Source organism: Nicotiana tabacum, chromosome 19 (assembly GCF_000715075.1).
Source record: "Nicotiana tabacum cultivar K326 chromosome 19, ASM71507v2, whole genome shotgun sequence".
Taxonomy (NCBI): Eukaryota; Viridiplantae; Streptophyta; class Magnoliopsida; order Solanales; family Solanaceae; genus Nicotiana; species Nicotiana tabacum.
Window position 1 is genome coordinate 107480863 of NC_134098.1, and position 72089 is coordinate 107552951.

The window sequence follows — 72089 nt, forward strand, 5'->3', positions numbered from 1 at the left end:
GGTTGTATTCATTTCATTGTATTCACTGGTAAGTTGCTTTTACACTGAATTCAATTTATTGTATTTAATCGACTGTATTCAAATAATAAAAACTCAAAAAATACAGAGACCTGTTACAAAAAATAATATTAGGAATACATAAATACATGCGAAAATACAAAAAAAAAATATATATTTGCATTGAAAAATATAGAATACATATTCAAATTTGAGTGTATTTGTACGGAATATAATGTATTTGTATGGAATATAATGTATTTGTATCATTGTATGTGACTCAATAGCAAAGAAGAGAAGAAACTTCGCCGGAGATCGCATCTTTCGACATCTCCGTTAGATCCAGATCTGGTGACGCCTTCAATCTTCCTCCTTCATTGTTTTCGCCACCGGTAATGGACCCATCACGACTTTGTGATTTTTAGATTTGAAATTGACAGTGTAGATGAGAGAAGGGAAGAGAAAGAGCCGGTTGGATCTGGATCTTAAGATGGAGATGAGAGAAGGTAAGAAAGAGAGGCCATGTCAATATGTGTGTCGAGGAATTTGCCGATCCTTTTGAAAAGTTCTTTCGGAAGATTGCACCAGGGGATCACAATTCCACTGCCCATGCTTGGCTACTTTGTGTATTAGGCTACTGAAAGCTGAAACCCTAGAGCTCCTATATAGTAGGCATTGAATATGGACCAGAAAATAAAATGAGTAAATCAAATACTTTTGTACTTTGCTATAAAATATAAAATGTAGCTATAAATAATAATATTTTTAAAGTATTTTAATTTATAATAAAATAGGGTACATTATTTAGCTATAACATATAAAATTTCCTTCAAAATATTTTCTGTCTATCTATTGAGCCAAACAATGTCGTTGCTATTATCTTGTGGCTAAAAGAAGCCCTAAAAAACTAACGAACCATTTAAGACAAAATAGAAAAGGGCCAAAACTGCCCTGATCTATTGGATTTGGTTTTAAAATCCCTATGTCAACCACCGATCAAATATGATTCACCCATCTTTAAGGGAAAAATTCAAAAATAGCCAGATTTATAAGTGGTAATTAAAAATTAGTCACAATTTAAAAAGTACTCGAAATTTAGCTACTTTTCATGTAAAGATAAATTTGAACGAAAACACTGTTCAAAATCCGGAAAATATTCCAGCATAATATACTGGAGTTCCAGTATAATATACTTGTCACCACCCAAACTAACCCCTGTCGTGATGGCGCCTATCGTGGAACTAGGCAAGCCGACTCATTTCCAAATTCGGCAACCGATGATATGCTGGAAGTTCATACACAGGTGCACCAATCTCCAGTATATTATGCTGGACCGGTCCGTGTTGCAGCAAAAAAGTGACTATTTTTCAATGACTTTGTAAACGCTGACTATTTTTCAATTATCCGTTCAAAAACTGGCTAGCCCGTGTTATTTTTACCATCTCTAAAGATTCAGTCGACCCATAAGATCCACACCAAAATTTAATAATAAAATTCTACACCCGATCTCTTTCCTTCTTTTCCAATGAGTTTTATCAATCTTTTTGTATCTTCTTATTTTGAAATTTAATTTATGGTTAATTATGTCTGATGAATTCTAGAACTATTTAAATTCACTAGACTGGCTCTCCTACGATTTCAAAATTGCATACTTATCCCATTTTAATCCAAAACAAGAGAACTATCAAATTTAACTATATTGCAGAGGCTAAATTTGATGCTAAGAACTGAAAAATTCAATAAAGTTTAAGGCTGAAAATCTTAAACTACACCTCTCGTAGATAATCAATGCAAGAACTAAGAAATCAATACGTACTACGCACGAAAAAAATACAACCAAACAGTACAACACGCCTAGCATGTCTATTGTACTGAGTTTAAAATTAATACAAAATAGCTTTTTGTGACTTCTATATATATCATACGTGTATCAAATGTGTATCATATGTGTATCAAATGTATACATGTGTATGAGATACATGTGTTGTAGAAGAATATTTTTAAACTTAATTTTAACTACGAATTTTCATCCAAATCAGTTCAAATCACCTTCAATCTTCCTCAAATTTAGTATATTGATCCATCTATACGTTTTCAATGAATTTCAACCATACCTATTGAAAAAGATCCCTTTTTTTATTAGGTTTATGGAATCTTGTATATTTTTTTCTTTGTTTCATAACCTTGTTTGCTACCTCATCCATGATTTTTTTTCGTTGCATCTAATATTGCTGATCACACTTAAAAATATAAAAGAAGATCTTTGAGTGTGTTTCTTACATAGAAAAAATTTTATTTAGTTTGTGTATACGGTCGAAATAGATTTTCGGCCTTCGTACGATCGGTCGAGGTCAAAACATAATAGATTGGAGTAAGACTTCAAAATGGGTTCTGAAGATGGTACAAACAACCTTCGAGCCCGAGGGACCGGTCAATGTCGAACTTGATATCATTATCAGGTTCGAATCCAAATCGAACTATGATGCAAAGTAAAGTTATCGAGCTTATGATTCAGAGACCGACCAGCCCTGACCCCGAACCAATGCAAGGATCCGAGTCAGAATCGAGCTCAAGTCAAGATCGAGAGTTCGAGTCGAGACCGAACACTCGAGTCAATATCGAGCTTACAGACAAGATCCGTTGCAATCCCACTAGAGGAGAGAATCCTGGCAGGAATTATGAAAAAGCTGATATATCATGGGCCTCCCACTATGTATTTTTAATTATATTTAAAGTAAGGTCCCTCTACTATAAAGGGAATGGTTATGATTTCTGTAAGGGGCAGTTTTTTTTACATTGTAATTCAAGCACCATATTCTTATATAGAGAAGAGTTGTTCTTCTAAACTTCATAAATTAGTTCAACATGTTCAGTCCTAAAAAATCATCTTCTTTACAACCGTGTTTACTTTGTACCCTTTGCAATCCGTATTTGATATTTCTATTTGTCCTTACGGTTTGTATTAAGCTATACCACATATCCTTAGAATTACGTACAAATTTAACTCTATCCGTTTTTCGGGTAAAACAGTTTGGCACCCATCGTGAAGCTAAGGATAACAATGTTTGTTTGATATAAATCTGCAACACACATCAGTTTACGCTCGTCTTTTGAGGGTGTCTCTGACTTCGAACTAGCAATGGCAAAACCTCGATTAATGGCTTTACCTACCGACATCGAAGCCGGCCTTCAAGACGAAACCAATAACTTGATTCCCATGGCAGGAAGGCCGCTTATCTATGTCATTGAAGCTCGAGTCGAAGTACCGCTAGATGTCAACTCGCATGTGGCCTTTGAGGCAAATCAACGTTCCGAGCCTGAAAATAGCATTCATGGAGGTACTCGATCTGCAGCGCGAGACTCCCATAACGTGGAGGAGAACGAAGTCAACTTGCGTATGATCTTTGAAATGTTGCAAGCCCAGCAGGTAGTGATAGCACAGTTACAAAGCCAAACCCAGCTACCAAGCACACCGGAACCCAGTCCACCTCGAGAAATTGCCCACCGAACAGAGCCAGCTGTAGTAAGGTCGAACGAGCAAGAATCGGGGACTACTACTAAAATTGCTAAAATACTTAAGGAGCTCACAAATTGAATCGAAGCCAATGATAAGAAAGTAGAAATATATAATTCCAGGGTCGATCAAATCCCAGGGGCTCCACTCATGATAAAAGGGTTGGATTCCAAGAAATTCGTACAAAAGCCTTTTCCCTCGAGTGCAGCCCCAAAACCAATCCCCAAAAAATTCCTTATGCCCGAAATCCCCAAATATAACGGTACGACTAATCCCAACGAACACGTCACCTCTTACACGTATGCCATCAAGGGTAATGATTTGAAAGATGATGAAATCGAATCCGTGTTGTTGAAAAAATTCGGAGAGACACTCTCAAAGGGAGCAATGATTTGGTATCATAACCTGCCACCAAATTCCATCGATTCATTTGCCATGTTATCGGATTCATTTGTAAAGGCACACGCCGGTGCCATAAAGGTTGTAACGAGGAAATCGAACCTTTTCAAAGTAAAACAAAGGGATAATGAAATGCTGAGGGAGTTCGTGTCCCGATTTCAAATGGAACGCATGGAATTGTCACCGGTCACAGACGATTGGGCCGTCCAAGCTTTTACTCAAGGGTTGAACGAGCGAAGCTCGATGGCATCATGTTGGCTGAAATAAAATTTGATCGAGTACCCGAAAATAATTTGGGCAGATGTGCACAATCGATATCAATCAAAGATCAGGGTCGAAGACGACTAATTAGGAACTCCTTCCACACATCCAAACAGATCGGTTATTAAAAACCAGATGGACATCGATAAAGACCCGAGGTCGAACAGAGACCGATATTAACCATACGTCATAGATCGAATGAATAACGGTTCGACACATAATGCCGCTCTGAAAAATCAAAGGAGTGATCGAAGACAGAATTCTCGGGGACTGATGAGAAAGAATGGCTTTGAAAAACATGCCGGTCCTAGAGAGGCACCTCGGTTATTGAAGTATAACTTCAGCGTCGATGCATCGAGTATTGTATTGGCAATCGGAAGAATAAAAGATACTAGGTGGCCCAGACCCATGCAAACCGATCCTTCCCAAAGAAACCTAAATTCTATGTGCGAATATCATGATATGCATGGCCACAGGACCGAGGACTGCAGACAGTTAAGGGAGGAGGTAGCCCGTCTATTCAGTGAAGGCCACCTTCGAGAATTCCTCAGTGATCGAGCCAAGAATCACTTTAGAGAAAGGGACTCCAACAGAAAGGACAAACAAGAGGAACCTCAACATATCATTCACATGATCATCGACGGGGTCGACACTCCACTTAGACCTGCACTCAAACGCACTAAGGTATCAGCCACAGGGGACAAACGAACCCGAGATTATGTGTCCGAAGGCACTTTATCGTTCAAAAATGAAGAAACAGAAGGCATCTCTCAGCCCCACAATGACTCTCTGGTAATTTCTATCATATTAAATAAAGTTCACGTTAAGCGTGTTTTGGTGGATCCAGGTAGCTCTACGAATATCATCTGATCAAGGGTCGTGGAGCAGCTCGGTCTGCAGAATCAAGTTGTGCCCGCAGCTCGGGTCTTAAACGGCTTCAATATGGCCAGCGAAACGACTAAAGGGGAAATTATTCTACTAGTGAACGTGGATGGAACCATCCAAAACACAAAGTTCCACATAATCGAAGGCGGCATGAGATATAATGCCCTACTTGGAAGGCCTTGGATCCACAACATGAGGGCAGTACCTTCGACTCTCCACCAAGTAATAAAATTCCTATCGTCGGACGGCATGAAAACAGTGTACGGGGAGCAGCATACGGCGAAGGAAATATTTGCAGTCGATGAGGTAACACTGATATCAACATTATCAGCCTCAGAAAGATCGAACATTAGAAATGTACGAGAGGCCAAATAGCAATCACAGCCGCCAGTCTCGACCAAATCGGTGAAACAGGAAACAGAAGATGACGAGGAAGATTTCCTGACCCCCCGAACTTTTATCATCCCCGAGAATTCTGACACCACCAAATCGACGGTCGAAGAGCTAGAATAGGTTATATTGATCGAATATCTGCCAGAAAGAAAGGTATACCTAGGAACGAGATTGACCCCTGAACTCAGGAAAAAACTTATTCAATTTCTTATTGATAACATAGATTGCTTTGCTTGGTCCCATGTAGACATGACAGGGATCCCACTGTCGATAAGAACACACCGGCTGAGCTTGGACCCTAGGTTCATATCGGTGAAGCAAAAAAGAAGACCTAAGTCTCAGTTAAAGCATGCGTTCGTGAAGGACGAGGTAAGTAAACTTCTCAAAATAGGGCCGATTCGGGAAGTAAAGTATCCCGAATGGTTAGCTAATGTAGTTGTAGTCCCTAAAAAAGGGAACAAAATCAGAATGTGTGTAGACTATAAAGATCTAAACAAAGCATGCCCCAAAGATTCTTTTCCACTGCCTAACATCGATCGGATGATCGATGCCATATCCGACCACGAAATCCTTACTTTTCTTGATGCCTATTCCAGGTACAATCAAATTCGAATGAACCCGGAGGACCAAGAAAAAACTTCATTTATCACCAAGTATGGAACATATTGCTATAGTGTAATGCCTTTCGGGCTAAAAAAATGCAGGAGCTACTTATCAACGCCTAGTGAATAAAATGTTCGAAAAATAAATAGGTGAGTCGATCGAAGTTTATATTTATGACATGCTAGTCAAGTCCTTGCGCGCAGAAGACCATTTAACTCATTTGCAGGAGACGTTAGAGATTTTAAGGAAATAAAACATGAAGCTCAACCCCGAGAAATGTGCTTTCGGGGTTGGCTCGGGCAAATTTCTTGGCTTCATGGTATCAAATTGGGGAATCGAGATCAACCCCGATAAAATCAAGGCCATCGAAGATATCACTATCGTGGATAGTGTTAACGTGGCGCAAAAGCTAATCAGACGGATAGCTGCCCTAGGTCGATTCATTTCAAGGTCATCGGATCGAAGCCACGTATTTTTATCTCTACTCAAAAAGAAGAACGACTTCGCTTGGACCCCGGAATGCCAACTAGCTTTAGAAAAATTGAAGCAATACCTGTCGAGCCCGCCACTGCTTCACACTTCGAAGGCAGATGAAAGACTTTACTTATACTTGGCCGTATCAGAATCGCAGTAAGTGGAGTCCTAGTTCGAGAACAGCAAGGTATATAATTTCCAGTTTATTACGTAAGTCGGACCTTAGGAGAAGCAGAGACTAGATATCCACACTTAGAGAAATTAGCACTCGCACTGATAAGCACTTCTAGGAAATTAAGACCATACTTCCAATGTCACCCCATATGCATGTTGACAACATACCCACTTTGTAATATTTTACACAAGCCCGAACTATCGGGCTGATTGGCCAAATGAGTCGTCGAGCTCAGGGGGTACGATATCAAATATCAACCCCATACAACCATCAAGTCTCAAATTTTAGCAGACTTCGTGGCCGATTTCACGCCAGCCCTCGTACCCGAAGTTTAAAAAGAACTCTTGTTAAAATCGGGTACATAATTGGGGGTTTGGACCCTCTTCACAGATGGTGCTTCGAATGTGAAGGGGTCCGGGCTTGGCATCGTGTTGAAACCCCCCACGGGTGGCATCATTAAGCAGTCTATCAAAACTTCTAGGTTAACTAACAATGAGGCCGAATACGAGGCCATGATTGCAGGTCTCGAGCTCGCAAAAAGCCTGGGAGCAGAAATGATTGAAGCTAAATGTGACTCTTTACTGGTAGTAAACCAAGTAAACAAAACGCTTGAGGTTCGAGAAGGCAGAATGCATAGGTATTTGGACAAGTTAAAGGTAACTTTTCACCATTTTAAGGAATGGACTTTGCAGCATGTGCCTCGAGAACAAAACAGCGAGGCTGATGCACTCATAAATTTGGGGTCATCGGTCGAGGAAGATGAGATCAATTCAGGGACTGTCATTCAACTCTAGAGGTCCGTAATCGAGGAGGGGCACGCCAAGATGAAATCCACAAGCTTAACCTGGGATTGGAGAAATAAGCATATTGAATACATGGGAAATGGAAAACTCCCATCGAACCCTAAAGAGTCAAGGGCCCTACGAACCAAAGCTGCTCGATTCACGTTGGCTGAAGATGGAACATTGTACAGAAGGACTCTCAATGGACCATTGGCAGTATGCTTGGGCCCAGGAGACACCGATTATGTTTTACGAGAGGTCCATGAAGGCACTTGTGGGAACCACTCTGGCGCCGAATCATTGATTCACAAAATCATCAAAGCAGGATATTACTGGGATAGCATGGAAAGTGATACTAAGGAGTTTGTTCGAAGATGCGATAAATGTCAAAGGTTTGCACCGATGATCCATCAACCCGGGGAACAACTTCATTCAGTCCTATACCCATGGCCATTCATGAAATAGGGGATGGATATCGTCGGCCCCCTACCATGGGCCCCAGGTAAAGCTAAATTTATTTTATTTATGACTGACTATTTCTCTAAATGGGTTGAAGAACAAGCATTCGAGAAAGTAAGAGAAAAAGTGGTTATAGATTTCATCTGGGATCACATCGTATGTCGATTCGGGATACCCGCAGAAATAACATGCGATAATGGTAAACAATTTATCGATAGTAAAGTAACAAAATTTCTCGAAGATCATAAAATAAAAAGGATATTATCGACACCGTATCACCCGAGTGGGAACGGATAAGCTGAATCAACGAACAAGACTATCATCCAAAACTTGAAGAAAAGATTGAACGAAGCCAAAGGCAAATGGAGAGAAATTCTGCCCGAAGTCTTATGGGCATATCGAACAACATCGAAGTCCAGTACAGGAGCAACTCCGTTTTCTTTAGTGTATGGCTCCGAAGCCTTAGTTTTAGTCAAAGTCGGAGAACCCAGTGCAAGGTTTCGACATGCATCGATGGAATCAAACCATGAGGCAATGAGCACTAGCCTCGAATTATTAGATAAAAAACGAGAAGCGACACTCGTTCGAATGGCTGCACAAAAACAACGAATCGAAAGGTACTATAATAGAAGAACCAACCTCCGCCACTTCAGGATCGGGAACTAAGTCCTAAGGAAGGTCACCATAAATACTCGAGATCCTAATGAAGGGAAGCTCGACCCAAATTGGGAAGGACCCTATCAGGTCCTCGATATAGTCAGAAAAGGATCTTATAAACTCGGAACGATGGATGGCAAGCCATTATCGAACAACTGGAACATCTAACTCCTCAAACGATATTATTGTTAAGGTATGATTCTCTTTTTCCTTTCGCCCATATATACATATTCAAAGCTAACACATCGCAGGAGTTCGATCAAAGACGTTGAGACCTAAGGTTTTAAAGTACGTGTTGCACTCTTTTTTCCTTAGATTGGCTTTTATCCCAAATGGGTTTTCCCGGCGAGGTTTTTAACGAGGCAACAACCATGTGCTACCTGAGGGCAATTCAACAGTATCCGAGGCTTCTTCATAATCAACCTCGAATAATGGGAGGGCATTAGCCCTCAAATATATCAAGTTCTGAGGTAAGAAAGATATGTCATAACAACAGGGTTCCAATAGGAAAAGTTATAAGAGCCAAATGGTCAAAACGAACCATGCTCATGTAGTTGGCCCGAGCCCTGACGCAAAACATGAACACATGTATAATGACTTGCAAAGAAAAGTTCTCTTCTATACCGATATCTTATATCCAAGAAAAACTCCTCTATTTCGAGATTTATTATGCAAACAGGATCGAGTTCGAATAATTCACTCGACTACTAAGCCTACGGGCTACTTTTTTTTCGAGTTCGAGCAAGCACTCACACGATCATTACGCCTACGAGCTATATTACTTCGAGTTCGAATCATTCACTCGACCATTATGCATACATGCTACTTTTATTTTCGAGTTCGAGCAAGCACTCACTCGACCATTACACCTACGGGCTACATTACTTCGAGTTTGAATCATTCACTCGACCATTACGCCTACATGCTATTTTTATTTCGAGTTCGAGAAAGCACTCACTCGACCATTACTCCTACAGGCTACATTACTTCGAGTTTGAATCATTCACTCGACCATAACGCCTATGGGCTATTTTTATTTCGAGTTCGAGCAAGCACTCACTCGACCATTACGCCTATGGGCTATACTACTTCGAGTTCGAATCATTCACTCGACCATTACGCCTACGGACTACACTACTTCGAGTTCGAATCATTCACTCGACCATTACGCCTACGGGCTACTTTTATTTCGAGACTCACTCGAACATTATGCCTATGGGCTATTTTTATTTTGAGTTCAAGCAAGCACTCACTCGATCATTATGCCTACGGGCTACATTATTTCGAGTTCGAATCATTCAATCGACTACTAGGCTTAAGGGCTACATCACTTCAAATCTGAGTAAGCGCTCACTCGGTTACAAAGGCTACGAAATCCAAATTTGATCAAGTTGCCTAAATCCTTGTGAAAATATTCATAAGGCGTAAATAAAATCTTCATAAGACAGGAAACTAAACAGAATCAAGTCGGCAAAAAGGGATATTTTAATACAAGATTATTTACAAAATTGATTACAACATAAAAATCAAGGACTAAGCTCCTTGGTTATCCCCAGGAGCGGTCTCTTCTCTATCGGGCTCCCCCTATTCTCGGACCTTCTCTTACTCCCATCATCATCATCATTATAATCATCATCGTCATCGAAAACCAAGGCTTCAGCTTCGACTTCGAGTTCTTTGGCCCTTTTAATCTCTTCAGCGAGGTCGAAACCTCGAGCATGGATCTCTTCGAGGGTCTCCCTCCGAGATCGGCACTTAGCAAGTTCAGCGACCCAATGTGCTCGAGTATCGGCAGTATCGGCTGCCTTTCTTGCTTGGACTTGGGCAGCTTCATCATTGGCCCGATAGACGGCCACGAGCGCATCCGTATTAGCCTTTGCCTTTTAGGCGTCAGATTCGGCCTTTGCAAGTTCAGAGGCCAACCGAGCCTCGAGCTCCTTTATTCTTCTCGCTTGGACCGAGCCTTTCTCCTTTATTTTTTGGAGTTGGTTTTCGGCCGATGACAATTGGGCTCGAGCAGTTTCTTTCTTTGCAGCAAAGCGGTCCATTCCTTCTTTCCACTCCAAAGACTCCGCTTTTTTCACATCGACTTCTTCACGGTGTTTTCCGATCATCTCAATTTTCTGCTGCAGCTGTGAGATCGAAAGATTAGCCATCATTCTTGTATCGAGCCCATAGGCTTTTAAAAGTATTATTACCTTCTCGGACAGATCGATCTGATCTTGGTGAGCCTTGGCCGACTCAGCTCGGAGGTCTTTTATTTTTTCCCCCCCTTTTGCCTAAAAGGAGTTTTAGGGAGTTCCTCTCCTCCGTAACCCGTTGAAGCTCGGCCTCGTATCGACGCAACTCGGTTTGGGACCGAGAACATGATTCTCGATGAACTGCCACTGCCTACAAAGAAAGAAGAAACGAAGTTAGAAAAGAAAAGCAAACTTAAAGGTAACACCATATAATTTAAGGCTTACCTGATTCAAAGCCTGCTGCATTCCGTGAAAAAGATCCGATCCGTCACTCGTACCGGTAGTGTCCTCGACACAGATAAATAGGTCACAAAAAGGATCCTCTTCATCATGAGGCCTATCTAATTCAAGGGCCCCTAAAGCTTGGGCCTCCCGAATCGCCCCTGCGAAAAAAGCAGGAAAGGTGGGCGAGTCTTCGATTGCTACTGCCCCAAGTGAATCACCTGGGGGATTTTCTTCGGTTCGAAAAGATTCAAGAAGAGTCCCTTCAGACATATCCCCCATCCGTTGGCTTCAATGGGAAGCATGTTCGATCTCCAACAACTCGGGGACTCTGCCCGAATCTTTCTCCGATATATCCTCAGTTCGAGGCGGAGCCTTATGAACCACCATCGATCCAGCTGCCTGTGGAACGTCGGTGGCCTTCTTCGTTCGGGCCACCAGTGTGAACCCGTCGTTCTCTTCTTCTTTATCCCTCAGACGCAGAACTGATTCTACGGTCAAAGGAATGACATTCTTGTTCGGTTTATGAGCCGTCCTTTTCTTCAGTTTCTGATCTTCGAGGACGAGGGCTCTTTTCCTCTTGTTATCTTTCACCGGCTTTGGGACAGAGGCCGAAGCCTCTTCCTCGACGGATGAAGGCCTCAAAACCGCATCTTTGCCCATACCTACACACGGAAAATTTTATTAATATCTTTGAAAAGCATTTTATTCAAATTATCAAAAGATACGAAAAAGGTGCTTACCGTGATTTTTAGCCTCCCATCGGCCCTTTGACAAGTCGCGCCATGAGCGCTCGACGTAGGAGGAGGTCGAAACCAGATCACGTACCCAGTTCTGGAGATCGGGCACTGTGCCGGGCATCCAGGGAACCGCTACATCACAAAAGGAGAATATTGGTGAAGGAAATGAAAGGATAAAATAGTAGGAGATAATAGCAGAATTACACTTACGCTTCATGTTCCTCTCCTCGGGAAAAGTCATCTTTTCGATCAGAATCAGGTCCGAAGTCCTTACTCGAACGAATCTGCCCATCCAGCCTCGATCCTTATCCTCGTGTATACTCGAGAACAGAGCCTTGGTAGCTCGACATTGGAGTTTTATTAACCCTCCTCGAAAAATGCGAGGACGGTATAATCGGACAAGGTGATCGAGGGTGAAAGGCATCCCCTCGATTTTACTCACAAAATATCGGATCAAAATAACGATTCGCCAAAAGGAAGGATGTATCTGGCCTAGGGTTATTAGGTATTTGCGACAAAAATCTATGATAACGGGGTCGAGGGGATCTAACGTGAAAGGGTAAGTATACATGCTTAAAAACCCTCTCACGTGAGTAGTAATATTCTCTTCGAGAGACGACACTACCACTTCTTTGTTCTCCCAGTTATAATATTTTTTTATCCGATAGATGTGCTCCCGGGTTATCGGACAAATATATCTTGATACGGGCTCACACCGGCCAGGGACCGGTGAACCTTTATTGAGTTTGAAATCGGAGGTAAGAACACACGCCGCCGGAATGCACTCCTCAGGCCGTGAATCCACCGGTGTTTTGTCGGCGGCGGATTGGGAAGAAGAAGCTTTGTCTTTTCGGGGGATGATCTTTGATGTCTTCACCATTTTGGATTTAAAACAAAAAGGTAACAAAGATTTGGTGGTTTAGAAGAAGAATCTTACAAAGAAAAATCACAGATTTGCGAATAAACTGAGAGATAACGAAAAAGAACTTAGGAAATTTGGAAGATTGAAGATGTAAAAGTGGTAAATGATAAAAGGAAGGGCTATTTATAGATTAAAGCAATGGCGGTTCAGTATCAGCAGTGGCCGACCACCGTCTGACAAGCATTAAATATCTTGAAAGACTAAATCGACGGGACAACTATCACGTACGTCATAGTCGAACCCAATGTAAACGTCAGCTTATAATCCGATCGAACCGTTGAAAAATCATATCGTTTCTCACTACATCCTTCCCGAGAAACGAGGGGACTATCTGTATACGGTCGAAATAGATTTTCGGCCTTCGTACGATCGGTCGAGGTCAAAACGTAATAGATCAGAGTAAGACTTCAAAATGGGTTCTGAAGATGGTACAAACAACCTTCGAGCCCGAGAGACCGGTCAATGTCGAACTTGATATCATTATCAGGTTCGAATCCAAATCGAACTATGATGCAAAGTAAAGTTATCGAGCTTATAATTCAGAGACCGACCAACCCTGACCCCGAACCAATGCAAGGATCCGAGTCAGAATCGAGCTCAAGTCAAGATCGAGAGTTCGAGTCGAGACCGAACACTCGAGTCAATATCGAGCTTACAGACAAGAGCCATTGCAATCCCACTAGAGGAGAGAATCCTGGCAGGAATTATGGAAAAACTGATATATCATGGGTCTCCCACTATGTATTTTTAATTATATTTAAAGTAAGGTCCCTCTACTATAAAGGGAATGGTTATGATTTCTGTAAGGGGCAGTTATTTTTACATTGTAATTCAAGCATCCTATTCTATATAGAGAAGAGTTGTTCTTCTAAGCTTCATAAATTGGTTCAACCTGTTTAGTCCTAAAAAATCATCTTCTTTACAACCGTATTTACTTTGTACCCTTTGCAATCCATATTTGATATTTCTATTTGTCCTTACGGTTTGTATTAAACTATACCACATATCCTTAGAACTACGTACAAATTTAACTCTATCCGTTTTTCGGGTAAAACAATTGGATTTTTATTTTTTTTTATATATTTGGCTAGTTTTGGTAAATTTATAATTAATGACTAATTTTGATAAATCTGTAATTAATGATTAGAGTTGGTAAGTTTACGGTATTTTGAACATTTCCGTAAGATTCTCTTAATCAAATGCCTGGTACACAACCAAATACGCAAATTGGATGCCTTTCATCAGTTGTTAATTGTTAACATCGCCATTTATTGTATAGTTCGAAATTAACCATTCAGAAATAAGAACCAATTAATCTACATTATTTCAGACGTGACATTTAGTTGTGAAGTCTGTTCAGTTGGATCGTGACTCCCCAGCTAACTTCCAAATTATTTAGTATAAAGATAAGATTGGAAAAAAAGGAAGTATTTTTTCCGTTTCAATTCAAATGACACACTTTTCTTATTAGTCTATTCTAAAGCAATTTAACTTTGGGTGATACTATTTAGCCACACTCATAATGGCCAAACCAATGAAATACCCTTAAAACACTTCATATTTGGCTTAATATTTCCCTCCAAAATATTTTCCTCCCAAATAAACTAATAACTATTGATTATCCCAAAATATTGATCCCATAAAATCATCATTCTCTCATGGGAAGATCAAAAGTCTTCGCATGTATATGTATACTGTTATATATGTTTTTCAAAATAAAATTTATATGGATGGAAAGATCAAAGCCTTCGTATGTATACGCATATTGTTTTTCGAAAATTTATACGGTATATAAATTCGAGTAACCTTGAATCCTAAGTAGCAATTTTGATTATGAAATATTAATGAATTACGTTATGTATTTTGTATATTTAGTCCCCTTTTAATAATCAATAGCTATTGACTAAGGTTATAGTCATATGGCCTATGCTAATTGCATCGTTGTGATTCATAGTTATATTGACCGTTTATATAATAGCCAATTAATAATTTCATTCATTAAGGTTATACTAGTTATTCATAGCAACCATATAAGTCCATTAGCTAAGGTTATAGTCATATGGCCTATGCTAATTACATCGTTGTGATTCATAGTTATATTGACCGTTTATATAATAGCCAATATATAATTTTATTTATTAAGGTCATACGTATCGGCCACTAGTTATTCATAGCAACCATATAAGTCCTTTGACTAAGGTTATAGTCATATGCCTATGCTAATTACATCATTGTGATTCATAGTTATATTGATTGTTTATATAATAACCAATTTATAATTGTATTCATTAAGATCATACGTATCGGCCTCTAGTTATTCATAGCAACCATATAAGTCCATTGACTAAGGTTAAAGTCATATGGCCTATGCTAATTACATCATTGTGATTGATAGTTATATTGACCGTTTATATAATAGCCAATTTATAATTTCATTCATTAAGGTCATACGTATCGGCCACTAGTTATTCATAGCAACCATATAAGTCCATTGACTAAGGTTTTATTCATATGGCCTATACTAATTACATCGTTGTGATGTGTGTTTTGCGCTCTCCATTTATATAATAGCCAATATATAATTTCATTCATTAAGGTCATACGTATCAGCCACTAGTTATTCATAGCAACCATATAAGTCCATTGACTAAGGTTTTATTCATATGGCCTATGCTAATTACATTGTTGTGATTCATAGTTATATTGATCGTTTATATAATAGCCAATATATAATTTCATTCATTAAGGTCATATGTATCGGCCACTAGTTATTCATAGCAACCATATAAGTTTATTGACTAAGATTTTATTCATATGGACTATGCTAATTATATAGTTGTGATTCATAGTTATATTGACCATTTATATAATAGCCAATATATAATTCCATTCATTAAGGTCATACGTGTCGGCCTATAGTTATTCATAAGTCCATTGACTAAGGTTATAATCATATGGCCTATGTTATACATAGCCAATATATAATTTCATTCATTAAGGTCATATTGATCGTTTATATAATAGTCAATATATAATTCTATATATTTCTATTGGTTAATCTTAATTATAATAAAAGAAAAAATATGATTAAAATTTAGGACTAAAATGTATTCTAGCTTCTTTATTAGGAGGGAAAACAAGATAACATATTTGGACTAAAATTTCAAATAAAATTTTCGGAGGAAAACAAAGGAAAAAGTAAAAATATGATTTGAGGGAAATTAAAAGTTTTGACTCTTTATATATCTCTTAAACACAATTTAAAGTGTTAAACAATATTTTCAACTCTCCAAACAAAATAAATACTCTAAATATGAATGCTAACAGATGGATTGAAGATGATTTCTATCCATAGTTTAGGATGAACGTGCCTAGATCGTACATTAAGCGTGATGATTTGGTAATTTTTTTAAAAAATTTCATGACATGATTGCTATTGATTATCCCAATTAGCAATGAATCATGAACCCTATCTTTATATTATATTTTTGTAGTTTCTTCCAAAAAGCATCTGTGACTATCTTCCTCCTGTTTCAGCTAAAATAATTCTTCTATATAATAGGAAGGAGTGGGTTGCGACTCTCACAAGTGGTGTTTGGAGAAGACTCGTTAAGGGGTGAAAACAATTTGCTGTCGAAAATAATATGAAGAAAGGGAGTGTTCTTTTCTTTGAACTAGTTGGGGCTACATTAGGGACTGCGATATACTTTGTTGAAGTGCAAGGAACACCTTATGCTTCGCTCATCATATGTGCTTTTAGTTATATGTAGTGACTTCATATGGATCAAAGTAGTATTGTAAGAATATATTTCTGGATTAATATGATTGTTCCTTATAATATTGTTTGTGTTTTTTTCAATGATTATTGTTATATTTATTTATTTTAAGAAGACTACTCGATTAAAAAAAGTTTATTTAAACTGAAAATTATTTAATATATTTAGTGCAAAAAATGACTAAACTGGAACTATATTTAATAGTTTTAGGCCAAGTCCCCCTCGTCTTTTCTATCCTTTTACAACCAAGAACAAGACTGGGAAGCTTATCTTAAAAAAAAGTCTAAAAATCGATAATAATTTGCTCATAGAGAAGTGGAAAAATCAACACGAAAAATCAAAAATTGTATTTACCAATACAAAATTTTGGAGACCGATCCGTTATTAATAGAATTCAACCACCAAAACCTAAACCTAAACCTAAACAAAGGTCAAATAAGTATTCTTTATATGGTTTACTCAAGTCTGATAAATATAAGGTTAAGACAATGAGATAAAATTTATGTAGGGCACTGCCACTATATGACAGAAGTTAAAACTTTTTTTATCCAAAATATGTATAGACGGATGGATAAAGACAAGTTTCGATAATTAATTGTGGTCATGTAGAAGAGTAATTGTTGCATGAAGGAGTATAATGGTGCATGGAGGAGTGAAATTGACTACTAGGAAGTGTAATGGTTGTATGAAGGAGTGGAAGCGGCTACTGGAAAGTGTAATGGACGCATGGAGGAGTAAAAGTGGTTGCTCGGAAGTATAATGTCCATATGGAGGAGTGGAGGTGGCTACTGAGAAGTGTAATGGTTGCATAGGGTCTTTGAATCATTATATTATGTCTTTGAATCAATTTTTTTACTTAAATGATCGTTTGATGCCAGTTAACAAAATAGTCAAATTGTCTTCAAAAGTGCAATTGTTCATTTGATGCCTAATGCAATGAAAGAAATAAGAGCAGCATTTGTAAAGATTAATTAAGTTCTCTAAATGTGGTCAATGTTTTTCCAAATAAAGATAGCACAATGAACTTATGGCACCAACTTTGGACAGTAGGAAAATATATTGTCAAGAAATATGTAAAAAACTTAAAAATAGTTGAGAATAGAAGAAGTACTTATGCAGCAAACTTTTCAATTAAGATCCAACAATATAGACACAATATTCAGTTCATAAGGGGAAATATAGTTTTATTAATAATCAAACTAAATAATTTTCTGATATCTTCAACCTTACAAACATTCCAGCTAAAAACACAGATGAAATAACACTTGTTCCATTATCACCTTCAACCCCTACACCACTTTCATCTACAAACGAACTTGAAGATGGTTCTTCACTGTCAGTATTTGCTTCTTGGAATTCATTGAATGCTGTTATGGGTTCATCATAAGATTTGTAAGGCTGGAAGATGCTTCCTTTGAAACCTATAACTATAGGAGCACACTCACACCAAAAGTTGTATAATCTGGGCTTTTTACCACGAAATACCACATGCACCTTCGATGCCGATATATTATCAGCTTGAGAACTTTTTCTGAACTAATTGAATGCTGCTATGACTTCATCATACGATTTGAAAATCTTGAAGATGCTACCCTTGACATCAGTAATCATAGGATCACACTGACGCCAAGAGTTGTATAATCCATGCCTCTTACCACGAAATACAACATAGACTCTCGAAGCATTATTCCTTTTCTTGTCCCCGATTTCTTAATCTAACCCTTAACTCTAAAAGAAAGATAAAAGATGAAGAAGGAGAAAATAAAGATAGGAAAATGGTGGCCGAAAAAGCTTCTTAGGTGAAGCACTATATATTTAAGAGTTTAGGGTTAGAAAGTGATCAATGCAAGATGAGTGTAGTAGTTGAAATGTATACAGAGTCTTCTCGAAGCTTTCTAAGTCTTGTAAGGCTCCTCTATCTATATATAGAGAGGTCGTATTTTCTCTAGTATACTATGTGTATATTTCAATATATTTTGTTTAGTATAATATGTGTATATGTGCATTGAGTACTTTATGGAAAATGATGTAGCCATGCATGTGTATGTGAAAGAAGCCTAGGGAATGTAATACAATTAAAATAATGAGAAAGAGTTGTATGAAAAAATTAAATTAAAATAAAAAATTGCTAAAGGGTATAGATGGAAAACAAAAATGCATAATTATCCATTATGCCCTCAAAAGCCATGCGAAGTTACCATAATACCCCTATTCTAGACATTTGGGCCATTATTAGTGTGGCCAAATATATTTTCTGTTTAATTTTTACCATACAAATATCACGACTCTACAAAACCGTTGTCCCTTAAACTTTTATGACCATACGTTTCAAAAAGTTTCTTAAAAAAAAGGTGAACAATTTCCTCAACAGTCAGCATCAACTCTCACTGTGTTTTAATCAGAGCGCAAATGGCACGAGGATAACGTTGAACTTAAATTAAAGGTTTAAGTACACCAACCACTCACTTTTAAATGCTGATTTAACACGTTTATTCCAGTTCAGATAGGCATGAGGATTTAAGAGGTAAGTTTATATTATCACTGCTCATCATTCTTTTATATGACTCTTGATGACTTTTTTAGTATATTAAAATTTTCAACTATATACTTATGATCTAAGCTCCAGATAACAAGTGCAAATGCAAAACTGTTGATTATGTTTATTTGCCTTGAAGAGCAATAAACAGATCGGAAAAGGGCCACAATGCCCATAGCCAATTAAAATTGGTATAAAAATGTTCTCCGACTATATATTGAGCCAAAAATATTGCTGCTACTTTTTTGTGCCAAAAGAAATGCCCTAAAAACTAACAAACCATTTAAGACAAAATAGAAAAAGGCCAAAACTGTCCCTGATCTATCTGATTTGGTTTAAAAAGCCCTCTGTTAACTACCTATCAAATATGACTCACCGGTCTATAAAGATTCAACTACCCATAAGATCCACATTAAAACTTAATAATAAAATTCGACATCTGGTGTCTTTCTTTCTTTTCCAATGAGTTTTATCATTCTTTTGGTATATTCTTATTATGAAATTTAATTTATGGTTATTATGTCTGATGAACTCTAGAACTATTTAAATTCACTAGACTGGCTCACCTACGGTTCCAAAATTGCATACTTATCCAATAATTATAATTCAAAACAAGAGAACTATCAAATTTAACTACAGTGCAGAGGCTAAATTTGATGCTAAGAACTGAAAAATTCACTAAAGTTTAATGCTGAAAATATTAAACACACCTCAAGCGCGCAGATAATGTAAGAAGTTAATATGTACTCTGCACACAAAAAATGCAACCAAACAGTACAACATACCTAGCATGTCTATTGTACCTAGTTTAAAATAAATACAAAATAACTTTTTTGGACATATAATTTTCCAAAAAGAAGATAAAACTCATTGGAAAAGACGGAAGGAGATTAGATATGGATTTTAGTATTAAATTTGGATTTGGATCTTTGGAGATGGGCATTCATATATATATATATATATATATATATATATGGTTAATTAACGAAGGGCATTTTTAAATTCAATATACCAGGGCAATTTTGGCCTTTTCCAATTTTATTTAAATGGTCAGTTAGTGTTTAAGGGTATTTTTAAGGCAAAAGAAAACTGCGGGGTATTTAACTCAATAGGTGGACTAAGGGTATATAGTCCAATAGGTCAGGGTAGTTTAGGCCCTTTTCCCTAAATAAAATAGGTAGCTTATAGATAGCTGTCAATTTGGTAGTAACTATTTCCTTTCTTCATGTGAGTGAAGTCAGTAATCCAATTTACCCCTTTAAACATTTCACTAAAAGTAGTCTAAATTACTGTGTCTAGACTTCCAAAACTAGATTATCAAGACAGTTGTGTGCTTTCAATGATGAAAGCTTCGTCGTACGGTTGAAATCTATCTGTGCACCCAATAAAGCTTTGGTTCTTCTCTATATAATTGGAGCCTTTTATCAGCAATATTTGCTTCGTAGATAAATAAGTCAACATCACTTAATATTTGTTCTAAGATATGGAGCGTGGTGAAAACAATATGGTTGTCATGAAACCTATACGAACAACAAAGAAATTAGATGAAAATGGAGGAGAAGAAGAAGCATTACTTATGAGTCCAACCTCTCGAATGTTTCATGAACCAAACTACAATCTTTACATCTTAGCAATCATGGGTTGGAAAGTACCAATTAATGTTGATGCCATGAAAGCTGAAATTCAAGGCAAGTTGCTTAAACATCCGCGGTTTTCGAGTTTGCAGGTAATTAACTCAATGGTGCATTGGAATACCTATTAATTAGTTAGAATTAATAATAAGGTACATACATATAGAAAAGATGTTTGAGACATATTGGGTCATCATTAATTTATAAGTAACTTGGCATTGTCTTAGCCAGCTTACAGCTTATGGAGGAAAATATTCCATATCTCATGTACGTAGTTTTGGGTATATGGCACTTAATTTAGATAAAATTGTATGTATAACAGCTTTTACACTATAAATTAATTATAGTACGTAGCAAGTTAATAAAAAATTAGACTAACTCACATTTCATATAAAGACAATTTCTCGTAATTATGTTTAATACCACAGTAGTGTAAAGTCTATACAAGTTTTGAATAAAATCTGATGCTTTTAGTTTGTGTTGTAACATCAACAGGTTATTGATGAGAGTGATGACAGCCGAAAGATGAAATGGGTTCCCACGACAGTCAATATAGATGATCATGTTACAGTCCCTGACCTTATTAAATCAAACCCCAATAATATGGATACGGACAAGTTGGTAGAAGAGTATATATCAAACCTAAGCACGGCCAATATTGACATGTCGAAACCTCTATGGGATCTTCACATCCTTAACGCGAAAACCTCCCATGCCGAGGCTACTTGTATTTTCCGTCTTCATCATTCTCTTGGCGATGGAGTTTCCCTTGTTTCGCTTTTACTCTCTTGTTTTCGGAAAAGTTCGGATCCTACTTCTTTGCCCACACTCCTGGTTTCTTCTTCTTCATCTTCGGCAAATCAAATTTATCAAACAACAGAACAAGTATTCGGTCTTTGATGTGGCAGTACCTCGTAAAGTTGTGGTCGTGCATCCGACTTTTGTTCAATACAGTTGTTGATGTTTTGTTGTTTGTAGCGACTGCTCTCTTCTTGAAAGACTCTCAGTCACCTTTCACAGTTGCACAAGGATTTAAGTCGTCTACTCGTCGGAGATTTATCTATCGGACTGTTAGCTTGAACGACATTAAATTCATAAAGAATTTAACGAACTCTGTAAGTATAGTATATTATAAACCTAAAATCCAAGGTTGGACAGCATTAATCCCTTTTCATGGATTTAATCTCGTCAGAGAAACTTTATTTTATTTCGTAATTGCTTTTAATATTCTCTTTTTATTGATTTCTTAAACTAGGAAAGCACATCCGATTGAACAAATAGAGTTCTTGTCCTACATGCCGTAATAAGCTAAACCAGATTTTTAGCTTGTCGAGGCGTGAGGGTATACAAGATTCATAAAAAGATTGAAATTAAACTAGGATAATGTCATTTCTTGTTAGCTCCTTAGCTTGAAAGAGATTTAAACTATATGCAATGTTAATTAGCAACTATATTAGAGGTCCAGCTCAGATCATGACACTTCCTTATATCATCTTTTTGCGTATTAAATTTGATCGACAAACTTACTAGTGCTAGACCCAAACCCACTTAATTACTAATCGAATTGTAACCATAGACAGAGATATTTGCTTGCATGAAATCTTGTGTACAGGTTCTTTTGTGGACGCTGACCTTAGGCTATACCCTGCTCAGATGTAACTTTCTGATATGTTATGAAAGCCCAGAACATACTGGGAACCTTATTTAAAACAAAAAGTAGTAATAACTTAGTATTGCAAACATTCTACATATCTGATGAAAAATATTTTCTGATAACTAAACACTAGCAAATCTTGACCTTCTAACGAAAAAGTATTTTCCAACAAGAAAATGAATTTCGTATTATTATAAACACACTTGTCTAGTAGAATTTTCCTTCAGATGGGCTGGATTTGTGTGTATTTCTCTATCTTTTCACCTGTTTATGCTAATTTGAACTTTTTTTCACTGTTGTTGCCTTTATCTCTGACCTAAGCTCTTCTTTATTTTTGCTATTGTGAATTTAGACTGTTAATGACGTTATTATGGGGATAACACAAGCAGCTCTGTCTCGTTATATCCACCGAAGATACGGTATTTAAACTTCTCATCGTGTACTTGTAAAGAATTTTGATACGCAATTTTTACATGGAAGTACCACAATAACATACTGTTAAGGGCGTATAGGTATTTCATCACAAACATCAACCAAGGAAACAAGTGAATAAATAGAAATAGAATTTTTTTGCCCTCATAATCTATGAATTAATCATGTTAGGTGCAACTCATATGGTTCCTTTTGCAAAGGAATTACTCTTTTTTTTTCTTTTGGCTAATGAATTAAAATAGAAAGTCATATTTTTTTGGGGGGAGGGGGATATAAAAGTCATATATCTGTGGTTGTGTGTAACAATGACATAAAGACCATGCTGCCTAACTTTTATTGTGTTTATTCTTAACATGACCATATCTAGAAATTGAAGGGAAGAGGAAGTTTTCACCACAAAAAATGAGATGCAGAGCCAGTGTTGTAGTGAATCTGAGACCAGCTTTAGGAGTCCAAGTGAGTATTTCTTCATCTACCGCATGTAAAACCGAAAATCATCCAAGGTTACTTATAGCTAGTATTCACAAGATATTGATGCAATAATATTTTGCTTAAAGATTGATAACTGTGTTACTACTATGGCAAACATATGTGCCTAATTATCAATTGATTTCACATGATTGTTATGGCAGGCTATAGCTGAAATGATTGAGAAGAATGCTGTAGTGATACAAGGAAATTGTTTTGGCTTTTACATAATTCCCTTATCTATATCCCAATTAGATAATCCTCTCGACTATGTTCGCAAAGCTAAGACAACAATGGATCGAACGAAGCATTCGCTTGGGTCTCTATGCACCTTTTATCTCTCACAACTCATAATCAAGTTATTTGGATTTAAGGTAGTACTCCATTCTTTTTCTTTACATCTTAAAAAGAATTATGAGAAAATGACATTGTATAGCCGCCCTCAAAATATAGCCGAAAAATATATATATTTTTTGTGTATATATACATTCTGTATGTTATATACAAAAATTATATACTTTTCGGCTACCGAATGTAAATAGTTTCTGGCGCGAGCTAAGAGTGAAAAAAGCCCTAAAATTATCAATCAAAATAGAGATGTTTTTTAATTGTCGTTGAAACTTGAAATCTAGACCTAACTCGTTTTTTGCTTAATTATTGCTTCGCACATAGGGTGCGACAACTCTTGCTGCAAGAGTTCTATCTCATACGACAATATTCTTTTCAAACGTAGCCGGTCCGCTAGAAGAAGTTTCTTGCTCAGGCCACCCATTGACATTCATTGCTCCAACATGTTATGGACAACCCACTGTAAGTTTCTTCAATTAATCAAGCAACTGTTTTTCAATCACAAACTAGTTGAGATCAGTTATATAATTGAAAAACAAAACTACTCAAGTCAACATTCGCTAAATTCAAATGCATATTGTATTATAGGGGATAATGGTTCATGGGTGTAGTTATGCCAAGAAGTTAACATTTGCAGTAGCAGTTGATGAAGGAATAATTCCAGATCCGAACCAACTTGGAGATGATTTTGTCGAATCATTCAGGCTTATCAAAGAGGATGCCCTCTCAAAATTCAGAACCAAAGTTGGCTAGCTTACACATTTAAGAACTCAATGAATCTTAAGATTTAGTCCTTATTTGATGATTCATGCATTTATCATATGTATCCCTTATTGCTCAAATTATTATATTTGGTTGTTGTTGTTGTGACGTTGATAAGCTTTGTACTTGTATACCAATATTATTGTCAATAAGATTTTTCCTTATATAGGATATAAAGAAAATATTATATTTTGTTAATGTTGTTGTGACGTTGATAAGCATTGTACTTGTGTACCAATATTATTGTCAATAAAATTCTGTTTTTAGGAACTATTTTTTCATGTTATGTTATAATATATGTTCTCTAGAACACTACTTCACTATAGCATCCAAAAAGTATCGCAACAAACAAGACTGTTATAACTGTATAAGATTAAAAACTAAGAATCGTAACATTTGAGTCTATAAAACCACAAGATCAAACTAAGGATATGTTCTCTTGTTAAATATTTTTTATTCATAGAAAAGGCCTCTTTCTGCCCACAGAGGTGGATCTAGAATTTGAAATTTATAGGAACTATATAGTAATTTTAAATTAATATATAATAATAATTGGGTTCACAATTATATATTTATAGATATTTAGTAAATATTTTAATACAAATACATGATCTACACAAAAATTACTGGATTTCCGAAAATCTATTTACTATACTCTAGATCCGCCATTGTCAACACATCATTCTTGATAAATTGTAGAGATTGTTCAAGGTCGTCCATCAATTGATATGGATCAGGAATTATGCTTCCGTCTACTGATAGAATTTTTGAATCAAAAGGAAAATGAATTTTTACCTTCCTATACACTATTTGAAACTTTATTACCCCCTACTCAAGTTTCAATTTAATTACATAGGCATATACAATTTATCAATTCTATACACTTTAGGAATTAAATAAGTATCCCTTTTATATTAGGAATTGAATAAGAAATCAATTATTTTCCATCCTTATTCTCTCCCCCTCCTGCGCTCTCTCTCCCCGTCTCTCTCTCTCTCTCTCTCTCTCTCTCTCTCTCTCTCTCTCTCTCTCTCTCTCTCAATCTCCCATTCTCTGTTCTTTTCCCAATTTTTCTTCCTCTGATGTCCTCTATTTTTTATCCTTTTATGTTGTATATATTTTTAATGGAATTTATCAATGGATTTCAATCGTTTTACTATAGAGTTTTAACTTAGCAATTTTCTTTCATGTTGCACAATTGGTGTTCAAATTGAAATTGTCAATCAATAAATTTTGAAGGTGTTTGATTCTCCACCATTGACAGCTATTAAAAAATTTTGAAGCTTTGAATTCGAATTTGGGTTTTCAATAATCATTATTTGTTTTGGTTGGGTGTTGTTGCAAACTATTGAAAATATTGTTTGGAGTTTATATCTCAATTTTGAGGGTGTTTGGTGAAGATTAGACTTGATTTTGGCTGAATTTCAGATTGAAACTCGATGAAGAAGAAGAAGAAGAAGAAGAAGAAAAAGAAGAAGAAGAAGAAGACGACATGGCATACAATATACTAACGAAGTTGTAGTAAAGTTGTAGTATACAACAACAACAATAACAACAACCCAGTATAATCCCACTAGTGGGGTCTGGGGAGGGTAGTGTGTACGCAGACCTTACCCCTATCCTGGAGTAGAGAGGCTATTTCCGATAGACCCTCGGCTCTCTCCCTCCAAGAATTCCCCACCTTGCTCTTGGGGTGACTCGAACTCACAACCTCTTGGTTAGAAGTGGAGGGTGCTCACCACTATAGCAACCCAGTCTTATCTAAAGTTGTAGTATAATTGTATATAAATTGTATTCTCTTTATAGTGTAACGACCCGACCGGTCGTTTTGAGTATTACAACCTCGTCTCCCTATTTACTGCTCAAATTGTGCTTTTCAGTTGTTATTTGACTTGCCGAGGTAATTGGTCCGGGTCCGGTGAGGTTTGAAACACTTAGTTCCAAGGTTTAGAACTTAAGTTAAAAAGGGTGACCGAATGTTGACTTATGTGTAACGACCCCCGGAGAACTTTTGCTATAAAAATTAAGGTTTTATGGTGTCGAGGAAGATTAATTAGTCCACACTTGCTCGCCGCGGCTGGGACTTTTTGGGTTGAACAATGCGTCGATGAGTAAAGGAAAACTTTTTACCGAAAAAGGTCATTTCTGCGTCCCACTCTACGGTCGCAAAATCACTCTGCGGACCGCATAATGGTCGCAGAGTGAATCAGGAATGGGGCAAGTATGGACGAAAGTCTGCAGCGCATTATGCGACCGCAGATCAGTTCTGTGGTGCATTATGCGATCGCAGAATAGGTATGCGGATCGCATAACGACCGCAGACTAAGGCAGCGTTGCCCAGTTCTGGAGGCCATTTTTGTGACCTATTATGCGGGCCACAAGAGCATTATGCGGTCGCATATGTAACCGCAAAGTGTGTTTCAGAGCTTTATTTTTTTTATTTTATAAACCTGACCCCATTCTTATAAAACACTATTGGGGGTCATTTTGAAGGGTTTCATCTGATATTTTAGAGAGAGGTGAGAGCATCTTAGAGAGAGAAAGTAAAGACCTAGTCATCTGTCCATCAATTCCTGTTCAAGGTTTGAAGATTTCACAAGGATCTTGCTAGGGCTTCAAAGAGGTAAGAATTTCTAACACTAGTCTTCAATTTCGAGTTTGGGTAAAGATTGGTCATTGGGAGTATGATTCTTGGGTGTGAGAGTATTATTTATATATACACATACCAATAAGGTTTGTGGAAAGATTGTTGAGTTCAAATGGGTAAAGATTGTGTTGAAAATGGTAGAAATCTTCCAAGATTTTAATTGAAGATTTGAGGGTCGAGTTGATGCCGGAATTGTGTGAAATTTATATGGTTGGACTCGTGGTTGGATGAGCGCTCATATTTTGTAACTTTTGTCGAGTTCTGAGACATGAGGCCCACGGGCAATGTTTGAGTTAAATTTCAGATTTTATTGAAAAAATTAGTATTTCCTTATGGAATTAATTATAATAATTGGTATTGACTGAATCAAATTAATTGTGGCTAGATTCGAGGCTTTCAGAGACCAATTCTCGTGGCAATCATAGCGAAATGAAGAATTACACGGTTTGAGGTAAGTAACAATTCTAAATTTGGTCCTGAGGATATGAAACCCCGGATTATGTGTTATGTGATTAGTTTTGAGGTGACGCACATACTAGGTGACGGGCGTGTGGGCATGCACCGTAGAAATTTTGACTTGGTCAATTCCATGGATCTGTGTAGTTGAATAAGTTGTTGTTACCCGTATATTTTTCCACGTATTAGGGAAATTGAACTATAAATCATGTTTAAACTATGTGTTGACACTATTGGGACCCACAGAGGTCGTGTACATGTTGAATTATCTATTAAATTACTATTTTGTACTCATTCGCGATTTTACTTGCATATTACATCTAAGTCTCTCTTGTTCATTATTGATGCATCATATCACTGTTGTTGGGCTGCTTATCATGCTTTCTGAGAGCCCGAGAGATTGGAGAGGTTGATGACTGAGTGAGCCCTAGGGCCTAATTGTGAGGATATTTATGGGATCGGACTGCACGCCGCAACATATTTTATTGATTTATGCCATGATTGGCTTGTTATAGCGCTTGGACTGAAGGAGCCCCTCTGGAGTATGTACATACCCCCAGTGAGTGCAGGTACCTACTGAGTGCGAGTGCCGAGTGCCGAGTACCGAGTGTTGAGTGATTGAGAGAAATGAGTGACGGTGAGGAATGAGTGATTGTGAGGAAATAGTGACTATGAGGTTGGAGTGAATGGCAGGACTGAGTGACTATTACTCTGAGAGGATGCATTGATTTTATTATTGCTGCATTTTAGCTGGCATATATCACTGTTTTGGAAATTTCTGAAAGATACTATCTTCTGTTTCAGTCGAAGTTGATATAGAATTACTGTGGAATTTCAAATGTTGAACTTGAGATCATGTCTACCCTTTTTGTGTTAAAAATTATTATATTTGGACTTAGCTAAACTCGTCACTACTTTCAGTCCTAATTTATTATTGTTACTTACTGAGTTGGTTGTACTCATACTACACCCTGCACTTCGTGTGCAGATCCAGGTGATCCCGGACACAACAAGTGTTGATTCTTTTGCACAGTTGATTTTTCGGAGATTTAGAGGTAGCTGCCGTATTTCACAGACCTTGTCTCTCCTTTCCTATCTCCTTGTTTACTGTATTTGGTCTCAGACTATTATAGATCGTATTTTCCAGACTTATAATGTATAGATGCTCATGTACTCAGTGACACCGGGTTTTGGGAGTGTATTTATATCTAGTATTTGTGAGATTTTCTCTTAAACTCAATTATTATGTTTTTTCATATTTAAAAGAAATTATGGGTTATTGATGTTGTCGGCTTGCCTAGTATTGAGATAGGCACCATCACGACAGGTGAGATTTCGGGTCGTGACATGTAGTTATATATATTTTTTATTTGAATGTTGTATTAAAGTCGAACAATAGTTGTATAATGTATGAATCATTGTATATAATTTGTATTTAAGTTATCAATACAATCATTTTACATAAAGTTATTGATATGTATCAAAATTATACTAAGAGAGTAAGTTTTGATTGAAATTTTAGAGAAGAAGAAGCACACACCACAAATAAAAATATATACAAATCAGATACAAAATATATACAAAAATATATTGTATAAAATTTATATTTAAGTTGTATGATATTGTAGTTGTATATAACTGGGTAGAAATAATGTATGAAAGTTGTAGATAAGTTATAAATAAGTTGTATAATATATAATTAGTTGTATGAATTTTGTTTTACTATGTATAAATCAGATACAAAATATACAAAAGACATATTGTATAAAATTTGTATAAAAATTGTATTTATGTTGTATGAAATTGTAGTTATATTTAATTGGGTAGAAATAATGTATGAAAGTTGTAGATAAGTTGTAAATAAGTAATTCCCAACTTAATTCTCTCATTCTCTCTTACTTCTTATGGTATAGGAATCCTCTTTGCTGATGCTTCTACAACAATGATTTTTTTTCAAGCTTTGGGAATAGGCGAGGCTGAATGTATTTAATCATGTCATTGAAAATGATCAAACTCTCTCAATTATTTTTGCCTTTTAGCCTGAAAAAATACATAGTTCTTCTACCAATTAATGCATTACCCTTTCTATCTCCCCTTGGTTGGAATTTTCCTCTATATATTTATATTTCTCTTCTGCTATTTCCCTTCCAGATCCTTCATCCTTATTAAAACTAAATACACTATTCTTCCTTCTTTGCAAACAATGTTAGGTGAAGACAATAGCAGCAGAAACGGAAAAGCAAAGACGCCTACTCATTTACTAGCTTTCATCGTCGTTTTCAACATTCATGTGGTTGAGTAGAATTGTAGGGTCGCTTTGTAGAAAATGAAGAAAAACGACCCTACACTTCTCTCAACTACACGAATATCAGAAACGCTTGCCGTTAATGGTCCGTTTCTACTCTTGTGTCTGTATGTCTCTGTTTCATGAATGACTAACTATATAGGTCTTTGTGTGTGTGTGTTTCCCCTGAAATATATGTGTGTTTACTCAATTTTCATTATCTTTATGATTCAATATAATGTCTACTCTATGTATATGTACTTATATAGAGAACACACAGTTTGTTGAATCACAAAGATAATGGAAATTAAAAAAAATTCAAGGAAAAGAAAAACATGCAAATACACAAGAAATAGTGTCAATTAAGTAGTAACCAGTAAAATTTCATACTTTAAATATCCAATAAAATAGGCTCCGTGAGATCAAAGGAAAGATGACATTCAAAGCTCAAAATTTAATATCACCTGAAGATCCATCTATTCTCATATTTTATGTTAGAGACTTTATAATACAATTTTTAAGGATTAAAAAAAAAACTGAAACAATTAGCAAACAAAGATCTGGAGAGAAGAGGGGAGAGAGGAGAGAAAAAAGAAAAAGGGTATAACTAAATCCCTTGATTGAAGGCACTAATAATGGATTGAGAGCTTTTTAAGGTGGATTGTATATATTTTGTAGCTAAAACGTGTTTAGGCAGGGTAAATACAAAAACTTGGACATCTTTCATAATAAGCTTTCAAATAGTGTATAGGAACGAAAAAATTCCTTTATAATATCTTTGGCAATTAATCATCAATGCCTGAAATTTAAATATGGAGTTAATACGTAAAGATAAAAATAATAAACAAATAGTTGGCTATATTTAATATTTACTTTTTCTAGCCGGTATACATAGATTACATTAATTATACATAATTTTACGTCTATTAAATAGGAATTAATAGATATATTCACGAGCTTTTTTTCGTTTAAGAGATTAGATGACCAGCTATTTGTGTTAATTCTTCACTAATGTGTAGATTATAAAAGAACACCCAATGAAGCAAAGTTTCTTGCAAAATGGTTGAGTGCCAATTCGGAGATGGAAAATGTGTAGATTGAAAGAATGCAGTAAATTTGAAAGCTTCAGGGAAAATCTTTGTTTCTGTATATTCATTGATCATTGTACACCGGTATTTATACAAGTAGTACTGCCTCACTATCTTATGTGTATTTCCTATTGGCTTCTTCCATAACTAACTTTACAATTGTAGCTGGAGAAAAATACAAAATAATGGACTATACAAGTATACAAAAAATAGAACTATCCAGATGGAAATTTAGGCAACATTATTCCCAAATATTGTCCCTTTGATCGTATGCTTATCAATGTCCACATGTGGTGCCACGTGTCTTTCACTTGGATCAAACATATTTGGGCCTAGATTCAACTTTGTATGAATTTGATCCATTATACATTTGGGCCTAGGTTTGTCATCAGAACCTTTAGAGCGATTTCCAAAAATAAGCCCATTATTATTTCCAATACCGCCCCCTCTCAAGTTGAGAGGGGCAGTATGCAGACCCAACTTGCCCAAAATTTTCTGTGTGAGGAGAGGGAACGAACGAAAGTGATATTAAGCCAGAAAGATATTATTGACGGAAAAAGTGACAGTCGAGCTCGACATGCTTTGTGTTACACCCCATATTTTTGTACGTGAAAGTACGTCGTAAGTCAATTAATGTAAGCTTGAAAATGAGATCCTCTTTGAAAGTATATAAAGTGATTTAATAATGTTATGTCCCATTTTTGCAAGCCTTTAAGAGTTATCATTCGGGGACAAATATTTCTAAGGGGACATGTTGTTACACCCCGTTCTTCAGACGTTACTGTCATTATAGGATTATCTAATGTAAGCTCAAAAAGGACATAAGAAAGGTTTACCGAAGTCTTAAGTAAGTTAAGATGAATATGGGATTTTTTAATCATGATTTAAATAAATTTAAAATCATGACATGACTATATATGATGTTTGGATATGAAATATAAAGTTTGGGAAAAATCGGATTTAAGTTGCGGAAAAACCAACTAAAGATTTGCCTTGTAATGAAGCTTTTTGAGCAATACATTTCATGATCTTTATGATGTCTTTTTAGGACATATTATATACCAAATTGAAGGTCTTTGGGTCTAGTTTCTAACTCATTTAACCGTTCGTCGATACGATATCAGAGAAGATAGATATTCACATTTTTGCGAGACTACGCAAGCAACATCCATAGGACCCCCAAAGTCGGGGAAAGAATTCCAGCTTGTATTAAAGTCAATTCTCCATCATTTTAACTAATTTTTCTGGTCCAAAACAGTTTCTAAATCCTCCTAAATGCTCTCCAATGGTTCTTCCATGATTCTAGGGTGATAACCTAAGATGAAAACATGAATCCAATGCTAGAAATCCCGTGGTGCATGCTAGATCGTAGTTCTTCGTCTTGTGGCTGTTTTGGAGGGTTCTTCAAAGGTAAGTAACCTCAAATTTTGTGTTGTTCTTGTTGATTAAGATAATAATCAGTCCCTCCTTCATATATACTAGATTTTCAAGGTGAACTATAAGTGTTTACACACCAACTTGAACACCAAAAGTTGATTCAAGAAGAGAATATAACACCTATAGTGTTGTGGTATTATTGAGGATAGTTGTGGGTTGTGCTTGGCTGAGATTTCGTATTGTTTCTACTGTTTAAGGTGAGTATAAAATCCTACTATATGTACTTAAAGTTGTTTGTGTGTTGGTTGCATTATTTGTGCAAAATACTACAAGAGGAGACTTGGAATAGTTTGAGATATTATGAGTTTTAATGGACTGTTTTGGAAAGGTTCGTTCCATGAACTATAAATGGCTGCAAAATGGTTAAAATAACTTGATTATGATATGGTTTATGTTGTTATACATGTCTATATGTTTATCAAGTGAATTGGTGAAAGAAGCATACGCACTACTACAAAAAGGACCTTTGGCGGCAATTATTTAGTGGCAATAATGTAATTGCCGCTAATAGATTCTTTAAGCTGAAATATTAGCGGAACATGACCATTAGTCAGTAAAATATATCCTTTTACCGACAATAAAAATAAATTGCCACTAAAAATTACTAATTAAAATCAATTTTTATTATTTTAACTTTCCATCCATACCCGAAAAATAATAATCTTTCCCTCCAATTTTTTTGGACAACAATGAATTATTCCCTCCAATTAGAAAATAAGAGGAAAACCTATTCCCTTAGTTGAACGGATACAGAATCGCGCCGTAGCCTACATGGAACGACATGATTAACAAAGTTGTGATAACTCCTCTGCAAGCCTACATTGATCAGGTCTCCGTCATCTTTTTCCACAGATAAATCCTCTTCTTCCCCAGGTATAACTTCTCTTCTTACCCAGCAAGTGCGATTTACAATTGAGTTTGGATTGGTGCTTCTCGATTATGCTCAATCTTCATCGTCAGTATTCTCCATTTCATCCGTCTCCAACTTTTCGTTTTGTGTAGGTTCAAGATTGTTGCAGAAATCATTCTTCTCCTTCTCTTTCTTGTCTTTATCGTCAAAAAAATTTTGCTTACCAGGTACAAATTTATAATTTTTGCTATCCAACTATTGCGTTTTGAGATTTGTGAAAGTATAGTTTTTCTGCATTTGCTAAGTCATTTGTGATAACCGGCTGCTGTTAAATTGATGTGCGATTGATTGAGTTTATTCCTCCTCTGTTCCTCTAGTGTTTTATGAATTGGTTCCTCTATATATTTTCTAAGGCTACTGTTATTCCTGTGACTATTCAGAAATTTTCTAAGTGTCGTCGATGCATATTGATGTTTTCATTGAATCTACCACTAGTCGAGATATGAATCCACTAATCGACATATATACTATTTATTATTTTTGTTAATTGATGCGATCTTTTCTAATTTTTATAAATCTGATGCCTCTGTACGATATAAGCATATGCTCAGTTTGACTAATTTGATCCTTTTGCTCTAACTGTTTCTCCGCTAGATTGTTGGTTTTACTAATCAGAAAGTTTTTTAATTCATCTAACAATCTACACTTCAATTTTCTCTATGAGGGTGGCAAAACATTGAAGTTAAGAAAAATTATCGAAAGATTAAATAATTTGTGAAGTGAAGAAAGAAGTTGGACCCATGAGAAAAGTGTAAGGCCCCGTAAAATTTTGCAAAGGAAAAATAATATTTCATGGTGTCGGACTAGGCTTACGTATTTGAGGATTGTACAAATTCAAGCTCGCCGCGGCTTGGACTTTTTGGGTTGAACAATGCACTGGAAAGTAAAGGAAAAAAATGGCAGCGTAAGATAATTTTTGAGCATGGGAGTTGTCCATCTTACATGCATGTGTTATCAAAGGGTGTAGGAAGATTGTTGAGATAGAAATGGTAAAGGATGGGTTGTGGGATGATGGAATCATCCATAAAAAGACCTTGAAACCTTAATGCACACCTAGTGTTTGATAAAATGCTCAAAGGAGCTAGAACCATGATTCTTTCTAATTTTGGTTCAATTTGTTATATTTCTAAAATATATTGAAGTTGCTAAGAATTCCGGAATATTTTAGAGTTTAAGGAAGCTCCATTGAGGTATGTTGGCTAAACTCTTCTTTTAGAATTGAATCCCACGATATTCATGTAATTTATGTAAGTCCCGAGTGGTTCATTATAAAATTGGCTATTCCGAGTAAGATTGGGTTGAAAGATATATGTTCAACAAGTATCCCAAATGCTTTATTTATGTTATGTTTTCAATTGAGGATGTATTAAAAATATGGTTTGTGTATTAAAAATATTCGACTTCAAGTCAAATTCAAACGAAGGCTATTATGCCAAATTTTATGAAGAATCTCTATGTGTCTTAAACTCTTAATTGCTCACATGTGTACTACGCACCTTGATTTGAATTGTTGTTGTTGGCGATGATGATGTTGATGTTTGAAAGTAAAAAAGGTGAGCATGAAATACTAAATACGGCCAACGTGCCAAGAATAATTTTATAATTATGGCCATTAGTGCCAATAAAATAAAAAGTGTGAAAGAAGTATGAAATGCGATGATTAATATAAAAGAAGGATGTCTCCAATAAGACAGCCTAGCCGATCGGGTCGTGATCGGACACCATGAAGCACACATAGTGGTGATTGTGCTAGAAATTGTAATTGAAATTGTGATTATGGTCGATGTCCCTAATGAGATAGCCTAGCCGATCGGGTCATGATTGGACTATGTGTTAAAGATGGTGGTATTGATATTAAGAGTGATGGTGGTTGATGTCTCTAATGAGATAGCCTAGCCTATCGGCTCGTGATCGGACTCCGTGCTAAGAGTACTGTGGTATTGTTATTGTGAATAATGGTATTGTGAACGGTGGTATATCGGTACTAAGAATCTCCAACTTAAGAATATGGAAATTAATTTGAACACTGTCTTGATCCTAAATTGAGGTTTGATGTTGTTTAAGGCTTCCATTGATATTATAATATTCTTGTTTGTATTATTTATCATTCTACTGAGAGGGTATTTTGTCATTCATACTATTACTATTCCATATGTACTAACGTGCCTTTTACCGGGGGTGCTGCATCTTCAATGGATGCAGGTGGTTCCACAGCAGGAGACATTGATAAGTGATAGCGGTACATCCTCTTCCCAGCTGACTTGGTGAGCCCCACTTCATTTCGAGGTCATGTATCTTTTATTCCTCATGTATTGTGTTCGAGGTATAGCCGGGGCCTTGTTGCCGGCATTATCATAGTACTCTTTTGTATCTATTAGAAGCTCTGTAGATATAGTGTGGGTTGTGTATTGGTGCTGGGGAAGTCAAACTAGTTATGTTGTGTTTGAATTACTATTTTCACTTCAGACTAAGAGAATGTGTGTGAAATTCGAAACTTTAAAATAAAGTAACTTATGGTAAGAAATTGGTATTGCAGACATGATCATCTTATTGTCTAATTAATGAAAATGTGTATCCTATTTATTCATGGATGATTTTAGGTAGAAGGAAATATAATAGGCTTGCTCGGCCGGGTTTACTCGGTTGAACGCCGGTCACACTCCCCGATTTTGGGGTGTGACAAAAAGTTTCAACTATCAGCTTTTTTCTCCCCGATTATAGGCTTGTGATTCTATGAACGAGGTTCAAGATGAGTATTCTGTGTTTTGGTGACAGGCCAGTCTGGAGTACTTGAGGCCAGGGTTAGACCGCAACTTAAGCTCGGTAGCTTCAGTTGTAACTTGTACATTTGGACTCATGTGTCCGGTAATGTCCCTACGAGTGATAATTTGTGGCTCGATGAGCGGTAGAATGGGTTTGTGATGAGTATTATCAACACCCAAATTCTTCCTCCATAAAACGTCGTGACGGCACCTAGTCTCTACGACTAGGTAAGCCTTACACTTGCGGAAATGAAATGAAAAACATGAAAATTTAACAACTAACAGTAACAGATATTTTTAATAAGCAATTGAGATGCCACTCGGCATATACAATAATCAACTCTCAAAATATACATGACGCTCCCAAGACCCGGAACACCGTAAGTCACAAGCTTTTACGAAGTTCTAACTGTTCTATACATCAGTGTCTATAGAAATAAGAAAAGAATCAACATAGGGGGATAGAGGGGGACTCCGAGGATCTGCAGGCGCGGGCAGATGTACCTTGAAGTTCTCCGAAAATAGCAGCGACTGCAACTAAGGACGAGGCTGGTAAAAAGACCCTGGATCTGCACACGAAAAACATGTGCAAGAAAGGGCGTGAGTATACCACAGCGGTACCTAGTAACTGCCAAGCCTAACCCCGGCCAAGTAGTGATGAGGTCAGGTCAAGAACCTACTGGTATATAATAAATAAGCAGGAGAGTATAATAATATATTAAGAGACTGGAATTTAAACAAAGAGAACATAGCAAAGTAGCATGCAAAACACAAGGATAAACAATAGGGGATCTTCCAAGATACCGTCTCGTAGTCCCAAAAATAAAGGTGCAGGGAGATCTCCCAAGGTACCACCTCGTAGTCTCAAAAGTAAATATGCAGGGAGAACTCCCGAGGAACCGCCTCGTAGTTTCAAAAGTAAATATGTAGGGAGACTCCGGAGGAACAGCCTCATAGTCTCAAAAGTAAATATGCAGGGGGATCTCCCGGGATACCGTCCCGTAGTCCCAAAGTAAATACGCAGCTCAAACGAATGAATATAAAAGTTACAGCACGTAACCTATAATTTAGACTAAGTACAAGTCAAGAAAGAAGAAGGATTCTTCTAAACATGCTGCAGAGAGTTCAAATAGGCAATTAGGACACATAGACATGCTATTCTAGGCTAACAGGATAACTACACATGATAGTATACTCAGATAAGATGAGAACAGGCTATTACTCAGTAAAAATCAGGTTTTTCCACAAATATCTCATGTACGCACTCATCACCTCGCGTACACGGCGCTTACATATTCTAACAACACCAAATCCTAAGGGGATTTTCTCCACACAAGGTTAGGCAAGCCACTTACCTCAAACCAAGCTCAATCAATCCGTAACAATGCTCTTTCCACGAATATCTGGCTCCGAATGGCCCAAATCTAGCCAAAATCAATTACATACCATAAACACAACTATAAGAATTATTCTAATTAATGAAATCAAAGCTAAAGAAAGAAATAAGAAAATCGCCCTAAAAAGCCTCCCCAGGCCCACGTCTCAGAATCTAGTAAAAGTCACCAAATATGAACACCCATTCACTCACGAGTTCACTCGTACCAAAATTATCCAAATCCGATGTAAAAATCCTAATCAAAACCCAAAATCGTAGTTGAAGAACTTCTTCCTATTTTTTCCCAATTTTCAACCCAAATATGGAATTTACTGATGAAATTAATGATAGATTAATGGGATATAACCAAAATCAAGTGTAGAATCATTACCCAATCGATATCTCTAAAAGTCCCCCAAAATCCCGTCCAAATCCGAGCTCCCAAACTCAAGTTTTGACAAAAATGGCCAAACCCTCATTTTTGAAATATTTAATACTGCCCAGTGATTCTTTAATCGCGATCGCGAAGCACAACTTCGCTGCCCCAGAATTTAACCCTACGCGAATGCGAAAAACTCAATGCGAATGCGATTCACTGGCTCTCATGCTTACGCGATCGCGAACAACCCCACGCGTTCGCGAAGAACAACCCTTAAATTCCACTGCTGCTTTACTTCCTTTTCGCGAACGCGGCCTAGCCCGCGCGTTCACGATGCACAGCCTAACCAATCTACGCGACCGCGTCCTCAAATTCGCGAAGGCGAAGAACAACGTTAGCTGGCCTCTCAGATTGCCTTACGCGATCGCGAGACCTCTCTTGCGAATGCGATGAAGAAAAAGTCTGCAACAAAATACCAGAAAATCTACTATCTTCCTTAAGTCCAAAATGGCCTGTTGAGCATCCGAAACACACACGAGGCCCCTGAGACCTCAACCAAACATACCAACTAATCCCAAAATACCATATGAACTTAGTCGAGCCTTCAAACCGCCTCAAACGACACTAAAATCACGAATCATCCTCCGATTCAAACTTAAAGAACTTGAAACTTCCAAATTCGACAACCGATGCCAAAACCTATCAAACCACATCCGATTGACCCCAAATTTTGCGCACAGGTCATATTCAACCCTACGGACATCTTCCAACTTTCGGAATCAGAATCCGACTCCGGTATCAAAATTCTACTACCGGTCCAAATCTCCAAAACTTTGACTTTCGCCATTTCAACCCTAAATGAGCTATAGACCTCCAAAACATTATCCAGACACGCTCCTAAGTCCGAAATCACCTAATAGAGCTAACGGAACCGACGAAACTACATTACGGAGTCATCTTCATACAGTTTTGACTACAGTCCAAATCCTAAGGCTTAGACCTCCATTTAGGGACTAAGTGTCCCAAAATACTCCATAAACCAAAATGAAACCTCCTGACAAGTCACAATAGCAAAAATAGATATGGGAGAAGCAGTTAATAGGGGATCAGGGCTATAACTCTCAAAATGACCGGTCGGGTCGTTACATCCTTCCCCTCTTAGAACAATCATTCGTCCTCGAACGAGCATAAAGACATACCTGAAGTGGTGAAAAGATGAGGATAACGGCTACGCATAACATGTTTGGTCTCCCAAGTCGCCTCCTCGACCGACTAACCCCTCCACTGAACCTTCACGGAAGCAATGTTCTTTGACCTCAGCTTTCGAACCTGCATGTCCAAAATAGCCACTGGCTCCTCGACATAAGATAGATCCTTGTCCAACTAGACTGAGCTGAAATCCAACACATGAGCCGGATCGCCGTGATACTTCCGGAGCATAAAAACATGAAATACTGGGTGGACCCCTGCAAGACTGGGAGGTAAGGCAAGCTCATAAGCAACCTCCCAAATGCGTCGCAATACCTCAAATGGGCCGATAAACCGTGGGCTCAGCTTTCCCTTCTTTCCGAACCTCATAACGCCCTTCATAGGAGAAACCCGGAGCAAGACCCGCTCTCCAACCATGAATGCAACATCGCGAACCTTCCAGTCCGCATAGATCTTCTGTCTGGACTAGGCTGTGTGAAGTCGATCCTGAATCACCTTCACTTTATCCAAGGCATCCTGGACCAAGTCTGTACCCAATAATTTGGCCTCGCCTGGCTCGAACCAACCCACTAGGGACCGACACCGCCTACCATACAGAGCCTCATACGGTTCCATCTGGATGCTTGACTGATAACTGTTGTTGTAGGAAAACTCTGCAAGTGGCAAGAACTGATCCCAAGCACCCCCAAAATCTATCACACAAGCGCGGAGCATATCCTCCAGTATCTGAATAGTGCGCTCGGACTGTCCGTCCGTCTGAGGGTGAAATACTGTGCTCAACTCAACCCGAGTACCCAGCTCCTGTTGTACAGCTCTCCAAAACCATGATGTAAATTGCGTATCCCGGTCAGAGATGATAGATACCGGTATGCCATGAAGCCTGACGATCTTGCGGATGTAAATTTGAGCCAACTGCTCGGAAGAATATGTAGTCATCACAGGAATGAAATGAGCTGACTTGGTCAGCCTATCCATAATTACCCAAACTGCATCAAACCTCCGTTGAGTCCGTGGGAGTCCAACAACGAAATCCATAGTGATCCGCTCCCATTTCCACTCCGGAATCTCTAACTTCTGAAGCAACCCACCCGACCGCTGATGCTCATACTTCACCTACTGCCAATTTAGGCACCGAGCCACATACTCCACTATTTCCTTCTTCATCCTCCTCCACCAGTAATGCTGCCTCAAGTCCTGATACATCTTCGCGGCACCCGGATAAATAGAGTACCGCGAGCTATGAGCCTCCTGAAGAATCAACTCACGCAAATAATCTACATTAGGCATACATAGCCTAACCTGCATCCTCAATATGCCATCATCCCCAATAGTGACCTCCTTAGCATCACCGTGCTGAACCGTGTCCTTAAGGACAAGCAGATGGGGGTCATCATACCGACGCTCCCTGATACGATCATAAAGAGAAGACCGAGAGACCACACAAGCCAATACTCGACTCGGCTCAGAAATATCCAATCTCACAAACTGGCTGGCTAAGGCCTGAACATCCAATGCTAAGGGTCTCTCTGCTGCTGGAAGATATGCTAAACTCCCCAAACTCTCTGCCCGGCGACTCAAAGCATCGGCCACCACATTGGCCTTCCCCGAGTGGTACAAAATGGTGATATCATAATCCTTAAGTAGCTCCAACCACCTCCGCTGACGCAAGTTAAGATCCTTTTGCTTGAACAGATGCTGCAAACTCCGATGATCGGTGTAAATCTCACAAAGGACACCGTACAAATAGTGCCGCTAAATCTTCAAGGCATGAACAATAGCTGCTAACTCAAGGTCGTGGATAAGATAGTTCTTCTCATGCACCTTCAGCTGTCTGGACGCGTAGGTAATCACCCTAGCGTCCTGCATCAACACCGCGCCAAGACCAATCCGCGACGCATCACAATATACAGTGTAGGACCCCGAACCTGTAGGCAATACTAAAACTGGGGCTGTAGTCAAAGCTGTCTTGAGCTTCTGGAAGCTCTCCTGACACTCCTCTGCCCACTTGAACGGAGCACCCTTCTGGGTCAGCCTGGTCATAGGCACTGCAATGGATAAGAATACCTCTACAAAGCAATGGTAATACCCCGCCAAACCCAAAAAACTACGGATCTCCGTAGCCGATGACGGTCTAGGCCAACACTGCACTGCTTCCACCTTCTTCAGATCCACCTTGATCCCATCACTCGATACTACATGGCCCAAGAATGCCACCGAGTCTAGACAAAACTCACACTTAGAAAATTTTGCATATAACTTCTTTTCTCTCAAGGTCTGAAGCACAGTCCTCAGGTGCTGCTCATGTTCCTCCCGAGTCCGGGAATACACTAGAATGTCTTCAATGAACACAATAACGAAGGAGTCAAGATGGGGCGGGAACACACTGTGCATCAAATGCATAAAGGCTGCTGGGCCATTGGCCAGCTCGAAAGACATGACAAGAAACTTAAAGTGACCATATCGGGTCCTGAAAGCAGTTTTCGGAATATCTGGCTCCCGAATCTTTAACTGATGATAGCTTGAACGTAAGTCAATCTTGGAGAACACTTTGGCACCCTGTAGCTGATCAAATAAATCATCAATACGAGACAATAGATACCTGTTCTTCACTATAACTTTGTTCAGCTGGCGATAATCAATACACATACGCATAGAACCATCCTTTTTCTTCACAAACAAGACAGGAGCACCCCAAGGTGACACACTGGACCGAATGAAGCCCTTATCAAGCAACTCCTGTGACTGCTCCATCAACTCCTTTAATTCAGGATGAGCCATACGATATGGAGGAATAGAGATGGGCTGAGTGCCCGACAATAAATCAATGCCTAAATCAATATCTCTGTCGGGCGGCATGCCCGGAAGATCAGCTGGGAACACATCTGGATAGTCCCTCACTACTGGAACTGACTCAATTGTAGGGGTATCAATACTGACATCTCTCACATAAGCTAGATACGCGTCACACCCCTTCTCAACCATTCGTTGAGCTTTAACAAATGAAATGACTCGGCTGGGAGTATACTCTAAGGTACCTCTCCACTCTAATCATGGTAAACCTAGCATAGCCAGCGTTATGGTCTTAGCGTGACAATCAAGAATAACATAATGGGGCGACAACCAGTCCATGCCCAAGATAACATCAAAGTCTACCATGGTGAGTAATAATAAATTGGCTCTGGTCTCAAAACCACTAAGAGCAATCAAGCACGACCTATGCACGCAGTCCACAATAAGAGAATCTCCCACAGGAGTAGACACATACACATGGGAACTCAAAGAATCCCGAGATACGCCCAAATGTAGGGAAAATAAAGAGGACACATATGAATACGTAGAGCCTGAGTCAAATAATACCGACGCATCTGTATGATAGACTGGAATAATACCTGTAATGACAGAGTCGGAAGTAACTACCTCTGTACGAGCCGGGAGAGCATAATACCTGGCCTGGCCTCCCTCTCTAGTGTGACCTCGACCTCTCCGACTTCCACCTTGAGCTGGCTGAGCAGGTGGGGTGGTAGATGGTGCTGGAATCATAGCCCGAGGATCCGGTGGAGCACGTGGTGGCTGAGAAGTCTTTGGAGGTGCAACCCTCCTAAGTCTGGGGCAATCCCTCACCATATGGTGGGTGTCGCCATACTCAAAACAACCCCTTAGAGGGCGTGGCTGATGTGACTGACTAGGACCAGGTCTGCTGGACTGGCCGCTAAAAGTACCCCGAGCAAGAGGCACACTAGATACTGGCGGTGCATAATAAGGCTCTTGGGGCCTAGAAGGGGCTGGAATACCACTAGCGGCTGGAAGAGCTGAATGAACGGGGTGACCCATATAACCCTACCATGGCGAGATGCTGGGGCATGAGCTCCAGAATAAGAACCAGTCTCTCGAGACCTCTTGGCCTCTCTCTCCTCTCGGTCCCAGGAAAGCATGCCCTCCAATCTCTTAGCAATACTCACAACCTGCCGGTAAGGAATATCCATCTCCAGCTCCCTGACCATACTAATCCTGATACTGGGGTGGAGTCCCTCAATAAACCGATGAACCCTCTCTCGAACTGTGGCAACCAAGGCCAGTGCATGTCGGGCCAAATCACTGAAGCGGACTGCATACTCTAACACAGTTGTAGCACCCTAGCATAGCTGATCAAACTCCGCACGCCATGAGTCCATGAGGCTCTGAGGGAAATACTCTCTCAAAAACATGTTCGAGAACTGAGTCCATGTAAGTGAAGCTACCTCATCCGGACTACTCAACTCATAAGCACACCACCACTGATAGGCTGCTCCTCTAAGTTGAAAGGTGCTAAAAGAAACCCCACTCGTCTCCGCTACACCCATAGTACGGAGAATACGATGACACTCCTCCAGAAAACCCTGAGCATCATCTGTAGCCAATCTAATGAATGTAGGTGGGTGATACTTCTTGTACCTCTCAAGTCTGAGCTGCTCCACCTCAGAAGCGGCTGTCCTAGTCTCATGTTAAACCAGGGCTACTGGCGGCATAAGAATGAACTCTGGGGCCTGATCAACCTAGACCCTCTGCTCAGGAGTGCGGGCTGCGGGAGTCTATGCTCCTCCCCCGGCCTAAGATGTGGCGGGAGCTAATGGAATCAATCCAGCCTAAGCTAAGGTGCTGAATATGCTCATGAACTGGGATAGAGTCTCTTGGAGGGCTGGTGCAGTAATAGGAATCTCCGGTGCCTGCCCTCCAGCTGGAACTGCTGGGGGCTCCTCTGTCGCAGCTCGCGCGAGTGCTCTGGATGCACCGCATGGCCGTACTCTACCCCGACCCCGGCATCTGGTGGCTCTAGCTGGGGGCGCGAGTGCCTGGTCATCAGATCCTCCGGTATGGGTCCTCACCATATGTGAGAAATAATAGAATAGAGAATTTTGAGACTTTGATGCCAATAACTCGCACGACAAGGAATCAAAAAAAGTATGATTGTTCCTAACAGTTCCATAGCCTCCCGAAGATAAGTACAGATGTCTCCGTACCGATCCGCGAAACTCTAATGAACCGGCTTGTAACTCACGACACCTATGAACCTAGAGCTCTGATACCAACTTGTCACGACCCAAATTCTCCCTCTGTGAAATGTCGTGACGGCACCTAGTCTCTACGACTAGGTAAGCCTAACACTTGCGGAAATGAAATGAAAAACATGAAAAGTTAACAACTAACAGTAACAGATATTTTTAATAAGCAATTGAGATGCCACTCAGCATAGACAATAATCAACTCTCGAAATATACATGACACTCCCAAGACCCGGAACACCGTAAGTCACAAGCTTCTATGAAGTTCTAACTGTTCTATACATCAATGTCTATAGAAATAAGAAAAGAATCAACATAGGGGGATAGAGGGGGACTCCGAGGATCTGCGGACGCGGGTAGATGTACCTTGAAGTTCTCCGAAAATAGCAGTGACTGCAACTAAGGACGAGGCTGGTAAAAAGACCCTGGATCTGCACACGAAAAACATGTGCAAGAAAGGGCGTGAGTATACCACAACGGTACCTAGTAACTGTCAAGCCTAACCCCGGCCAAGTAGTGATGAGGTCAGGTCAAGAACCTACTGGTATATAATAAATAAGCAGGAGAGTATAACAATATATTAAGAGACTGGAATTTAAACAAAGAGAACATAGCAAAGTAGCATGCAAAACACAAGGATAAACAATAGGGGATCTTCCGAGATACCGTCTCGTAGTCCCAAAAATAAAGGTGCAGGGAGATCTCCCAAGGTACCACCTCGTAGTCTCAAAAGTAAATATGCAGGGAGAACTCCCGAGGAACCGCCTCGTAGTTTCAAAAGTAAATGTGTAGGGAGAACTCCCAAGGAACCAATTCGTAGTCTCAAGAGTAAATATACAGGGGGATTTCCCGGGATACCGTCCCGTAGTCCCAGACTAAATACGCAGCTCAAACGAATGAATATTACAGTTACAACACGTAACCTATAATTTAGACTAAGTACAAGTCAAGAAAGAAGTAGGATTCTTCTAAACATGCTGCAAAGAGTTCAAATAGGCAATTAGGACACGTAGACATGCTATTCTAAGCTAACAGGATAACTACACATGCTAGTATACTCAGATAAGATGAGAACAGGCTATTACTCGGTAAAAATTAGGTTTTTCCACAAATAGCCCGTGTACGCACTCGTCACCTCGCGTACACAGCGCTCACATATCATAACAACACCAAATCCTAAGAGGAATTCCCCCACACAAGGTTAGGCAAGCCACTTACCTCAAACCAAGCTCAATCAATCCGTAACAATGCTCTTTCCATGAATATCCGGTTCCGAATGGCCTAAATCTAGCCAAAATCAATTACATACCATAAATACAACTATAAGAATTATTCTAATTAATGAAATCAAAGCTAAAGAAAGAAATTAGAAAATCGCCCTAAAAAGCCTCCCTAGGCCCACGTCTTGGAATCGAGTAAAATTCACTAAATATGAACACTGATTCACTCACGAGTTCACTCGTATCAAAATTATCCAAATTCCATGTAAAAATCCCAATCAAAATCCAAAATCTTAGTTAAAGAACTTCTTCCCATTTTTTCCCATTTTTCAACCCAAATCCGAAATTTAATGATGCAATTAATGATAGATTAATGGGATATAACCAAAATCAAGTGTAGAATCATTACCCAATCGATGTCTCTGAAAATCCCCCAAAATCTCGTCCAAATCCTAGCTCCCAAACTCAAGTTTTGATAAAAATGGCCAAACCCTTGTTTTTGAAATGTTTAATGCTGCCCAGTGATTCCTTAATCGCGATCGCGGAAATAGCTTCGCGATCGTGAAGCACAACTTCTCTACCCCAGAATTTAACCCTATGCGAACGCGATTCACTGGCTCTCATACTTACGCAATCGCGAACAACACCACGCGTTCGCGAAGAACAACCCTTAAAGTCCACTACTGCTTTACTTCTTCTTCGCGAACGCGGCCTAGCCCGCGCGTTCGCGATGCACAGCTTGACCAATCTACACGATCGTGTCCTCAAATTCGCGAACGCGAAGAACAACTTTAGCTGGCCTCTTAGATTTCTTTACGAGATTGCGAGACCTCCCTCGCGAACGCGATGAAGAAAAAGTCTGCAACAAAACACCGGAAAATCTGCTATCTTCCTTAAGTCCAAAATGGCCTGTTGAGCATCCGAAACACACCCGAGGCCCCCGGGACCTCAACCAAACATACCAACCAATCCCAAAACACCATATGACCTTAGTCGAGCCTTCAATCCACCTCAAACAATGCTAAAATCACAAATCATCCTCTGATTCAAACTTAAAGAACTTGAAACTTCTAAATTCGACAACCGATGCCGAAACCTATCAAACCACGTCCGATTGACCCCAAATTTTGCACACAGGTCATATTCAACCCTACAGACCTCTTCCAACTTCCGAAATCAGAATCTGACCCTGATATCAAAATTTCACTACCGGTCTAAATCTCCAAAACTTCATATTTTGCCATTTCAAGCCTAAATGAGCTATCGACCTCTAAAACACTATCCAGACATGCCCTTAAGTCCGAAATCACCTAACGGAGCTAACGGAATTGACGGAACTCCATTCCAAAGTCGTCTTCATATAGTTCCGACTACTGTCCAAATTCTAAGGCTTAAACCTCCATTTAGGGACTAAGTGTCCCAAAACACTCCATAAACCAAAATAAAACCCCCTGACAAGTCACAATAGCAGAAATAGATATGGGAGAAGCAGTTAATAGGGGATCAAGGCTATTACTTTCAAAACGACCGATCGGGTCGTTACATCATGAGTATGATATGACTGCGGGATGTGTTAAGACGATTTGAATTCGACGAGAAGTGTTTCCTTGAAATGTAAAGGAGGGACCATTGGGTGCTTGATTTTCATTTTGATGTGATGTACAGTCTTGAGTATGAATATTTTGAAGGATTTTTCACGTTGTTAAATTTTGGGACAAATTAAATTCTCATGTCTGGTTACTGAGTTCAGACTCAGATAGACTAAGTGATTGCATAGTAGTTATGACTGCAAAAGGGTATAACAAGATACCAATTTGAGACTAAGCAGGTGGGTTATCTCCTGCGGGGTAATCTACATAGGTGTGTTCCTTATAATGTGAGTGGAGAGTTTCTTTTCTTCCAGCGGGGCGTATGTGTTGAGATTTGAATTTGAATATGGTTGAGGAAGTTTACTTGAGTGTTAAGAGAATGAACGTGAGCTTAGCGGACGATTGAGGTATTTTTACGAATGGCGTTGTACGAGATTGAGAATTTTTTTTATTTTACTGACCGCGGTATTATGACAGTAATAGAGTATGGATATTGTGAGTTATCGAGTGTTTTAATCTATGGCTTTGAGCCAACTGGGGGAGCCTGCTATTGACAATTCAATTCATGGTTATATGTTAAATTTTAGTTTTGGTATGAGGCATACTTGTGGATTAGTTATGACTTGCAGAGGTTGAGATCGAGGATGACTCAAGTACTAAAATTCCTAAATACGGGTTATATTGCGCTTTATGAGTATATAAAAACCATGGGATGAGTGAGTTGTTATTTGTGAATGATGTAGTGCGCACAAAGTATGAATTTGATCAGTGGTGTTAAGGTAGGATTACCTCTTTGAGTGTTGCTATGCTAATGGGGCACATGTCTTTCAGCCCATTTGGGCGGTGCAATTTAGATTTGAACGAAGTGGGTGACTCTCGAGAAGGTGCTAATGGATTCAAAAATGTATAAGTAATAATTGAATTTTTTTTTGATTCATATATCGCTAGAATCGGTTATTTACATTGGATGGTGTCGAGACTTGCGATAATTCTGTATAACTATGGATTCTATATTTCAGTATAAGAAAGAGAAGAGGAACATTTTTAAATTTCACATAAGGTCTTTCAGAGTAGATGTCTCGGTTGTGGTATTTATGGGGTGCTTAAGGAGAATACAAAGGCTTATGGGCCTTAGGGCGGTGTGGTTTTATGTTAGGATATCTTGTAGTGAGCTTTGGGTGATTAGGATCTGGTGAGGCTCTGCAGATGTTTTGGTGGTAATATTCTTGAGTTTGGTGACATGAGTGGCTTGGTCGAGTTAGGGGAATTCAGTTCGGATAACTTGGTTATGTGCAAATTGGTTTCAAAGTGTTCTTGATGGTTTCTACCATGGTTTGAACTGGATATTTCCTACTGGTGTGGGAAATGTGTCGTGTATTGTGATTTTCTCTTAGAAGGAAGCAAGAGGAAGGATTCTAACTGACCGGGTATGTAAATTGCTGGTGACTCGGAGTGTTAATGAGGTTCTTGTGTTTTCATGTAATGGCCTAATAGAGGCGGCGAGCGGAGTGAGACTGAGAATTGCATGTGCAAGTATACAGTTTAGTTTTGAAGGGGAGGTCATAAATTCTTAGATGGTATAGCCGGTTTTCGATGTTTACATGAATGATATAACTATTTGGTATTGCGGGAATAGAGTGTACATTTTAGACGGCGCACTATGTTTTGAATTATGGATATTTCATAGGTATTGTGGCACTCTCCTGGTTGATCGACTACTGATTTTAAGATGTGGCTATGTGGCATGAAAGAATGGAAGAAGTATTCCTCGTGGGATGATCGTGTATGAGAGAGGGTGATTCGTGTGTTCTATGGATTTGGAGACTGGGAGTATTCAGGAGCAGATTGTTTCATGGTTGTGGACTGTGAAGTCATGGCCGAAGCTAGCCAGATGATAGTATGTACTATGATTCAGTCATTGTGGATTTTCGGAGGGTTATTTATCTATTTGTGGGTAACCAGAGTTGATTTAGGGGTCCATTGGTAGGCCCAATTAGGATGTGTATTCTACACCGAGTCGGATTGGTTGGCTTCATACTGCTATTGTTGAGGGATGTGCCATTCGGTTGATGTTGAGCTTATTCATGTTCTGAAATGATCGGTGAGTCACTCTTCTATGCTACGAGGAGCTGTGATTCATTGGTTATATGCACACATGGTGCGGTTCTATTGGGGGCCTCATGGCGGAATTCGAGCGAGATGAGTATTTGGGTATTGCATGATCGATTGCATATTGGTTATGTTCTTTCAGGTTCTGTGTGGCATTGTGTCATTTGCCTCTCCGTGGTTATTGATTTTAAGCAGGGTGGCTCGAGTTATATAATATGGACCAGCATTTGGATGGGGTCACGCATTGCAGTGGAGTTATGTTAAGGTATGAACCTTGTGTTGGAATCGTGTGATGGTTCTACGGTGTGTGATGGATTTCCAGCATTTCGTTGTGGTGGTACTTGTTAATCTTGCGGGACAATTCTCTCATTTGAGTCATTTTCCCTGACTAAGTACATTTGAATGGTTGCGTATTAGCGCACGGACGACATAGTTTATGGCTCTGAGTTATATTGGTGTGACATGTCTGTGGGATAGTTGTGTTTAATAATATAAGGTCATTGGACCTATAATGGGTACTATTAGGTTCGATTACAATATATTCGGAAGGATAATATTGAAATTCAACTTAGAAAGTGATTATGGTTCTGGTTGGGGCGAGAGAACTCCATGACTTGTTGACATGATAAGCGGTCATGAGATTTCTGCTTGTTTTTTTCATTATCAGCAGTGTACGAAGGTTTTGGAATGAGGTTTTGTTGATATAGGGTTTAATACCAATACCGTGTTGGTTTTGGAGTAGTTACTGTGATCAGGAATGGTGCTACGAGCATGCGAGTTATGTAATATGTTAGGTGATTATATCCGTGGTTATGGTTATGGCTCAATGCAGCTTGTTCAGACTTATACAGTGTGTAAATGTGAGATTCAGGTCTTGTAAGAAATTCTGGATGTTGGAAATTTGGGTTCTAAGTTTATGGGCTAAGGTTAAATTAATGATTTTTAGTTGTATTGTGTTGTCAGGCCTATATAGAATAGGGTGACGTGGGATAACCCCCGGGTTCGTGCCTGGTAAGATAGAATAATGATTTGATGTCTTGGAAACAATTCTTGGCACGTTCGAGGACGGACAAATATTTAAATGGGGGAGAATGTAACGACCCGACCGATCGTTTTGAGTATTACAGCCCCACTCCCCCTGTTTACAACTCAATTTATGCTTTACAGTTGTTGTATGACTTGTCGGGGTAAGTGGTTCGGGTCCGGAAGGATTTCGGAGTGAAATGAGACCCTTAGTCTCATAATTGAAAACTTAAGTTGGAAAAGTTGGCCGGATGGTGACTTATGTGTAAACGACCTCGGATTTGAATTCTGATGATTTCAATAGCTCAGTATGGTGATTTTGGACTTAGGAGCGTGTCCGGAAAATTATATGGAGGTCCGTAGTGGAATTAGGCTTGAAATGGCGAAAGTTGAATTTTGGAAAGTTTGACCGGGGGTTGACTTTTTGATATCGGGGTCGGAATCTGCTTCTGAAAATTGGAATAGTTCCGTAATGTGAAATGTGACTTGTGTTTAAAATTTGAGGTCAATTGGACTTGATTTGATAGGTTTCAACGTTGTTCGTAGAATTTGAAAATCTCAAAGTTCATTAGACTTGAATTGGAGTATGATTAATGATTTTGACAGTGTTTTATGTAATTTGAGGCCTCGAGTAGGTCCGTATTATGTTATGGGACTTGTTGGTATGTTCGGACGGGGTCCCGAGGGGCTCGAGCATGTTTCGAATTGATTTTGCATCAATTTTCTTCATGTTGTTATTGCTGGATGCTGCTGGTTCTGGTGTGACCGCACCTGCGGTTGAATTTGCGCAGGTGCGATGGTTGCAGAAGCGACAGAGAAGTCACATGAGCGAAGGCCGCAAAAGCGCGACCGTAAATGTGGTTTGCGCATCGCAGAAGTGACCACAGTCGCAGGTACGAATTTCGCCCGCAGAAGCGAAGGTCGCAGATGCGGCCTCTTGTCCGCAGATGCGGAATGACTGGACAGAACCCTTTAAGTTCGAGGGTTCGTGATTTTTCACCCATTTTTGAATTTTGGAGCTCGGTTTGGGCGATTTTGGAGAGGGATTTTTCCACACAACTTGGGGTGGGGTAAGTGTTCTTGACTCCCTTGTGATTATATTTCATGAATTAATCTTCATTTTTGGTGTAAGATTATCGAATCTTCAAGAGAAATCGAAGGAAATTTCTATAATTTTATAAAACAAAATTTCAAGTTTTGAATACCGATTCGGAGTCGGATTTGAGTGAAATTAGTATGGTTGAACTTGTAATTGGATGTGTTATCGAATTTTGTGAGTTTCGTCAGATTCCGAGACGTGGGCCCCACGAGCGATTTTTGAGTGTAATTTCGGATTTTGTGGGAAAATATTAGTATTTTGATATGGAATTAATTCCTATAAATTGTGTGGGCGAAATCAAATTAATTGTGACTAGATTCGAGCCGTTCAGAAGCTGTTACACGCAGAATAGAATTTCTGGAGCATTGTTTAGCTTGCTCAATATTGGATTCATTTTGTTTGAGGTATGTAACTCTTCTAATCTTGGAGCTGAGGGTATGAACCCTGATTATACGTGTTATGCGTTTAGTGTTGATGTGACGCACATGCTAGGTGACGGGCGTGTGGGCGTGCACCGTGTGAACTATGACCCCGTTATTTCTGTGCCGGAAGGAAACAAATCATACCCAGGATAGAGAGAATGAGTCACTTCAGAGTTATCAAGCTGTGATTCATGTTAGAAGCCATGCCTAGGCTACATGCTTATTCTATTGGGACCCATTGAGGTTATTATTGCTGTTGAGTTATATGTTTACATTGCAATGTCATACTCAGTCATATTCATTCATTGCATATCATATCTCAGTCTCTGTTGTTATTTATTGATACATCATATCATCATTTTCAGGCTAGTTTCATGACATTATGAGCCCGCGAGAGAGAGACTGGAGAGATTGATGACTGAGTCAGGCCGAGGGCTTGATTATGAGTGACATTATAGGATCGGGCTACACGCCGCAACAGTTATACTGATTTATGATAGCTCTTGGGCTGAAGGAGCCCCTTCGGAGTATGCACATACACCCAGTGAGCACGGTTGATATTATTGAGGGATGGATCTTCCCTGGACATGGATCTTGTCCGAAGCATTATATACCTGGAGATGGATCTTCTCCACGAGCTGGATTGTCCTTACTCGATACTGAGTGACTGATGACTAGTTGATGTGTATATTCCGGGATGGATCTTCCCTGGGCCGGATTGGCCATATACAATATCGAGTGATTGAGCATGATAAGTGGAATATGTGAGAAAGTGAGATTGAGTACTCTGAGAGTGTGTGTACATGAGTTCATCTCTGAGATACATTGCATTGACATGCACACATGACATACATGCATAGAGATGTATTTTCCTCATGTTGTACTCATTCATGACTTCTCACACATGTTGATATATGGGCATAGTGATGCATTTGTTTTACACTGGATATCTGGAAAGAAAATAAAACATCTTAATTATTATTGAAAGGATTTTTGAAAAAAAATTCTATTTTCAAACTTATTCATATTTTTGGCAACTTCAGTAAACGATTTGGGTTTTCACTGATTTACTTGAAAGGCAGAACTATTTTCAGAAATCATGATTTTGTTGAGCATTTTATCTCTGAGTTACTTCTTTATTATTTGCTTTATGTTGTTATGAACTGTTGTTGGTTATTGGAGTTGGACCCTGACCTTTGTTCCAGCTCGCCACTACTTTTAACCTAAGGTTAGGTTTGTTACTTATTGAGTACATGGGGTCAGTTGTACTCGTACTACACTTCTGTACCTTGCATGCAGATGTTGGCTGTTGATGTTGCTGTGTTCGTCGGGAGCTGGATCTGAAGATGTACCTGCGTTCCGGTGGTAGCTGCCTCTTGTTAACGGTAGCCTTAGATTCATAAAACTCTATTTATGTACTTTTCAAACAGATGATGTATTTTCTTCATACCAACTTTGTAAATTCTAATCTTAGAAGCTCATGATTTGTACTACTAGTCCTTGGGGAATGTATAAGATTTAGATAATTTCTCTTGCTTAATTGTCTTGTTAAATTATATTGGAATTGGATAGTTGATAATTGGCTTACCTAGCGGGTTGGGTTAAGTGCCATCACGACTAGTTGGGTTTTGGGTCGTGACAGCTTCACCTGGTTGTCTCTAAATGTGGCCTGCAATTGAAGTGTTTCAAATGGATATCCATTTAAAAACCAACAAAAAAAAATGATTCTTACACCTTTTTGAACAATTAAGAGAGCAACTTGGAAAATAAACTAGTTAGTAGTTCATGTAAGTATTGTTCAAATAACAGAAAATCTGACAAGAAATTATAGCAGTAAAGCTTTTCTTTAAAGTATTGGTTTGCTTATTCCTGTAAGCTTTCCTTTCCCCCATGCATACTTTGTGTAGATTGCCTCAGTATTGTATAGAGAAGTAAAACTTCAGTATTGTAAAACTTCAATATTGTATAGTATTGTAAAACTTCAGTATTGTATAGAGCAGTTAAACTTCACTATTGCCTCAGTATTTTATAGAGCAATAAAACGTCATCATTGTAAAACTTCAGTGGATCATAGAGCAAACAAAGGGAAAATAAAAGCATGCACAAGTACTAAAAATGACATATGCTGAAACTATATATGCATTGTGGATGAAGAGAAACAGAGGGGTATTTGAAGGTACTTCGCGAGACTATGAAAGTTTAGCACGTGAGATTGTATGTGTCTGCAACCTTAGAGATGGAATGAATGTGAAAGGATAGTTACAACATCTTTATTTCTAGACTTGTAAATAAGATCAGTAGCTTAGATAGTAAAGCTGTATAGGAACTAGAGAGTCTGTTTTGTATACTGTCTTTAGTTGATATAGCTAAGCTGAGTTTAAGCTTAGCTACTGCACTGTTGCTGAAAATACTTCAATGTCTCACAGTACTACTCATCTTTATCCTTCGGCAAGCTACTATTTGAGTTTTCTATTGTTTGAATTTTCCTCCTTCAATTTTCATGTAAACTTGCAAGAGTTAGCATAAACACCAAAAGCTTGCAGCTTTCACTTATTGATAATATAGCAGTAACTTCACTTGCCTAAATAAACCTCGAGGGTACCTAACTTTTACCTACATTTTAAAACTGTTCTTTTTCCGATAAGAGCACACCGGCGGCCACCCCACAACTTGATTCTTGTTTTGACAGTACTTATAATTATCATCATCGTAATTAACGTGGTTGCTGTTGTTCCGGTCACTGCTTGTAATTTCAGAATACACCTTTTTCTTCTAATTTTTTCTCCAATTTCCCCTGGAAGTCTGATCCATTACAACCCTCAGTGTGGCAACAAGATTTTGGTGTTCTTTTAGCCAGGGAAAGTCTATGAACTTGTGCAGACTGGTATTTAACATGTAGTTGGTTCGCAGCTGTGATAGCTTATCTTTTTTACTTCCCCGATGGTTGGTCTGATGGTGCTGTGAATTAGACAGCTACTTAATGATAACCATCTCCTTTATGGTCTCTTAGAAACTTCTTTAATATTTCTCAGGCTTAATAAACAGCTAAAGGAAAGAAAAGACCTACCTCCACTCGTAACACGAGATTTAGAGTAAATAAAGAACAGCTTGGGAATCAAATTCTGGAGCAACTTCCAGGCATATTTTGCTTTTGGATTTTAACGCTTTTAACATCACCAGCTGAAGCTTGACTTTGATTTGAATCCCCAAAAACAGACACAGAATTGTCGCTAGTTTTACTGCTAAAGATATCTGAAACTCCTAGTTCTAGGGATGGAATTGATACATGAACATAACAGGCTAAATTTGGAAGAAGATTTTGGAGATTTGATTTTTTAGATTTGTTATGTTTCAAGATCTGGATTTGAATTTGTCTTTATCTTCAATAATTGGTGGGACTGTTTGATACACAACGTTCTTTGATTTGATATGGTATTAGTAAAAGGGAATAAGAAGTAAAGAACTCATAGCTAAAAGCTTTTTCTGAAGCTTAGGATTTCCAGTCCAAGCTTTTCATTGGACATGGTGTGAACAAAGGAAAGTTGTCTGTGGATCTGTCTCTTTGTGTGAACCATTATTTTGCATATCTTTTGCCTGTTTACACTATTTTTTGGGCAAAAGGTGTAAAAATGGAGAGTATTTGAAAATCTAAACTTGAGAGAATAAAGAATAATGTATACTTGATTTTGATCAACAAACCTACTTATCTGGATAGAAAAATAGGTGCCCTTTGAATCTGGAAAACTGGTTTCTTCAGTGAAAACTTAGGGCAGTGTTTTGTAGTGAGTGTAGAAGAAAAGCTCAAACATTTTTCTTGTTATGATCAAATTTTAGCATCTACATTAAACCAAATATAGGAATTAAGATATGATCAAAATGAATAATAAATACTGATAGCAGGAAAATTGAGGTTTATAGAAGAACTACAGCTTCTTCTTTACTGAAATCCTGCCAAGTCTCGCATATAGTGTACATGTTTTTGCTGTCTAAATTGGTATGATCATCTCTGTCTTGCATTCCTCTTATATTTAATGTTACGCTAGTAGGAGAAGAAGATTTTCTTGCTTATGTGTACATCTACAGTGCATCGCAAACCTTCTTAGTTGTGTTTAACTGATTGTATGTGAAGTTTGTCAAACTTGTGATGCTGCTGCTACTTGCCTGCCCTTCTAAACAAATTCACAACACACAACAATAGATAACTCTAATCCCTCCATACATAATCTTCCATCCTGATGCACCACGTATTAGGGGGGTAAAGTTCTTAGACAATGACTTCTGACCTTTTCTGGAAAGATGAAAATAGTATTTTGTAAACATCTCTGTATACTCTTTTCCTTTCTTTCCCTAGTGTTCTGTGATCCATGCTCATATTACTTAAAGCACATATTAACTTACATACACTTTCTTTGTCTAATCTATTTAGTATTATGATCAGATTAAAGTGACATGCTTCACTATTATTGCAGTTTCTCTTCCCAACATTGCATGAGCATTGTATGTTCTCTTATACTATATGGAACAATGGACTTATCTGATCCCAATTTCAAGCAAGCTTTAACTAGCTTGGAATTGAGGATTATTATATTTCATCTATTGACATAGTTATTTTATAATTTCAGGTCATACAGTCTGATATTCGATAATTTAGCGGGTGAAAGATTTCAATATGACGAAGAGTTACAGAAATTATTTGACGATTGTTATTCGTTAAGATTAGTTATATAATGACATTAGCTATTTTCTTCAAACAATATAAGTTTATTTTTTAAGGTATTGTGATATTAATATTTTGGATTAGTACTTCCTTTGTTTGTTAAGATTTAACGAGATATACTATGGTTTTATGAATTAATATTAATATGTTTTGTTATTTGCATTATATTTTGGTCAAATGTAGTAGCTATTATTAATGGTGGCTAAACTTACCGTTATAGCTTGTGACTTTTAGCGCCAATTTAACATGATATACCGGCTATAACAATAAAAGGATAAATTAAGACGTTTATACAGGGATATTGTAGCCATTATATTGCTATTAAAGATGATTTTTAGTGGTAATTTAATTGACTTTACTAGCCATTAAAATGGACGCTAAAGGGGCATACTAATACGTTTTTAGAAGAGATATTGTTGCCACTCTAATTACCACAAAACAATTACCGCTAAAAGTATGGACTTTTAGCGACAAATATTTTGAATTTAGCGGCTATAAAAATGGATATTAAAGGAGCATTATTAGCCATTTTTAGAATGGGTTTAGCATCCATAATTAATGCCGCAACAAATTGCCGTAAAAACAAATGAGTTTTAGTGGCAATAAGTCATACCTTTTACCAGCTTTTGTTAGAAACGCTGCTAAAGGCTTTACCGACCCCGGCTTTAGCGACTAAACACCAATTGCCGGTAAATGATATAGTGGCTACTGTTATTGCCGCTAATGCTGTTTGTTATTATCGCTAAAGCCCCTTTTTGTTGTAGTGACGAAACTTGAGATTAGAAGTAAAGCTTAAGTTACTTCTATGGTGTTGTATTGCCATTGAGGGATGTTGTAAGCTAAATATAACTTGGATTTCGACTTGAAGCTACTGTAGGAGGTATGTATATTGTGTTCTTGCATGTGCTTAAGGTTATCTTGACATTGATTAAGTTAAATGGATGGACTAGACATGAACTAGTGAATAAACTTGCTAATTGAGGATAATTGGTGTTGTAGATTATTTTCTTTATTATAAATATATGGTATAAGGATGGAATCATTGATGAATGACTTCATTATCATGTTAATGATACTAGTAAGTTAAAGTAAGAAGTCTATAAGGGGTGATATGTGGTATACGGATTCCAATTGGGATTGTAGCTCATCGTAAAGTAGCTGTGACTTGTTGTTGTTATATGGTGTCTTGTTATTGATAATTATGTATTGATGGATTTCTCTAGTCATTGTTGTTGGTATATAGTATTGGAAGAGGCTCTTGTTACAGGGGAAATGCTGCCCAAATTTACATAAACGAGCTACTAGTTTAAGTTGCGAACTTAGCCTTTACTCAACACTGATTTTGAATCTCCTTATGCTGTGGTAGATTGGGTTGAGTTGTTTGAAGAATTGCTTGGAAGGTATTAAGGACTCAATGGAGTTAAGGTATGTTAAGGCTATCCATTCTTTCTTTTTGGCACGATCCATATAATACAAACAAAACGTGCAAACGCAGAACTTTCATAAATGACTCTCTTCATAGAAGTCCTAGGGGTGCCTATGTTCTTTATTCCCTATATGTCCTATTATTATATCTTATGTTCATGGGTATTAGAAAAATACGTAAGTTGCTAAAGTTTATCCGAAGGCATATTGACCTTATGACATTCCGAGAAATCTTACTGACTTACTTCATTATGCATTACATTAATTTATACATATATATTGACCCATAACCAGATGGCATTATATATGCGTATATTATATGTATATGGGATATGAGAAAAGGTTATGGCGTTATATACACACCACCACCTGATCAGCTAGTATACGTTGATGATTTCGCCCACAGTGGCTGAGATGATATGACGGCATGCCCTCAGAGGCTTGATGATGTTATGTACGCATATACCTATGCATGCTATGGCATTTATACGCACATGCATGAATTTCACACCCCCTTTTTTTTTACCTCATTATCCCTCTTTAAAATAGATAAAAGGATTTTAAAGCTCAAAAGGGTTTCAATTTGAAAAGTGACAAAAGATTGTGTTTCGAAGGACTTTTCAGAGTCGCCACCTGAATTTGGTTTCGGTGTGCCAGGTCACCATTTTTTAAAAATAAGAATTTTCTTTCAAAACACATTTAACTCTAAAATTGACTGCACTAGAAATTCCGAGAAAGGGGGTCCATTTGACTCGGGGAGAGGGTGTTAGGCATTCCCCGAGACTCGTAACTAGTACGGTTGCATACTTGATCAAATTGGCCTTTAAGAATATTCTAATTGAGTCAAAACACACAAAGAAAACAAACACGAAGAGTTTCAAGGTTGTTGTCACGACCCAAACTCCCTCCATATAACATCGTGACGACACCTAGTCTCTACGACTAGGTAAGCCTAACAAATTGCGGAAAATAACAAACGAAAGTAAAACTTGGCAACTAACAGCAGTGGATAACTGAATAACTAGTAACAATGCCGCTCGACATGTACGATAACCAATACTCTATAAATACACAGTCTTCCCAAAACCCGGAACATCATAAGTCACAAGCTACATAAAGAGACTAGTATCTCTATACACTAGAGTCTAACAAAAGAAGTATGGAAGGTAAATAACATAGGAGAGAATAGAGGGGGACTTGAAGGTCTGCGGACACGGCAGATGTACCTTGAAGTCTCTGTACAACAGCAAGCACTCTCAGCTAATAGCGGAGCTGATAAGAAGTACCTGGATCTGTACACAAAACATGTGCAAAAGAGTAGCATGAGTATACCATAACGGTACCCAGTAAGTGCCAAGCCTAACCTCGGTAGAGTAGTGACGAGGTCAGGTCCGGGCCCTACTGGATATAATAACAAGGCAGATGATAAAATAAAATGAAGTAAAATAAAGAATTTAACAGAAGGAATTCACAGAGAAATAACAACACACAAACAATGTGATAACAACAGGGGTGCTCCCGAAATACCGTCTCGTAGTCCCAAAAGTAAATACTCGACAGGGGATCTCCCGAGATACCGTCTCGTAGTCCCAAATGTAAATACTCGACAGGGGATCTCCCAAGATATCGTCTCGTAGTCCCAAAAGTAAATATGCAGGAGAACTCTCGAGGAACCGCCTTGTAGTCTCAAAAGTAAATGTGCAGGGAGAACTTCCGAGGAACCGCCTCGTAGTCTCAAAAGTAAATGTACATGGAGAACTCCCGAGGAACCACCTCGTACTCTCAAAGTAAACACACAGCTCAAACCGATAAATACCATAGTTAACAACAAGATTTCTACAGTTATACTAATAAAGAACAAGGAAAAATAGAAAATCAACTAGGCATGCTTCACGGAGTTCAAATAAGAAATTAAAGCACGTAGACATGCGATATTAGACTAAACAAGATAGCTACACATGTTGGAATAGCTCAATTAAGAATGAAAACAGACTAATACTCATTTAAACGGTATAACTCATATTAAAGGAAAAACAGATTACTACTCAGTATAATAAATCGAGTTTTACAACAAATAGACCGTGTACGTACTCATTACCTCACATACACGACGCTCACATATCACAACAGTACCAAATCCTAAGGGAATTTCCCCCACACAAGGTTAGACAAGCCACTTACTTCGAACCAAGCTCAATCAATCCGTAAGAATGCCCTTTCCTCGATTATCCGACTCCGAACTGCCCAAATCTAGCCAAACACAATTGCATATCATAAATACAACTATAATAGGCTCATCTAATTAATGAAATCAACACATTAATAAAAATTCCGAAACTCAACCTAAAAAGTCGACCCGAACCCATGTCTCGGAATCGGGTAAAAGTCACAAAATATGAACACTCATTCACTCACGAGTCTAACCATATCAAATTTACTAAAATCTGACACCAAATGGTCCTTCAAATCCTCAAATCAAACTCTCCAAATCCCTAGCCTCAACTACCAAATTCCATCTTAAATACACACTAACTAGGTGGAAAAATAAATGAGGAAGCAAGATTATAACAAAAATAACAACCCCGTATAATCTCACTAATGGGGAAGCGAGATTATTGATCATAAAGAAGCACAGGGGACTTACCTCAAGAAATCCCTCAAAAATTCTCTCAAAACATTGCCAAACCCGAGCTCAAAATGTTAAAAATGAGCAAAAATTGCGAACCCTTGCATTTAAGTATTCTGTCCAGAAATCTCGCACCTGCGGCCCATAGTCGCACATGCGACGCTGCACCTGCGGAATTTCCATCGCAGGTGAGGAAATGATTTAAAGGGACTGGGTCCGCATCTGCGTGTAATGGACCGCACCTGCGCGCCCGCTACTGCAGAATTCTTCCGCTTCTGCGATCCCTCATGCCCTGGACCCTTCCGCATCCGCGGATGCGATTATACCTCCGCACCTACGACCTCTGGCCTCTTCCTTCCAAACCGTACCTGTGTCCATTGGCTCGATTCCGCGGGCTCGCACTTGCGGTCAATCTTGCGTAGGTGCAATTACACCAGGTGCAGCAGCTTCAGCTATTCTTCCAAAATCAAATTTGATCCGTTAGCCATCCGAAATCAACCCGAGCCCCCCGCGACCTAAACCAAACATACCCACTAGTACTAAATCACCATACGAACTTAGTCTTGCCCTCAAATCACATCAAACAACGCTAAAAACACGAATCACCCTCCAATTCAAACTTAATGAACTTCAAAGTTTCGAACTTCCACAACCGATGCCTAAACTTATCAAACAATGTCCGATTGATCTCCAATTTTGCACACAAGTCATATTCGACATTACAGACCTACTCCAACTTCTGGAATCGGAATCTGACCCCGATATCAAAAAGTCCACTACCGGTCAAAATCTCCAAAAATTCGACTTTCGCCAATTCAAGCCTAAATGAGCTACATACCTCAAATTCACAGGCCGGACACGCTCCTAAGTCCAAAATTACCCAAAGGAGCTAACGAAACTGATGAAAGTCCATTCCGGAGTCGTCTTCACATAGTTCTGACTACGGTCAAAATCCTAAGACTTAAGCTTCCGTTTTTAGGGACTAAGTGTCGCAAGACACTCCGAAACCAAAAACAAGACCTCCCGGCAAGTCACATAAGCAGAAAAAGGTACGGGGAAAATAGTAAACAGGGGATCAGGGCTATTACTCTCAAAACAACCGGCCGGGTCGTTACATCCTTCCCCTCTTAAAACAATCGTTCATCCTCGAATGAGCATAAAGACATACCTGAAGTGGTGAAAAGATGAGAATAACGGTTGCGCATATCCCGCTCGGTCTCCCAAGTCGCCTCCTCGACCGGCTGACCCCTCCACTGAACCTTCACGGAAGCCATGTTCTTTGTCCTCAGCTTTCAAATCTTCCTGCCCAAAATAGCCACTGGCTCCTTAGCATAAGATAGATCCTTGTCTAACTTGACTGAGCTGAAATCCAACACATGAGCCGGGTCACCTTGATACTTCCGGAGCATAGAAATATGGAATAATGGATGAACTCCTGCTAGATTGGGAAGTAAGGGAACCTCATAAGCAACCTCCCCAATTCTCCGCAACATCTCAAAGGGACAAATGAACCTTGGGCTCAGCTTGCCCTTCTTTCCGAACCTCACAACGCCCTTCATAGGTGAAACCCGAAGGAAGACTCGCTCTCCAACCATGAATGCAACATCGTCAACCTTCTGATCCGCATAAATCTTCTGTCTGGACTAGGCTGTGTGAAGTCGATCCTGAATCACCTTCACCTTATCCAGGGCATCCTGAACCAAGTCTATACCCAATAATCTAGCCTCGCCCGGCTCGAACCAACCCACTGGAGATCAACATCGCCTACCATACAGAGCCTCATACGGTGCAATTTGAATGCTCGACTAATAACTGTTATTGTAGGCAAACTCTGCAAGTGGCAAGAACTGATCCCAAGCACCCCCAAAATCTATCACACAAGCACGGAGCATATCCTCCAGTATCTGAATAGTGAGCTCGGACTACCCGTCCGTTTGAGGGTGAAACGTTGTGCTCAACTCAACCTGAGTACCCAACTCCTGCTGTACAACCCTCCAGAACCGTGATGTAAATTGTGTACCTCGGTTAGAGATGATAGATACTGGTACGCCATAAAGCCTGACAATCTCGCAGATATAAATTCGAGCCAACTGCTCGGAAGAATAGGTAGTCATCACAGGAATGAAATGAGCTGACTTGGTCAACTTATCCACAATCACCCAGACTGCATCAAACCTCCGCTGAGTCCGTGGGAGTCCAACAACGAAATCCATAGTGATCTGTTCCCATTTCCACTCCGAAATCTCTAACTTCTAAAGCAATCCACCTGGCCGTTGATGCTCATACTTTACCTGCTGGCAATTCAGACACCGAGCTACATATTCCACTATGTCTTTCTTCATTCTCCTCCACCAGTAATGCTATCTCAAGTCCTGATACATCTTTGCGACACCCGGATGAATAGAGTACCGCGAACTATGAGCTTCCTGGAGAATCAACTTATGCAAACCATCTACATTGGGCACACATAGCCTGCCCTGCATCCCCAATGTACCATTATATCCAATAGTGACCTCCTTAGCATCACCGTGCTGGACCGTGTCCTTAAGGACAAGCAAATGAGGGTCATCATACTGATTCTGCCTGATACGATCATAAAGAGAAGACCGAGAGACCACACAAGCCAATACTCGACTCAGCTCAAAAATATTCAATCTAACAAACTGGTTGGCTAAGGCCTGAACATCCAATGCCAATGGCCTCTCTGCTGCTGGTAGATATGCTAAGCTCCCTAAACTCTCTGCCCGGTGACTCAAAGTATCGGCCACCACATTGGCCTTCCCGGGATGGTACAAAATGGTGATATCACAATCCTTAAGCAACTCCAACCATCTCTGCTGACGCAAATTAAGATCCTTCTGCTTGAACAGATGCTGCAAACTCCGATGGTCGGTGTAAATCTCATAAGGAACACCGTACAAATAGTGCAGCCAAATCTTCAAGGCATGAACAATAGCTGCTAACTCAAGGTTGTGGACAGGATAGTTCTTCTCATGCACCTTCAGTTGTCTGGATGCATAGGCAATCACCCTACTGTCCTACATCAACACCGCGCCGAGACTAATCTACGACGTATCACAATATACAGTATAAGACCCCGAACCTGTAGGCAATACCAATACTGGGGTTGTAGTCTCTGCTGGGGCATTGGTCAGCCCAAATGACATCACAAGAAACTCGTAGTGACCATACCGAATCCTGAAAGCAGTATTCGGGATATCTGGCTCCCGAATCTTTAATTGATGATAGCCTGAACATAAGTTAATCTTGGAAAACACTCTGGCACCCTGTAACTGATCAAATAAGTCATAAATACGAGGCAATGTATACCTGTTCTTAACTATGACTTTATTCAACTAGCGGTAATCAATACACATCCGCATAGAATCATCCTTCTTCTTCACAAATAAGATAGGATTACCCCAAGGTGACACACTGGGCCGAATGAAGCCCTTATCAAGCAACTCCTGTAACTACTTTTTCAACTCCTTCAATTCAGGAGGAGCCATACGATATGGAGGAATAGAGATGGGCTAAGTACCCGGCAACAAATCAATGCCATAATCAATATCTCTGTCGGGCGGCATTCCCGGAAGATCAGATGGAAATACATCTGGAAAGTCCCTCACTATTGGAACTGACTCAACTGTAGGGGTATCAATACTGACATCTCTCACATAAGCTAGATACGCGTCACACCCCTTCTCAACCATTCGTTGAGCTTTAAGAAATGAAATAACTCTACTGGGAGTATACTCTAAGGTACCTCTCTACTCTAATCGCGGTAAACCTGGCCTAGCCAGCATCACGATCTTAGCGTGATAATCAAGAATAACATAATGGAGCGACAACCAGTCCATGCCCAAGATAATATTAAAGTCTACCATGCTGAGTAATAATAAATCGGTTATGGTCTCAAAACCACTAAGAGCAATCAAACACGACCGATACACGTGGTCCACAATAAGAGAATCTCCCACAAGAGTAGACACATAAACAGGGGAACTCAAAGAATCCCGAGATACACCCAAATAAGGGGCAAAATAAGAGGACACATAGGAATATGTACAACCTGGGTCAAATAATACTGATGCATCTCTATGACAGACCGAAACAATACCTGTAATGATAGAGTCGGAAGAAACTGCCTCTGTACGAGCTGGAAGAGCATAATATCTGGCCTGTCCTCTCCCTTTAGGGCGACCTCGACCTCCCCCACCTCTACCTCATGCTGGCTGAGTAGGTGGGTGGTAGCTGGTGCTGGAATCATAGCCTGAGGACTCGGTGGAGCACGTGGTGGCTGAGAAGTCTGTGGAGGTGCACCCCTCCTAAATCGGGGGCAATCCCTCACCATATGGCGAGTGTCGCCACATTTAAAACAAGCTCTCGGAAGGGCGTGACTGCTGTGATTGGCTCGGTCCAGGTTTGCTGGCCTGGTCGCTAAAAGCACCCCGAGCAGGAGGCATACTAGATACTGGAGGTGCATTATAAGGCTCCTGGGGCCTAGAAAGGACCGGAATTCCACTGGCGGCTGGAAGAGCTGAATGAACGGGGCGACTCACATAACCTCTACCATGTCGAACTATAGCTGGGGCACGAGTACCGCTGTAAGTGCCAGACTCTTGAGACCTCTTGGCCTCCCTCTCCTCTCTATCCTGAGCAAGTATACCCTCCAATCTCCTGGCAATACTCACAACCTGCTGATAAGAAATATCCATCTCCAACTCCCTGGCCATACTAATCCGGATACTGGGGTAGAGTCCCTCAATAAACCGTCGAACCCTCTCTCGAACTGTGGCAACCAAGGTCGGTGCATGTCGGGCCAAATCACTGAAGCAGACTGCATACTCTGACACAGTCATAGAACCCTAGCGCAGCTGCTCAAACTCCGTGCGCTATGAGCCCCTGAGGCTCTGAGGGACATACTCTCTCAAAAGCATGTCCGAGAACTGAGTCCATGTAAGTGAAGCTTCCTCATCCGGACTACTCAACTCATAAGTGCGCCACCACTGATAAGCTGCTCCTCTAAGCTGGAAGGTGGTAAAAGAAACCCTACTCGTCTCCGCTACGCCCCTAGTACGGAGAATACGATGACAGTCCTCCAGAAAACCATGAGCATCATCCGTAGCCAATCCACTGAAGGTAGGTGGGTGGTACTTCTTGTACCTCTCAAGTCTGAGCTGCTCCGCCTCAGAAGTGGTTGTCCCAGTCTCGTGCTGAACTGGAGCTACCGGTTGTATCATTATAATCTCTGGAACCTGGTCGGCCTGAACCCGCTGCTTTGGAGTATCGGCGACAGGAGTCTATGCTCCTTCCCCAGCCTTAGATGTGGTAGGAGCAAGTGGAATCAATCCAGCCTGAGCTAAGGTGCTGAACATGCTCAGAAACTGGGGTAGAGTCTCCTGGAGAGTTGGTGCAGCAACAGGTATCTCAGGTGTCTGCCCTCCAGTTGGAGCTACTGGGAGCTCCTCTGTCGCCGCACGCGTGGGTGCTCTAGCTGCATCGCGTGGTTGTCCTCGGCCTCTACCCCGACATCGGCCTCTCGCGGCTCTAGTAAGGGGCACGAGTGCCTGGTCATCAGATCAGCCTGTACGTGTCCTCAGTATCTGTGAGAGAATAGAATACAGAAGTTTAGAATTTCGAAGTCAACAATTTTGCACGACAAGGAATCAAAGAAGTATAGTTTTTCCTAACAGTTCCATAGCCTCCCGAATTTAAGTACAGACGTCTCCGTACCGATCCGCGAGACTCTAATAAACCGACTTGTGACTCACGACACCTATGAACCTAGAGTTCTGATACCAACTTGTCAGGACCCAAACTCCCTCAATATAACGTCGTGACGTCACCTAGTCTCTACGACTAGGTAAGCCTAACAAATTGTAGAAAATAACAAACAAAAGTAAAACTTGGCAACTAATAGCAGTAGATAACTGAATAACTAGTAACAATGCCTCTCGGCATGTACTATAACCAATACTCTATAAATACATAATCTTCCCAAAACCCGGAACATCATAAGTCACAAGCTACAGAAAGAGACTAGTATCTTTATACACCTGAGTCTAACAAAAGAAGTATGGAAGGTAAATGACATATGAGAGAATATAGGGGGACTTCGAGGTCTACGGACGCGGCAGATGTACTTTGAAGTCTCCGTACACCATCAAGCACTCTCAGCTAATAGCGGGGCTGATAAGAAGTACCGGGATCTGCACACAAAACATGTGCAGAAGAGTAGCATGAGTACACCACAACGGTACCCAGTAAGTGCCAAGCCTAACCTCGGTAGAGTAGTGACGAGGTCAGGTCCGGGCCCTACTGGATATAATAACAAGGCAGATGATAAAATAAAATGAAGTAAAACAGAGAATTTAACAGGAGGAATTCACAGAGAAATAACAACACACAAACAATGTGATAACAACAGGGGTGCTCCCGAAATAACGTCTCGTAGTCCCAAAAGTAAATACTCGACAGGGGATCTCCCGAGATACTGTCTCATAGTCCCAAATGTAAATACTCGATAGGGGATCTTCCGAGATACCGTCTCGTAGTCCCAAAAGTAAATATGCAGGGAGAACTCTCGAGGAACCGCCTCGTAGTCTCAAAAGTAAATGTGCAGGAAGAACTTCCGAGATACTGCCTCGTAGTCTCAAAAGTAAATTTACAGGGAGAACTCCCGAGGAACCACCTCGTAGTCTCAAAGTAAACACACAACTCAAACCGATAAATACCATAGTTAACAGCAAGATTTCTACAGTTATACTGATAAAGAACAAGGAAAAATAGGAAATCAACTAGGCATGCTTCACGGAATTCAAATAAGCAATTAAAGCAGGTAGACTTGCGATATTAGACTAAACATGATAGCTACACATGTTTCAATAGCTCAATTAAGAATGAAAACAGAGTAATACTCATTTAAACGGTATAACTCAAATGAAAGGAAAAACATATTACTACTCAGTAAAATAAATCGGGTTTTATAACAAATAGCCCTTGTACGTACTTGTCACCTCACGTACACGATGCTCACATATCACAACAGTACCAAATCCTAAGGGGATTTCCCCCACACAAGGTTAGGCAAGCCACTAACCTCGAGCCAAGCTCAATCAATCTATAAGAATGCCCTTTCCTCGATTATCCGACTCTGAACTGCCCAAATCTAGCCAAACACAATTGCATATCATAAATACAACTATAATAGGCTCATTTATTTAATGAAATCAATACTTTAACAAAAATTCTGAAATTCGCCCTAAAAGGTCAACCTGGTCCCACGTCTCGGAATCGGGTAAAAGTCACAAAATATGAACACTCCTTCACTCTCGAGTCTAACCATATCAAATTTACTAAAATCCGACACCAAATGGTCCTTTAAATTCTCAAATCAAACTCTCCAAATCCCTAGTCTCAACTCCCAAATTCCACCCTAAATACACACTAACTAGGTGGAAAAATAAATGGAGAAGCAAGATTATTGATCAAAAATAAGCACAAGGGACTTACCTCAAGAAATCCATCAAAAATGCTCTCAAGAAATCGCCAAACCCGAGCTCAAAATGTTAAAAATGAGCAAAAATTGCGAACCCTTGCATTTAAGTGTTATGTCCAGAAATCTCGCACGTGCGGCCCATAGTCGCACCTGCGATGCCGCACCTGCGCAATTTCCATCGCATGTGCGAAAATGACTTAAAGGGACTGGGCCCGCATTTGCTAGCAATGGGCCACACCTACGCACCCGCTCCTGTGGAATTCTTCCGCTTCTGCGATCCCTCACGCCCTGGCCCCTTCCACTTCTGTGCTCTATCTTCCGCATCTGCGGATGCGTAGATGCGGTTATACCTCCGTACCTGCAACCTCTGGCCTCTTCCTTCCAAACCGCACATGTGTCCATTGGCTCGCTTATGCAGGCTCGCACTTGCAGTCAATGTTGCGCCGGTGCGATTACACCAGGTGCAGTAGCTTCAGCTATTCTTCCAAAACTAAATTTGATCCGTTAACCATCTAAAATCAACCCGAGGCTCCCGGGACCTCAACCAAACATACCTACTAGTCCTAAATCACCATACGCACTTAGTCGAGCCCTCAAATCAGATAAAAAAAATGCTAAAAATACGAATCACCCTCTAATTCAAACTTAATGAACTTCAAAGTTTAGAACTTCTACAACCGATGACTAAACCTATCAAACCACATCCGATTGACCTCAAATTTTGCACACAAGTGATATTCGACATTAAGGACCTACTCCAACTTCTTGAATCGGACCGGTCAAAATCTCCAAAAATTCGACTTTCGCCAATTCAAGCCTTAATCAACTACATACCTCGAATTCACAGTCCGGACACGCTCCTAAGTCCAAAATCACCCAACGGAGCTAACAGAATCGACGGAACTCTATTTCGGAGTCGTCTTCACATAGTTCTGACTACGGTCAAAATCCTAAGACTTAAGCTTCTGTTTTTAGGGACTAAGTATCCCAAGACACTCCGAAACCAAAAATAAGACCTCCCAGCAAGTCACATAAGCAGAAAAAAGTATGGGAAAAACTATAAATAGGGGATCGGGGCTATTACTCTCAAAATGACCGGCCGGGTCGTTACAGTTGTCCCCTGCCTAAAAAGGAAAAGAAATGAATTAAAAGTCCTAAACTACCCTATACTAATGCTTCCTCGAAAGATGTCCGCCTTTAGTCTTCAATTACATGTGATTCGGGGCATTCTCATGATAAAATCATAATAACTAAGGGGACGACCTCTAGCCTCAAAAGAGAAAAACAAATAAACAACTTAATATCAAGTATGGTCGGCCTAAACATGCTCCTAGCGGTTAAAAAAAGTAATAAGGAAATAACAGAAACAATAAAATATCCAAGGTTGGATTCTGTGTATTTTAACCCCAACCACTTACGGTCCAGTTATCATCCAAAGTTGTAATCAATTTACAATTGTCCATTTATCTAATACAATAGTACTTTCAAATCTAAACAAATTGAATTCCTAGCGAAATTGTGAAATCATTTGCACTCACTCAAGTGGAAATCACGAATTATTTACGCAGCAACTACGATGGAGCAATTAAGATAAAACGGATAGTATTAGAAATAAGAAAACACAAATAGAAATCAAGTAGGATCAGTGAAGAGAAATGGACCTCGGCAAGCTTTCCTTTCTATTAACGAGAATTCGGTTACAGTGAACCCGGCGATTGAAATCTAACTGAAAAATGTAACAACAATAGGAGATTGATCCGCGGACCATGAAAATAACCTCGAACCTCAGCCAGAAACACGAACAAGACCTCGACGGGAAAACCTCAACTGAAACAGGTGGAATTTGGTAATTCAAAGTTATTGAACAAAGCTTTGGTAAAGGATAGTGGAGCTCGATTATTTTCGACGTTGGGATGAAGGTGTGACAGAGATCTATGGCGATGGCTATGGATCCTGGTGGACTGTAGATGACTCAACAAAGATGACGAGACACATGTAGACGACAACGATGGTGGTTGGATGATGTTGGTTTAAGGGTGAGCCTTCCAGGAGAAATTGAATCGAGAAGGAAATTATATAGCTAACTGTGGTGAGGACGAAAGGCAGCGGTGCTAGGGATTTTAGCTATTCCCGTTCTCTCTGTTCGTGCCCGTCCCCTATCTATGTCTGTGTGCAGCTGCCTTAGGTTATAGGAATTAGGTTTTTAATTTGATTTTTTATATATGTGTAAGAATTTACATGGGCAATTAGATTAAAAGAAATGAAGGGGTAGGATTTAAAGGGGTGTTGGGCAGGTCGGCAGGTCTAGTGGGCTAATGGAACTGGGCTGGCCATTTTGGGCTTCTTTTGTCCCAAAGCAAGATAAAATAATGAGCCTAAACTATTAAAATACTATCAAAATATTAATTAGTCCTATGTAAGTAGAGTAAACTATTAAAATAAAACTAAATACTAAAATAAAACTGTTTTTGGTATTTTTCAAATATCATACTAAAAATAAAAATAGAAGTAGGTTAAAATCATAGCGAAATTAAAATAATATCACTTCCAAAAAGAAAACTAAGGACATTAAATAAATATATGTATAAAAATGAGAAATATTATAAGGATGAAACTATTTTTGTAGTTTTCAATTTTTATGCTTTAAAACTAGAAATAAAATTAATAATAGAGTGAAATCATATAGAAATAAACTCAAATAAATATTCTAAAAATACTAAGACTACTCAAGATAATCCTAATGTGCGTGTAAAAAATTACATGCTTACAGTTGCCCCCCTTCGCTTGAAGACACAAAGTGTTTTTTGAGCAAAGAATTAAGTAAGCAACGTAATTGAGTTCTGACCCGACACTTATTCAAATGAAAACTAAGGTGGATATAAGATTGTGACCGAGCCCTGGTATCTGAGCTGCCTACATATCCTTGGCTATAAAGGAATCAGGCCACATGTAGTTTAGAAGTAGGAAAGATAAAGAAGGATACCAAGGTGGAGAGTCGAATGAAGTGCCGTCGAGGTTCCGGTCCGCGGTTCCTGCTATTTACATAAAAAATAAAAGCAAAAATTACAGCAAAAATAAAAGAAAAATACATGATCCTATCTACTTCTTGTCTTGAATCTTCCTTGAATCTCTGCTTGATCCTTCAACATGAAACTGAAAATCAACCCTATTCTTCAGGTGGGCTCCTGCTAACTTGAACTTGAAGAAAACTGAAAGCTGGCCCTATTTTTCAGGCGGGCATCCTGTTGCTAGCACTTGAAATAAACTTGAACTTGGAGTAGACTTGAGCTTGCAAACCTTGTTCTTCAGGCGGGCTCGTGCTACTTCTGATTTGAACTAAAACAACTGGAGGTTAACCCTATTATTCAGGAGGGATCCTGCTGCCTCTGACTTGAACTTGAAAACTGAATGTTGACCATATTCTTCAGGAGGGCTCCTGATGCTTCTCTAACTTGAACTTGAAAACTGAATGTTGACCCTGTTCTTCAGGCGGGCTCCTGGTGCTTCTAACTTGAACTTGAAATAAGCTTGAATTTGAAGTAGTCTTTTGCTTGTAAACCTGTATTTTCAGGTGAGCTCCTGCTTCTTAAACTCGAAAATTGAAAGTTGACCTTGTTCTTCAGGTGGGATCCTCCTGCTTGATCTTGAAAGAAACTGAAAGTTGACCCTGTTCTTTAGGCGGGCTCCTGGTGCTTTTCTGATTTGAACTTAAAACCAATTTCTGAAATATTGACCTCATTCTCCAGGTGGGTGCCTGCAATCAAAACAAACAAAACGAACAAAATTTTCTGCCGCAGTTTGCACTAGGAAGATTTGTGAATTTTAGCAAAACTGTAGATCACCTATGCTATTGATGAAATATGAAAGTAAAACTAGAGAATCGTCTAGGATGTGTGTCTCCTATGAGATTGAACTTCAGGAAAACTATAAACTAAGCTTGACTAAACTTGAAAATTGACCCTATTCTCCAGGCGGGACCCTTGAACTCAAGAAAACTGAAGATTAACAACTTAAGAAAACAAAAAACTGACTCTATTCTCCAGGTGGGACCCCTAAACTCAATGAAAACTAAATATTAATAACATTAAGGAAACTAAAACTGACCCTATTCTCCAGGTGGGACCCCTGAACTCAAGGAATACTAAAGATTAATAACTTAAGAAAATTAAAAATTGACCCTATTCTCCAGGCGTCCCCCTGAACTTAAGAAAATCTAAAGATTAACAGCTTAAGAAAACTAGAATTGACCCTATTCTATAGGTGGAACCCCTGAACTAAAGGAAAGCTAAAGATTAGAAACTTAAAGAAACTAAAAACTGACCCTATTCTCCAGGCGGGACCCTTGAACTTAAGAAAAGCTAAAGATTAACGACTTAAGGAAACTAAAACTGATCTTATTCTCTAGATGGGACCCCTGAACTTAAGAAAATCTAAATATTAAT

General features: G+C 39.1%; 1 protein-coding gene across 1 annotated transcript; it reads left to right on the forward strand.

The window, feature by feature from the left end:
- The first annotated feature begins 20468 nt into the window (after positions 1 to 20468).
- On the forward strand, positions 20469 to 24601 carry LOC107785268 (wax ester synthase/diacylglycerol acyltransferase 11). Its single transcript, XM_016606531.2, is given in 8 exon segments — positions 20469 to 20761; positions 21162 to 21512; positions 21515 to 21781; positions 22673 to 22739; positions 23120 to 23208; positions 23385 to 23594; positions 23893 to 24030; positions 24157 to 24601. Coding segments are annotated over 8 exon segments (1530 nt in total). The 5' UTR covers positions 20469 to 20518; the 3' UTR covers positions 24322 to 24601.
- The last annotated feature ends 47488 nt before the right edge of the window (positions 24602 to 72089 follow it).